The sequence below is a fragment of the Stegostoma tigrinum genome, chromosome 32 (assembly GCF_030684315.1).
Source record: "Stegostoma tigrinum isolate sSteTig4 chromosome 32, sSteTig4.hap1, whole genome shotgun sequence".
Classification (NCBI taxonomy): domain Eukaryota; kingdom Metazoa; phylum Chordata; class Chondrichthyes; order Orectolobiformes; family Stegostomatidae; genus Stegostoma; species Stegostoma tigrinum.
Genome location: NC_081385.1, coordinates 717,371 through 778,763, shown reverse-complemented (window position 1 = coordinate 778,763; position 61,393 = coordinate 717,371). Strand labels below are relative to the sequence as shown.

Genomic DNA, 61,393 nt, shown 5'->3' with positions numbered 1-61,393 from the left:
CTGAATGTAGACTGTAGTCCATTGGGGATGATTTGGTTCAGTAGGCAGGTGCTGAGGAAGGTGACGTAACTGTAGTACCTGGTTTACTTCAGGACGTGGTTGAGCAGTTTCAAGACCAAAGAGTTTATGAGAGGGTTGCAGTGGGAGAGAGATCCACTGAGGTTTTTTACGGAGGGAGGAGGGTAACTTCTTCAGGTTGACATCCTTAGAGGCTTCACAGCGGCGTTAAAATTGTTTCAAAGATAGCAGGAACTGCAGTTGCTGGAGAATCTGAGATAACATGGTGTAGAGCTGGATGAACACAGCAGGCCGAGCAGGGAGGTTGATGTTTTGGGCCTAGAACCTTCTTCAGAAAATTTTCTGAAGGGTCTAGGCCCGAAACGTCACCCTTCCTGCTCCTCTGATCCCGATTATGTTCCTGTTGCATGTGAAAGTTGCTTTATGAATATAAATTACCACCTTCATTACACACGCAGCCATATGAAAGCTGCTTAAATGCTGCTGTCAAAATGCTTGAACTTGTGACTGATTTTGCTGCTACAGGGCATGTGGGCAAATTTGTCAGGCAACCTGTAAGTTACCTGATGTGTCTTTTTCTGACATCAATACAATGTGACCTTGACAATGTATTGTAAAAGCTCGCTACTTGTGAGAACAAAAGTCAAAAGAAGACAGTTCAATGTTACTTATTCATGAAAACTAAGGTGGATCATAAGTACTGTCACTGCCCGGGACATCCATTAACAGTGATCAGTGTTTAATAGGATTGTGCTGTGTGGTGAACTTTATATTTTTTAGTTAATTAGTTAATCTGGTATTTGTTTCCACCAGGATTTGAAACTGTGATTCATGGCAACTTATAAAGCTGAGAAAAACTGGACTGATCTACAGGAAAGGTAAAGTTAAGTGCTTAAATAAAACAAAAATATGGTACTTAATAAAAACCGAAAGAACTGCAGATGCTGTAAATCTGAAACAAAAACAAAATTGCTGGAAAAGCTCAGCAGGTCTGGCTGCATCTGTGGAGAAGAATTTCAGAGTTCATGTTTCAGGTCTGGTGACCCTTCCTCAGAACTCAGAGTTCTGAGGAAGGGCCACCAGACCTGTTACATTAACTCTGATTTTACTTTTCTTCAAAGATATTACACTTGCCTGAAATACAATCAGGAAGCTGTGGAGAAACTCAGCAGGTCTGGCAGAAGCTGTGAAGAAAGCAACTGAGTTAACTTTGATCAGAGATAATGAGAACTGCAGATGCTGGAGAATCCAAGATAACAAAGTGTGGAGCTGGATGAACACAGCAGGCCAAGCAGCATCTCAGGAGCACAAAAGCTGACGTTTCGGGCCTAGACCCTTCATCAGAGAGGGGGATGGGGAGAGGGTTCGGGAATAAATAGGGAGGGGGGGAGGAGGATCAAAGATGGGATAGAGGAGAAGATAGGTGGGGAGGGGCTGATCAGTCCGTGGAGGACGGACAGGGCAAGGAGGTAGGATGAGGTTAGTAGGTGGGAAATGGAGGTGTGGCTTGAGGTGGTAGGTGGGGATAAGTGAGAGGAAGAACAGGTTAGGGAGGCGGGGACGAGCTGGGCTGGTTTTGGGATGCAGTGGGGGGAGGGGAGATTTTGAAGCTTGTGAAGTCTACATTGATACCATTGGGCTGCAGGATTCCCAAGTGCAATATGAGTTGCTGTTCCTGCAACCTTCGGGGTGGCATCATTGTGGCGCTGCAGGAGGCCCATGATGGACATGTCGTCTAAGGAATGGGAGGAAAGCCACTAAAGCCTACTAAACTCATCCCGCCACCTTGACCTGTCTGTCCTCCACGGACTGACCTATCCCCTCCCCACCTATACTCCTCTCCACCTGTTCTCCTTTCCACATATCTTCTCCTCTATCCATCTTCGGTCCACCTCCCTCTCTCTCCCTATTTATTCCAGAACCCTCTCCCCATCCCCCTCTCTGATTAAGGGTCTAGGCCTGAAACATCAGCTTTTGTGCTCCTGAGATGCTGCTTGGCCTGCTGTGTTCATCCAGCTTCACATTTTGTTATCTTGAGTTAACTTTGAGTTGAATACAATTTCCTCAGAACAAGTATTTTCTCAGTACAGCGGGACTTTGATCAGATGAGCGATGAGCCAATTAGCCAATGAGTGGCAGATGGAACTTAATTTAGCTGTGATGCATTTTGGAAAGGCAAATCACGACAAGACTCATGCACTTGATGGTAAGGTCCTGAGGAGTGTTGCCGAACCAAAAGACTTTGGGTTGTAGGTTTGTGTTTCCTTTGGAGCTGGAGTCACAGGTGGACAGTGTGGTGAAGAAGGCATTTGGTACACTTGCCTTTATTAATCAGTGCTTTGAGTATAGGGGTTGGGAGGGTCATGTTGCCGCTGTACAGGATATTGGTGAAGCCACTTCTGGAAATCTGCATTCAGTTCTCGTCTCCCTGCAATGGGAAAGATGTGTGAAACCTGAAAGGGTTCAGAAAAGATTTACAAGGATGTTAACCATAACAGCTGTGGATACTGTAAATCAGAAACAAAAAAAAACTGCTGGAAGAGCTGAGCATGTCTGGCAGCATCTGTAAAGAGAAATCAATGTTAACATTTCAGGTCCAGTGACCCTTCCTCAGAATGGTTCTGAGGAAGGGCCACCAGCCCCGAAACGTTAACTCTGACCTCTTTATAGATGCTGCCAGACCTGCTGAACTTTCCAGCAGTTCTTTGTTTTACAGGGATGTTGCTGTGATTGGAGGTTTTGAGCTACAGGGTGAGGGCTGCTTAGGCAGGGGCTATTTTCCCCTGGAGTGTCAGAAGCTGAGGGATGAGCCTGTAAGAGTTTTATAAAATCAGGAGGGGTATGGATAGGATGAATAGCCAAGGTGTTTCCTCCAGGATAGAGGAGGCTACAACTAAAGGACACAGCAGATCTGACAGCATCTGTCTAGTAAAGTTAAGTATTTCCAGCACTTTGCACTTTTTATGAAATTATAACAGTTTTTGTAGCATGGAACGTAATTTACTGCAATATCTAGGTGTTACCACAAATGGCAGTAATGGTCCATGGCACAATGCTGCTTTTGAATGTGATCAGGATGTGTCTGGAACAGTTTTGTGTTGTGAGCATTCTCATCCATGTTCTGCTTCCCCCAACTCCCATCAGGTAACAGACACAAACTCTCCCCAATCTCCCCCTGCCTCCTCCACATGCCTGTGGGCTAATTATAGCCTGTTGTGAAGCTGGAATTTTGTCCTGCATTCCAGCAACCTTGCAAATAGCCTGACTGTCTTGCACCTTGGCAGGATATGAGTAGTGCGATACTGTGTGTTCCAAAATTGAAACCCCTCATTTCTATAGAAACAATCCTTTTAAAAAAAGGACTTCTCTTGTCGAAGTAATCCCTTCACAGTATTATTTGTAAAAGTGAAATATTTGGTTAGATGCCAACATTAGTTCCAGTTCTTTTTAATGACTTGGAAGTTTAGAGACTACTTTTAGTGGCTGATTGTAGTTTTTAATCTAATGAGGCCTGTAGGACACCACCAGTTGGCTTGAACTTTAAAAAAAATAAGTCTATCACCATCCTTGGAGACAGAAACCAAATTCATGTTTTAACAAAGTGTGGAGCTGGATGAACACAGCAGGCCAAGCAGCACCTTAGGAGCACAAAAGCTGATGTTTCGGGCCTCGACCCTTCATCAGAGAGGGGGAGAGGGAACAGGGTTCTGGAATAAATAGGGAGAGAGGGGGAGGTGGATCGAAGATGGACACAGGAGAAGATAGGTGGAGAGGAGGCAGACAGGTTAAAAGGGCGGGGATAGAGCGAATATAGGTAGGGAGGGGATAGGCCAGTCCAAGGAGGATGGACAAATCAAGGTGGGGCGGTGGGGAACGATGTTAGGAGGTAGGAAATGGAGGTGCGTCTTGAGGTGGGGGGAGGAGGACATAGGTGAGAGGAAGAACAGGTTGGGGAGGTGGTGACGAGGTGGGCTGGTTTTGGCATGCATTGGGTGGGGGGATAGATTTTTGAATGCCTCCACTTCCTACCTCCTCATGTTGTCTCGCCCCTCCCCTTGATCTGTCCGTCCTCCCCAGACTGACCTATCCCCTCCCCACCTCCCCACCTACACTCACCTCTCTACAGGCTCCATTCCCACCTGTTTGACCGGTCTGTCTCCTCCTCCTCTCCACCTATCTTCTCCTCTATCCATCTTCGATCCGCCTCCCCCCCCCCCCCCCCCCCCCCCATCTCTCCCTATTTATTTCAGAACCCTCTCCCCCCCTCCCCGTCTCTGATGGGTCTAGGCCCAAAACGTCAGCTTTTGTGCCTCTAAGATGCTGCTTGGCCAGCTGCGTTCATCCAGCTCCACACTTTGTATTCTCGGATTCTCTAGCATCTGCATTTCCCATTATCTCGAATTCATGTTTTAGCCTGGTCCTGAAGAAAAGGAGTCCTACTGGACTCACTGTTATCTCTCTGTACCTCTCTCCACAGATGCTGCCAGGCTTGCTGATGTTCTCCAGCATATTTTCTTTATATTTGAGATTTCCTGCATCCTCATTATTTTGCTTTCATCTGAATTACCTTTTCATTCATCCTTTCTTTACAAAGTGCTCCCTTTTACTCCCTTGCTACCTTGGCATTTAGCTGACTGCCACGTTTAGTTTCCTGCAGAAGTTAAACTTTGCAAAATGTTGTCAGAACTGCTGTTTCTTTCTTGCAACTTAATCTAGAGCCAACACAGATCCAACAACGCTAATAGTAAGTAGAAAGAGAGTGCCTCACCATTATGAGGGGAAGGAACATAAGTGCAAACTACTCAGTAAAGCTTCTCTTCTCATCTGCTACTCCTTGCTTTAGGTCACAGGGAGGGACTACTGCAATGACCAGCCTTGAAGGCGCCTCTGATATTCGAATGCTAAGGACTTTGGACTCCTGCAGTTTGCAATATTCTGTGAAATCTCTCAGCAATGTTGAGAAGAAATATCAGATCTGGAACGTTCTCAGACCTTTTAAAATATTCAGTTCCTTTAGGTCTTCAAATTTCCTTCTCATTGCATTGTCACTCATTATTTATTGCAGCTGTTTGTGGCAAATTGTTGACTTTTTTTCAGAAAACATTTACGTTTTGGTAGCACCTGTCTCAACCTTAGGATTTCACAAATCATTTTGCAGCTGATCAAATACTTTTTGAAGAGTCTTGACTACTGTAATGTAGGAACCTTGTGTGGCAATGTCCCATTAACGTGAACTTGATAATAACCTGATAATATCTTTCTTGATATTGGTTGATGGAGAAATGTCAACTATGCCACTAGAAAGATCTCCCTTCTATTTGAGTAGCATCATGGAATGTTTTATGGCCTTTGAGAGGGCAGACAGTATCTTCATTTTACATCACATCTAATGGCGCAACACAGCATTGCTACTACACTGGGAACATTAGCCTACATTTTGTGCACAAGCTTTTAGAGGAGGACTCCAGCCTGTGACCTGACATGGTGAGTGTGCTATCACTGAGTTGAGGTTCCTCAGGCTGTTATTTCCTGGGGCAGGCTCTGAATGAATTGTCTGTTTTTCTGCAGTTTGAATCGTGTCCGACAACAGCTTGGTTTGATTCCACGGGCAGAATGGGATAACCTTGTGTCTAGTAATCCTCCGCTGCATGTCCATTTAACCAGTCAGCGTGACGGACGGAAGGTGCACTCCCCATCAAACCTGCCCAAGTAAGCTGCTTTTCAAACAATAATAGGGATTCTATGGAGAGAGAAACAGTGTAAACATTTCAAGCCCAGTGACTCTTAACTCAGCAGCTTCTATTTACCATTTCCTGTGCAATAAAGATACAGGAGCAGGCCATTCAGTCCATCAAACCACCCAGCCATTTTAGATCACTGCTACCGTGTCATTTGTCGCACTATTTCCATATTCAGTAATGTCATTAATCTCCAGAAACCAATCAGATTTGAGCTGCACAGCCCTCTAAGTAAAGAAAGCCCTCCTCGTCTCATCTTGAATGGTCCACCCCTTCATCCTGAGGTTCCGTCCCCTGGTTCTAGACACTAACCTGGGAAAGTTTCATAGAAAACATGACAGAATGTATATATTTAAGAATTTTGAAAGTTTCAATAAACTCACCTCCCATTCTTTGAAAAGTTCCAGAATCTTAAATCTCTCCTCAAGACAATCCTGCCATCCTGAAGTTTCATCTGATGAATCTCAGTTGCACAATATCCTCCCTTGTACAAGAAGACCAGAACTGTCCTTAGTGGTCCAGATGAAGTCTCTGGAAATGAAGGCCGGCGTACCGTGCACCTTACAATTTCCAATTCCAACTGAATGCTAGCTTTAAGTGGCTCATGGGTGAAGACACCCTGATGTCTCCAGAATTCCCAATGATTGCTCTTTTATAAACCCATGTTGACTCTACTCAACTGTACCATACTTTTCAGCTTTTGCTTCCTTTTATAATAGATTATAACATTTCCCAGCTTTGGGTGTCAAGCTCACAGTAATTATTTATAGTAATTTGTTAATCACTGCTCTCATGCTTCCTCCCTGTTTAAATAGTGGGATTACATTCGCTACCTTCCAGTTTGCAGGTTACAGAATCTACAGATTCATGAAACATACCCACCAATGCACACATTATCTATTAATACCTCCTTCAACACCGCTCCGTGACCTTGATCCACCTAACTTTTCAAGTACCACCTTTTTTACTTTTTGCTGTTCTTTTCCACAAGTAACTGGTTGACTGGCAGACGACAATCCTCAAAGTGGGAATAAAGGGATCTTTCTCAAGATGGCACCTGGTGCTGAGTGGAGTTCTGCAGGGGCCAGTGTTGGGTCCACACCTATTCGCGTTATCCATTATCGATCTGGTCACAGAAGCTGAGCGCATTGTTGCTAAGTTTGTAGATGACACAAAGATAAGTGGAGGCACAGGTGGAGTTGAAGAGGCACGGAGGCTGCAGAGGAACTTACATGGGCTATGAGAGTGGTCAAAGATGTGTATTCCATCTGCCAATGTAGGAAAGTGTGAGGTTATGCACTTTGATAGGAAGAATAATAGCAGAGACTATTTCCTAATTGGAGAAAGGCTTCAGAAACCCAAAGCACAATGGGCCTTTGGAGTAGTAGTTCAGGATTCTCTTAAGGTTAACATTCAGGTTCAGTTGACAGTTAGGAAGGCAATTGCAGTGTTAGCATGCACTTTAAAGAGGCTTGTAAGAGTAGGGGTGGACTGCTGAGGCTGTATCAGGCTCTGGTCAGACTGCATTAGGAATATTGTGAGCAAGTTATAGCCTGGACCTTAAGGAATGGTGTGATTAGAGTTGGAGGGATTCAGAAGAGACTTTTTAAGAATGACCCCAGAGTTGAAGGCCCTTTATTTTTGTGGGGTGTGGGTGCCCCTGGCTGGGTCAGCACTTATTGCTTATCCCTAGTCGCCCTTGAGAAGGTGGTGCTGAGTTGCCGCCTTGAACCACTACAGCCCACCTGCAGTGGGTTGATCCACAATGCCCTTCGGAAGGGAATTCCAGGATTTTGACTCAGTGACAGAGAAAGAACAGCGACTATATTTCCAAGTCAGGATGGTGAGTGGCTTGGAGGGGATCTTGAAGACGGTGGTGTTCTCATATATCTGCTGCCTTTGTCCTTCTAGATGTAAGCGGTCATGGATTTGGAAGGTGCCGTCCGAGGATATTTGGTGAATTTCCGCAGAGCATCTTGTAGATAGTACACACGGCTGCTACTGAGCGTTGGTGGTGGAGGGAGTGGGCTGCTTTGTCCTGGATAGTGTCATACTTGTTGAGTGTTGTTGGGGCTGCAGTCATCCAGGGGAGTATTCCATCACACTCCTGACTTGTGCCTTGTAGATGGTGGACAGGCTTTGAGGAGTCAGGAGATGAGGTACTCCCTTCAGTATTCCTAGCTTCTGATCTATTTTTGTAGACACTGTTTATGTGGGGAGTCCAGTTGAGTTTCCGGCCAATTGTAACCTCCAGGATATCGATTAATGCAGGGGGAGTTCAATGATGGTAACATAATTGAATGTCAGATGGTGGTGTTTAGATTGTCTGTCTCTTATTGGTGATGGTCATAGCCTGGCATTTGTGTGGCGTCAGTCACTTGCCACTTGTCAGCCCAAGCCTGGATATTGTCCAGATCTCGTTACATGTGAACATGGACTGCCTCAGTATCTGAGGAGTCATGAATGGTGCTGAACATTGTGCAATCATTGGCGAACATCCCCATTTCTGACCTTATGATGGAGGGAAGGTCATTGATGAAGCAGCTGAAGATGGTTGGGCCGAGGACACTAGCCCAAGGAACTTCTGCAGAGATGCCTTGGACTGGAGATGATTGATCACCAACAAGGATCATCTTCCTATGTGTCAGGTATGACTCCAGCCACCAAAGAGTTTTCCCCCCCCATACCCATTGATTACAGTTTTGCTCAGGGCCCTTGATGCCACACTCGGTCAAATGCAGCCTTAATGTCAAAGACTGTCACTCTCGTCTCATCTCTGGAATACAGCCCTTCTGCCCATGTTTGAACCAAGGCTGTAATGAGGTCAGGAGCTGGGTGGCCCTGGTGGAACCCAAACTGCGCATTGCTGGGCAAGTTATTGCTGAGCAGGTGCTGCTTGATAATGCTGTTACTGACACCTTCCATCACTTTACTGATGATCAAGAGGAGACTGATGAGACGGTAATTGGCCAGATTGGATTTGTCCTGCCTTTTGTGTACAGGACATACTTGGGCAATTTTCCATATTGTTGGGTAGATACCAGTGATATAACTGTACTGGAGCAGCTTGGCTAAGGGAGCAGCAAGTTCTGGAGCACAAGTCTTCTTCAATACTGTTGCTGGGATGTAGTCAGTGCCCATAGCCTTTGCAGTATCCAGTGTCTCCAAGCATTTGTTGGTATCGTGTGGAGTGAATTGAATTGGCTGAAAACTGGTATCAGTAATGCTGGGGACCACTGGGGGAGGCTGAGGTGGATCATCCACTCAGCACTTCTGGCTGAAGATTGCTGCAAAAGTTTCAGCCTTATCTTTTGCACTGATGTGCTGGGCTCTCCCATCATTGAGGATGGGGATGTTTGTGGAGCCTCCTCCTTCAGTGAGTTGTTTAATCATCCTCTACTACTCGCCACTGGATGTGGCAGGACTGCAGAGCTTGGATCTAATACATTGATTGTGGGATCACTTAGCTCTGTCTGTCACTTGCTGCTTCTGCTGTTTGTAAATGGTCCTGTTCGGTGGCTTTACCAGGTTGAAACCTCATCTTCACGTACACCTGGTGCTGCTGCTGGCACGCCCTCCTGCACTCTCCATTGAACCAGGGTTGATGGTAATGGTTGAGTAGGGAATGTGCCAGGCCATGAGGTTACAGATTGTGCTGGAGTACAGTTCAGCTGCTGTTGATGGCCCACGGCGCCTCATGGATGCCCAGTCTTGAGCTGCTACATCTGTGTGAAGTCTGCCCCATTTAGCACAGTGATAGTGCCACGCAATACGCTGGAGGTTGTTCTCCTCGTGAAGGCAGGACTTCGTCTCCACAGGGACTGTGCGATGGTCCGATACTATCATGGACAGATGCATCTGCAGCTGGCACATTGGTAAGGATGAGGTCAAGTATGTCTGTCCCTCTTGGTTCCCTCACCACCTCCCACAGACGCAATCTAACAGCTATGACCTTTAGGACCTGACCAGCTCAATCAGTAGTGCTGCTGCCGAGTTACTCCTGGTGGTGGACATTGAAATCCCCACCCAGAGTACATTTTGTGCCCTTGCCATCCTCTGTCTTTCCCCTAAGTGTTGCTCAACATTGAGGATTAATTCATCAGCTGAGGGAGGACGGTATGTGATAATCAGCAGGATTTCGTGGGTTTCGGAGTCAGTGTTGGGGGGTCCTGGAGCGACTCCCTCCCGGCTATATCCTACTGTACCACCCCCTCTACTGGGTCAGTGCTGCCGGTGGGGACAGGACATATCCAGGGATGGTGATGGTGCCTGGGACATTGTCTGTAAGGTATGGTTCTGTGAGTATGACTATGTCAGGCTGTTGCTTGACTAGTCTGTGAGACAACTCTCCCAATTTTGGCACAAACCCCCAGATGTTAGTGAGGAGGACTCAGCAGGGTCAACAGGGCTGTTTCTCTTCTCCGGTGCCTAGGTTGATGCCTGGGAATCAGTCCTGTTTCATTTCTTTGAGTCCTTGTAGTGATTGGTACAACTGGCTTGCTAGGCCATTTCAGAGGGTGCTTGAGTGTCACCCACATTGCAGTGGGTCTGGAGTCACGTGTGGGCCAGACTAGGTGAGGGTGGCAGGTTTCCTTCTTTAAAGGACCTTGTCACACGAGGAGTGGTTGAGGACTCTGAATTTATAGTTGATGGAGTTTAGTAGAACGAGGGGACATCTGATTGAAACCTTTAGAATCCTGAAAAGCCTGGATAGAGTGGACTTGAAGAATATGTTTCCACTAGTAAGAGAAACTAGGACCTGAGGGTACAGCATCAGAGTGAAGGGACAACCCTTTAGAACTGAGATGAGGAGAAATTTCTTCAGCCAGAGGGTGGTGAATCTGTGGGATTCATTACAGCAGAGGGCGGTGGAGACCAAGTCATTGAGTGTATTTAAGACAGAGATAGGTCCTTGATTAGTAATGGGATTAAAGGTTATGGGGAGAAGGCAAGAGAATGGGATTGAGAAACATATCAGCCACGATAACATGATAGAGCAGATTCTGAGCTGAATGTTCTAATTTTGCTCCTGTATCTTATATTCAAAGTTACTTAGCTGCATGTGTCACCTTGTGTTCCTTAAAGATTTTCTGTCTTCTTCTGTGACCCTCTCTTTCTGTCTTCACAGAACCTGCCAGACCTGCTCAGTTCCTGCAGCTATTTTAAGTTTTGTTTAGTTTCAGATTTCCAGAAAAGTAAGATGTTTAATTTCTCTGCCATCTGCCTGTTCTTTGCTATGAATTCTCCTATCACTTCCTGTAACATGCTCCTGTTTATCCTTGCTATCATTCCTTTCACATATTGATAGACAGTCTGCATTTATCATTCCTCTACAACTTGCATTCATATTCTGTTCCCCCTTTCAGAATCTGTTTCTCGGTGTTGACTCTGTGCTTCAGACTTACCACTGATTTCTGATAAGCCACTTCCTTTTGACCCAATGCGATCCTGAACTTCTTTTATTAACAATGGTTGATTCACCTTTCCATTTGGGCCTTTATGCTTTAAATTACTGTGTATTTGTAGTATTTCTTTAAATACCAGCTGTTGAGAAACAGACTACATTATCTGAGTTATTGAACATGTTGGGTGAATTCTCTCATCTAAAAGAGAAGTCCACCTCCTCTATCCAGTCCTTTCACTGTTTAAGACAGTGTTTCATTTTACAAAGTCAGGAGAATACACATCAAGATTCTGCAGTGTTTCATCCAGTGACAAATCAATAGGAATCTGCCTATGCAAGTGCAGCATACTGATAATCTGCCTGATATTAAAAAAAACCTGCAGAAATCTCAACATCCCCAAGAATGTGGAACTGCTCCCAGGCATCCTCATGGTACTCTGAACAGTCTGTAAATGGTGGCCTTCTGCTCAGTCCTGTCCCATTCCCTTCTGCTCCTGCCCTGTTCCTCTTCTGGCCCTTACCCACTTCCTGTACCTCCTTCTTCTGTGTTTGTAGGATATTGTATATTCTCTGTTCCTTTCCTGGAATTGGCTGGTGGATCATTCCCTCCTCTGCACTACCTTGCTAACCCAGGTTGTTGATTACAGGATCCACACCAATCTCAGACGGATTTCCCACCTAATGGTCCCTCCACTGTTCAATGGAAAGCCCAATGACAAGTAAGTGGAATGAGCACTTAGTTTAAATTATTAAGAAACTGCTATTTAAATAGTAGCTGAATATGAGAAGATTTTGCATGAAATAAGATTCACTACCTGTAGCACCTTTAAAATTTTTGGCCACAGTCACTTAGGGAAATATTTTAGTCCTGTGTCATAGCAGCTACTGCACTGTGTTTGTATCAATAAATCCCTAAATTACCCAGTGTATCTCCTAATGGATCCAAAGGTGAATGTTTATTATTGAGAGAGTTTTCTTTTAACTTTCTGAACTTTAATGGGTTTTGTCTGAAGAACCCAGAACCGTCCCTGAGTCTAATATTGACAGCAACAGCATGACTGTCTCTGTGACCTCGTGTAACGTTCAGAATGGATAAAGTAAGTGACATCACCTGAATAACCCTGAAGCATCACGGCGATTACTTTACTTTGTATGAAATGTTACAGCACTTTGCAAACCCACAAACAGCGGTGAACTAAATGATTAGTTAACCAGTTTTTTTTTTTATTGATGTTTAGCCGGAAAGGAATGTTGTAATTTTTGTCACAGTTGATATCAATGCATTATCACTGTAATGCCAGGCTGTATTATGGTAATGTACAATCTCAGTTTTGTTTACCATGGGTCCGTCCTTCAAACAGAAAAGAAACTCTGAGGAAGCAGGCACTCAGTCAACGACAACCTTCCAGTGTTCCAGATGCTGCCACAGTTCTTTCCTCTGATCTCCCATTGGAGGTATGAAACCACCAGAAGAGCGAGTTTGAGATTTATGTCTGTCTATTTTCTGAACACTTTTTGTTGCATTTTATTTTCTGAGAAAGGAGCTTCTTTGTTCCAATGTTCTCCTTTTCTTTGGTGGGCCTTTCCGCCCATTTGTGTCTATACTAGCTGAATAAACCAGCCATCTAACCCAACTTTCCAGCACCAAGTTTGTAGCTTTGCAGTTTACAGCATTTCAGATGCAGGTTCACTTTTCTGTTTTGAGTTCTCGTTCAAATGCTTAAGAATAAAAGAGAGAGCTTATATTTCTGTATGATCTGAGAATGTGGTAAAATGCTTTACTGCCAGTGAAGTCTCGAAACTGTAATCACTGTTCGCTGACCACAGCAGACTACCTGCTTCACAGATAATGGGAACTGCAGATGCTGGAGAATCCAAGATAACAAAGTGTGGAGCTGGATGAACACAGCAGGCCAAGCAGCATCTCAGGAGCACAAAAGCTGACGTTTCGGGCCTAGACCCTTCATCAGAAAAGGGGGATGGCGAGAAGGTTCTGAAATAAATAGGGAGAGAGGGGGAGGCAGACTGAAGATGGACGGAGAAGATAGGTGGAGAGGAAGTACTCTGCTTTATTGAGTTTGTTGAAGGGATATATTTTCACAACTTAGCAGAGAGAGCTCTCCAGATAACCTTCAGATATTGCAGTTTTATTATATCCTGCTGACAAGGTCTCAGTTGATATTCATATCTGAGAGCACAGTCCTTGAGTGAGACTTGACCTAGAAACCTCTGAGTGGTGAGACTGCTGCTACTGAACCACAGCTGACATCTGTTTCTGATGTTTATTCCCATTCAGAGCCAGTTATTTACCACAAAGGTTAACACCTGCATTAAAATAGTGCACAGTAAAATTTAGCAAAGATGCATTAAGTATTTATGCAAGAGCAGCACTGACTGTAATTTGCAGCCAATGAAGTTAAGGTTACTAATTATTATATATGACATTTTTACCAATTCTGCACACAGAATGCACATTGCAATCTGTGTTCTGCCTGGTCTCCACTGCAGCACAAATAGAGTTTACCTAATCTGACTGAAGTACTGAACCAGGGGAAAATGTCTCCTATGGTTTCTGGCAATCTTTCACATCTCATGCACAACTCCAAAGATTGATTTTTTTTTTTTATTTTCATAAACTGATCCTAATACCTTGTGCAAATCTTATTCCTAAACACAGCTTTTGTACAATCCCCAAACAACCCTGAATTTTACAGTAGCATAACTTGGTTAGGCCTGTTCAGGATCACATGAGAACATAAGGAGCAGTTGTAGATCTCTTGGCTCTTGTAACCTGCTCCACCACTTGATATAATCATGGCTGATCTAATTGTGGCCTCAATTCCACTTGACTCCCTGTCTCCATAATCCCAGACTCCCTAATCAGTCAAGAATTGATGAATACACTCAAGGCAGAGTTTGAACGATCCAACTCCTACTGTTCTCGGAGGAGAGTTTCACACAATAATGACTCTCCGAGAGAGGAGAGAATCCTCATCTTGGTGTTAAATAGAGACCCCTAATTTTTAAACTGTATCCCCAAATCCAGACAACACCCCACCTCAGCCCCCAAGGGAAACACCCACTCAGAATCCTTCCTGTTTAGTTTCTCAGTCTTTTGTAGGTTCTTTATAACCTATTGTCCTACTTAACTTAGTGTAATTGCAAATTTAGCTGCCATTCAGTCAGTCTGTAACAAATGTTAGTCTAACTGGCCTGTAGTTGCCTGTTTTATGTCTTGCTGCTTTTTGGGATAGAAGTGTTATATTTGAGATATTTCAATCCACTAGGACTTCTCACAAATCTAGAAATTTCAGGAGATCATAATCAATACGTTGGCTGTTTCTGCAGGCTCCGGAGTTGAATTTACATTTTGCCAATTGCCATGATAGGATTTGAACCAGGTTTCGTGCTTTCAGAGCAGTTCCCTGGGATTATTAGTCCATTAACATTACCACTTACCACAATCTCTCCACATCAACTTGTGAATTAAAATTGCAGTGAAATAGCAAGGGAATAGGATGTAAAAGATCTTATGGTATTGCCTAAAGAAGATCAGGAAACTGTCCTAGTCCCGGCCAACAGTCCTTTCTCAACAAACATAACAAAAACCAGATTCACGTGCTGCCTGTGGGATCATACAGTCCTTAATTGCCTAAATCTGGAAGTACCAGGGAAAGAAGCAAGACTGCTTGTTTGTCTGTCCAGACCAATCCCTTAATGAGACAACAAGAACATAAAGGCAATAAGAAGGGGTCAGCAGGAACTGGGGGCCATAGCTCAGGACTTCAGGTAATAGAGTAAAGGATTTCTGTTCCTGGTCAATACTAAGTTTGCTTATCTCAAGAAGAATTAACCTGCCTCTTTTATCGTGCCCCAGGAGACAGCTGTGGAGAATAACGAAGCAGACACACACAAACATACATGCGCGTGCAAAGTACAACTTAAGGAATATGTATTTTACGTCTCTTTAAACCTTTGGAGCATTCCCTTGAGCAGCAGAGAGGCATTCTACTTCAGACTTGTTACCATTATCTATGCTGACCCATTTGCTGGGGTAGAGTACCTGGGAAAGGGGTCCTTCTTCTCTCTTTGGCAATGATTGGGTTGTGGGGATCCCTCTGCCACATCACAGTCATGCAATGGCAAGATTTGTGGAGAGGAGGAGTGGTAGTGGGGAACAGGGAGAACTGCCACTTTGTATGATCCTCAGATACCACTGTGTCTTTTCAGCTGTGTGACTTTATCCCATCTGATCACCTCGTAGGAACATCCAACATCCAGTTTTGTCAGGGAAGGCCATTCGTTTGCTTGGAACTTTGTCAATTCATTCATTTTGGAGATGCTTCAAGATGAGTTGGTGCCTGATACCTTGATGGAAGTGCTGTCAGATGATGCTAATAAGGTACTGCATGCAATTGCTCTGTTCCAAAAGCTGCAGAATCCAGGTGAAAAGTACAAACACAGAATGTTGCAGTGGAGTGGCACGGTGGCACAGTGGTTACCACTGCTGCCTTGATTCCCAGCTGGATGACTGTGCAAACTCCGCACCGACTTTCTCCCTGAGTTTTCTGTGGGTGCTCTGGTTTTCCCCCCTACCTTGGTCCAAAGATGTGCAAGTTAGGTGGATTGGCCATGGGGAAATACTGGGTTACAAGGATGGAGTGTGTCTGGGTGGAATGCTCTTCGGAGGATTGGTGTAGACTCGACAGACCAGATGGCTTTCTTCCACACTGTAGGAGGTCTATGATTCTGAGGTATGGCAACATCTGTAGAGAGAGAAAAACAGTTAATATTTTGATTCCAGTATAACACTTTTTCAGAAGTGGTAAAAGGATGATCGTTGCCTTGTAATATGGACAATATTCATAGCGTTTTACACTATAGAAACCAGCCTTGCTGCTCCATGCTGATGTTCGTGCTCCACATGAGCTTTCTACCACCTTACCCTGTCCTCCTCATCCATTCTGTCTCATGTTGGCTTCCCTTTTGCTAATCACCTCAATCATTCACTGGGGTAGCAATTCCATAAGTCTGACCACTCTGGATAAAGCAATTATTCCTGATTGAATTTATTAGTGTCTTACTGATATTTATGGTCCCCTAGTTCCAGTCCCCTACAAATGGAAATCTCTTTATATCTGCCCTAGCATGCCCCTTGTAGTTTAAAGCTCCTTAAAGGTCATCCTGCAGCCTTTAATTTTCTGGAGCAAAGATTCTTGCCTATTCAGAGTTGTTATAACCTGTCAGTCTATCATATTCCTTGCAAACCTCTTTCTCACTTTACCTGGTGCCTCTGTACTCATGTGCTGTAGTTCAAGTACAGTCTAATCAAGCTGTATGGAGAACAACTATGTGTAGTGAGGTCTAACTGTTAAATTTATTCATTTGGCCATCAACAAATGGGAAGAACATAGATGATGTGTAAAAACTAAACAGTAGTTTTACAAGTAAACTTCATTGTTGTCAAAATGGGCTGGAGAGTAATAGAGTAAAAGGCAGGCAAAGGGAGGACATTCTGAAATGTGTTTCTGGCTCAAGAAGCGTGAAGGTATTTCTGGGATAATGGGAACTGCAGATGCTGGAGATTCCAAGATAATAAAATGTGAGGCTGGATGAACACAGCAGGCCAAGCAGCATCTCAGGAGCACAAAAGCTGACGTTTCGGGCCTAGACCCTTCATCAGAGAGGGGGATGGGGGGAGGGAACTGGAATAAATAGGGAGAGAGGGGGAGGCGGACCGAAGATGGAGAGTAAAGAAGATAGGTGGAGAAGGTGTGGGTGGGGAGGTAGGGAGGGGATAGGTCAGTCCAGGGAAGACGGACAGGTCAAGGAGGTGGGATGAGGTTAGTAGGTAGCTGGGGGTGCGGCTTGGGGTGGGAGGAAGGGATGGGTGAGAGGAAGAACCGGTTAGGGAGGCAGAGACAGGTTGGACTGGTTTTGGGATGCAGTGGGTGGGGGGGAAGAGCTGGGCTGGTTGTGTGGTGCAGTGGGGGGAGGGGATGAACTGGGCTGGTTTAGGGATGCAGTGGGGGAAGGGGAGATTTTGAAACTGGTGAAGTCCACATTGATACCATATGGCTGCAGGGTTCCCAGGCGGAATATGAGTTGCTCTGATGAAGGGTCTAGCCCCGAAACGTCAGCTTTTGTGCTCCTGAGATGCTGCTTGGCCTGCTGTGTTCATCCAGCCTCACATTTTATTATCAAGGTATTTCTGGGTCTGGTTTTGGGGAATGAGGTGGCTCACACCTTGAGGTGAATGTGTAATGAATGTTTAGGGAACAGTACGGTTTAGATTAAATATTGAAAAGGACAAAGAGCAAACTAAAGAAAAATAAAATTAGCAGGAAGGGCTAACTGTAGAAAGTTCAAAGGGAAAATGGAAAAAAATTAGGGACGAGAGTATGGCAGCTAACACACAAACATTTGCAGAAAGACGTGGATAATATCCAGCTTAGTAAATGACAAATATTTGGGCCACACAAGTGGCAAGCAGTGACTGTTTCTAACAAGACAGAATCTAAAGATTGACCCTTGATATTCAATGGTAATGCCATTGTTGAATCCCCCACTTTCAATCCTGGATATTACCATTGACCAGAAACTGAACTGAACTAGCCCCATAAATACTGTGGCCAAAAGAGCATATAGGATGAAGAGTGACCCTTGGAGCGAGGGACAGGAAATCTGGCAGGAGCCAGGAAGATTTGGTACTACTTAAAGGACACTGCAGTGTAATTATTTTAGAAGCTATATTGTGTAAGAAATAGATCCATCTCTTATCATTTCTGTTGACCATGATTACTTAACCAAAAGTCAAGCCTACCTGTTAGGGTATATATTATCTCTGTATCTCACTAAATGCCAGTAGTATTTGAGCAGAGTTCACAAGGGCCATGTTGCAGAAGCTTTTAATTAGGGATGAGGACATCATTTGTTAGGCCAGCATTTGTTGCCCATCCCTAAGTACCCAGAGGTCACGTCAGAGTCAACTGCATTGCTCTATGTTTGGAGTAACATGTAGGCCAGATTAATTTAAGGAATGCAGATTTCTGTCACCTAAGGGACACTAGCAAACCAGATAGGTTTTTCTGAAAGTTGGCAATGGTTTGCCATTATTAGACTCTTAATTCCAGATATTCATTGAATTAAAATTCCACAGTCTGCCCTGGTGGGATTTGAACCTGGATCCCCAGAGCATTACCTGAGTTTCTGGCTTAATAGCCCAGTGTTCATACAACTAGGTCTTAGCTCACTCTTTCTATCTTGCGCTAGCTTTTGTTCTGTCTTGGTCCCCCAACTGATGCGCTCCCCACACAGTGGCTTTGGAAGCACTGTAAAGCTTGCTGCTTATAAAGAATTATTCTTCTTTCAGTGTGCTCCTGCATATTCACCGACTGGGAAGAATTTCGACATCAAGGGTAAACTACCGTAAGTATAATAGAAGATAGCAAGACTTCCACAAATAAAACAATTTAGTTTTAATAAAGGAAACAACAGACAATTTGAACATAGCAAGTTTCCACAAACAGAATAAAAATGAGATTAACAACTAGATGTCCTGCTGTGGTGTTATCAGTTTATGGTTTAAAAATTGATTAGGATACCATGAACCTTTTATCACCACCTGAGATACTTTACGTTCATGGTTTTGCCATTTTATCTGAATGTCGGTACGTCCAAGAGCCAGCAGTATCAAACTGCAAATTGTTCCACCAGTCGCTTCAGTCGCCAAGACTCTAAAGCCTGGATTCCCATCCCTAAACCTCTAACGTTCAACCTCCCACATCTTCTCTAAAGTGGCTCTTAAAGTTTACTTTTTTGACCGAGCTTTTGTCACCTGCTTAAGTATCTCACTTGTAGTTCAATATTGCACTTTATTTGGGGTAACATTCCTATGGAGTGCCTTGGTGTATGGTTGGTATTTAAATGCGGTGATAGTTTCACAGTGTATTATTCCATTTGCAGTAAACGCCTATTTTCATGAGGTACCCTATACTGACACAGCTGTTTATAATTGATAACTGACTGTTCTCCTCACATTCCAACTGATGTAGAGTCTTGTAAATTGTTCAAAGGAAAGCTACTGGATTGAAATAAAGCCAGATTATGCGGTTTAAGTTTAATGTGGAAAAGTGTGAGGTGATTCTCTTTGGAAGGAGTAACAGGAGTACAGAGTACTGGGCTAATGGTAAGATTCTTGGAGGTGTGGACGAGCAGAGGGATCTCGGTGTCCATGTACATAGATCCCTGAAAGTTGCCACACAGGTTGATAGGGTTGTTAAGAAGGCGTACGGTGTGTTAGGTTTTATTGGTAGAGGGATTGAGTTTCGATGCCACGAGGCCCTGTTGCAGCTGTACAAAACTCTGGGTCGGCCGCACTTGGAGTGTTGTGTACGGTTCTGGTCCCTGCATTTATAGGAAGGATGTGGAAGCATTGGAAAGGGTGCAGAGGAGATTTACCAGGATGTTGCCTGGTACAGAGGGAAGGTCTTATGACGAAAGGCTGAGGGACTTGAGGCTGTTTTTGTTAGAGAGAAGGTTAAGAGGTGACTTAATAGAGACATACAAGATGATCAGAGGATTAGATAGGGTGGACAGTGAGAGCCTTTTTCCGAGGATGGTGACGGCGAGCACGAGGGGACATAGGTTTAAATTGAGGGGTGATAGAGATAGGACAGATGTCAGAGGTAGGTTCTTTACTCAGAGTAGTAAGGGAATGGAATGCCCTGCCTGTAACAGTAGTAGACTCACCAACTTCAAGGGCATTTAAATGGCCATTGGATAAACATATGGATGATAATGGAATAGTGTAGGTTAGATGGGTTTCAGATTGGTTTCACTGGTTGGCGCAACATCGAGGGCCTGTACTGTGCTGTAATGTTCTATGTTTTAAAAAGTGTTGGAGAAACTCACAAAGTTTGACAGCAGTCATGGAGAATGTGACCTTCTGGGGCTAAAATGATTCTTCTTCAGGACTGATTGGACTAATATTTAGTTTGAGAGCTCTCCTGTTACTGGAATCGGCTTTTACCCGAGGAAAAACATGGACGTTGAATGAGTTTGATTTAACACTTCCTAAAGTATACTCATCAGTGAAGTGATGGAAGGTGTCAGTAACAGAGCTATCGAGCAGCACCTGCTCAGTGATGCCCAGTTTGGGTTCTGCCAGGGCCACTCAGCTCCTGATCTCATTACAGCCTTGGTTCAAACATGGACAAAGAGCTGAATTCCAGAGTGAGGTGAGACTGACAGCCCTTAAAATCAAGGCTGCATTCGACCGAGTGTGGCATCAAGCACCCTGAGCAAAACTGGAATCAGTGGGTGTTAGGGGGGCAAACTATCTGGTCATTGGAGTCCTATCTGATACATAGGAAGATGGGTGTGGTTGTGGGAGGTCAATCATCTCAGCTCCAGGACGTCTCTGCAGGAGTTCTTCAGGGTACTGTCCTCGAACCAACTATCTTCAGTTGCTTCATCAATGACCTTCCGTCCGTCATAAGGTCGGAAGTGAGAATGTTCGCCAATGTTTAGCACCATGCACGACTCCTCACACTGAAGCAGTCAATGTTCACATGCAACAAAGTACGGATAATAATCCATGTCCAAATGCAACAAGATCTAGACAATGTCCAGGCTTGGGTTGACAAGTGGCAAGTGACATTGACACCACACAAATGCCAGGCTATGACCATCACCAATAAGAGACAATCTAACCTCCACCATTTGACATTCAATGATGTTACCATCATTCACTTCCCCACTATCAACATCCTGGGATTACCATTTAACCAGAAACTCCACTGGACTCGCCACATAAACACAGTGGCGACAAGAGCAGATCAGAGTCTAGGAATATAGTGGCAAGTAACTCACCAGACTCCTGGAAGCCTGTCTACCATCTGCAAGGCACAAGCCAGGAGTGTGATGGAATGCTCCCTATATGCCGAGATGAATGTGTCCCCAACAAACTTGACACCATCCAGGACAAAGCAACCCTCACATGATTGGTACCACATCTACAACCACCCATCACCAATGCTCAGTTGCAGCAGTGTGTACTATCTACAAAATGCACTGCAGAAATTCACCAAATATCCTCAGACAGCACCTTCCAAATCCATGACCACTTCCATCTGGAAGGACAAGGGCATCAGGTACATGGGAACACCACCACTTCCAAATTCCCACTCACCATCCTGAATTGGAAATATATCACCATTCCTTCACTGTCACTGGGCCAAAATCCTGGAATCCCCTCCCTAATGTCATTGTGGATCAATCTTCAGTAGGTGGACTGCAACGCTTGAAGGAGGCAGCTCACCACCACCTTCTCAAGGACAACTAGGGATAGGTAATAAATGCTGGCCCCCAGCCAGTGACACCCACATCCCACAAATGAATAGGGGGGAAAAAAATGGAAAATGTTAATCCAAATGAAAGGCAGTGAGCAGAAAGATTAGCAAGGAATAGCACACATGCAGAATGTAGTTGTAGGGGCCAGGTTAGATATTGTGGGTCTCTTTTTTGCAGAGAAGCATCAGCCTTTGGAATGATGTGGCAGCAAACATCTGTAAATAAATATTTGTGATTGTTGACCAGTTACTGTAATGAGCAGAAGTTTGCCCAATGACCCTGGGAGAAGTTGGAGGGGGGGGCGGTTAAATTGTGGAAATAGGATAAAGCAACACAGGTATAAACAGTTGGTTGAATTCCTTCATCCTGATATGGAACAAAGAACAAAGAAAATTACAGCACAGGAACAGCCCCGTCGGCCCTCCAAGCCTGCGCCGATCAAGATCCTCTGTCTAACCTGTCATCTATTTTCTAAGGGTCTGTGTCCCGTTGCTCCCCGCCCATCCATGTACCTGTCCAGATACATCTTAGAAGACGCTAACATGTCTGCGTCTACCACCTCTGCTAGCAATACGTTCCAGGCACCCACCACCCTCTGCATAAAGAACTTTACACTTTCCATCTCCCTTAAACTTTCCTCCTCTCACTTTGAACTCATGACCCCTTGTAATTGAGTCCCCCACTCTGGGGAAAAAGCTTTTTGCTATCCACCTTGTCTATACCCCTCATGATTTTGTAGTCCTCAATCAGGTTCCCCCCTCAATCTCCGTCTTTCTAATGAAAATAATCCTAATCTACTCCACCTCTCTTCACAGCTAGCGCCCTCCATACCAGGCAACATCCTGGTGAACCTCGTCTGCACCCTCTCCAATCCTTTTGGTAATGTGGCGACCAGAACTGTACGCAATATTCCAAATGTGGTCAAACCAAAGCCTTATACAACTGTAACATGACCTCCTAAATCTTGTACTCAATACCCTGTCCGATGAAGGAAAGCACACCTTGACCACCCTATTGACCCGTGTTGGCCACCTTCAGGGGGCCTCAATAGGACTCAAACCAGGAATGTTCCAGTACCCCACAAAGAGACAGCCATAACTGGGGCCCATGCGGGTACCCATGGTCACCCCCTCTGACCTGAAGAAAATGAGGAGTTAAAAAAGTAGCTGTTGAGGGTGAGGACAAGCTCGGCCAAACAGAGGAGGGTGGTGGTGAGTGAGGTGGTTCAGGCCTTTGCTCCAGGAAGAAGCGGAGAGCCCTTAGACCCTCCTGGTGGGGGTGGTGTAAAGGGATTGCACAGTCTATGGTAAAGTGGAGACACTGGAACCTGTGAACTGGAAATTCTGAAATCGGTGTAAAACATCAGAGGAATCACAGATGTACATGGGCAGGGAATGGACTGGGGAGAGAAGACTGAGCCTGAGTTAGGAAGAAATAAGTTCTGTGGGCCAGGAGCAGGCTGGAACAATAGGTCTGCCAGGGCAGTCCTGTTTGTGGATTTTTGGAAGGAGATAGAAGTAAGCTGTCCGGGGCTGGGGGACTATCAGCTTGGGGACAGTGGGATCACCAGCTAAATTGAGGTCAGTTACCGTAGTTAGTACAATGGCCTGATGTGCCATCGTGGGATCATGGTCCAGGGGCAGGTAGGAGGAGGCGACTGAGAGTTGGTGCTCAGCCACTGCAAGGTAGAGGTCAGTGCGCCAGACTATAACAGCACCACCTTGATCGGCAGGCTTAGTTACAAAGCCAGGGTTAGATCTAAGTGCACAGAGTTAAGAGGGAGATTGGTTGGATTTGGTGAGGGAGAGGGGGCGCAGAGAAATTGAAGCAACCAATATCCTGTTAACAGTTCTCAGTGAACAGATCAAGTGCAGGAGCAGAGGCCAGAGGGAGGAGTCCATGTGGAGAGAGAGTGTTGGAACTGGGCGAAGGGGTCTGTGGGATGGGGAGAGGACTGTTGCCCAAAGAAATGGGCACGGGGGCGAAGACAGCGGGAGGAAGAGTTCAATGTCATGTTGTGCGTGAAATTTGTTAAAGTGGGGCAGAGGAATAAAGCTGAGGCCTTTGCTGAGTACAGAACGTTCAGCAACGGAGAGTGGAAAGTTAGGAGGGATGGTGAGTACCCGACAGGAGGCGCGGTTGGGAGAGAGAACAGAATCAGAGGGAATAGGAGGAGAGGAAGGTTCCAGAGGTCCGTGTGTATCTCTGATTTGTTGCTCTTGTGGGCTGATGCCTGAAAAGAAAAGGAAAAGTTTTGTGTTAGCACAGCAAATGAACTAGAGAATGAAGTGGAACTGTGGAATGGTGTGATGTGATGCTGTTGGAGAGAAAGGTTCAGAGTATCAATGTAGTGCCACATGGCACTGAGTGTGGATCTCAGGATGCGGTGAGAGCAGCTGTCCGTGGAACAACAGAGATACCTATGATCCTAGGAGAATTCAAAGCATTCCCTTCTTCGGCATCTCTGTTCTCATTCTTGGGGATGGACTAGTCACTAAAATCCACCATAAATCCATGAACTCCCACAGCTACCTGGACCATACATCCTCATATCCTGCTTCCTTAAAGACTCTATCCCATTCTCTCACTTCCTCCACCTCTGTTGCATATGCTCAGATGAGGCCACCTTCAACAAGGGAGCTACTGATATGTCCATCTTCTTCCTCAACCAAGGACTCCCCAGCATGGTTGTCAACAGGGTCCGACCCATCTTCCACACTTCAGTCCTCACCCCTTCTCTTCCCTCCTGCAACAGCAATAGGGTTCCCCTTGTCCTTGCCCACCATCCCACCAGCATCCATATCCAGATGCCATTTCTGCCATTTCTAGCAAGATGCCCCTCCGGGGCACCTTGGTCCATACTTCCTTCACCACCAACACCTCCCCACAGCCCTATGGCACCTTCCCCTGTAACTGGTGAAGGTGCAACACCTGCCCATTTACCTCCTCCCTCGCCAGTATCCAAGGGCCCAAACATACCGTCCAGGTGAAGCAGCACTTTACCTGTGTTTCCCATAATCTAGTCTACTGCATTCGCGGCTCATAATGTCACCTCCTGTACACTGAGAAAATAAAGTGTAGACAGGGTGACCTTTTACAGAACATCTGTGTTCTCGCAAAAACATCCTGATCGACCTGTTGTATCAGAGATAATGGGAACTGCAGATGCTGGAGAATCCAAGATAACAAAGTGTGAAGCTGGATGAACACAGCAGGCCAAGCAGCATCTCAGGAGCACAAAAGCTGACGTTTCGGGCCTAGACCCTTCAGACCATCTCTGATGAAGGGTCTAGGTCCGAAACGTCAGCTTTTGTGCTCCTGAGATGCTGCTTGGCCTGCTGTGTTCATCCAGCTTCACACTTTGTTACCGTGATCTACCTGTTGCCTGCTTTAAAACCCCACCCTGTCCTCTGACAACATCTCTGTTTCGGGTTTTGATCAGTGTTCCAGCAAAGCTCAGTGCAAACTGGAAGAACAGCAGCTCATTTACTGCCTGGGGACCCTGCAGTCCTCTGGACTTCATATTGAGCTCAATAATTTTAGAGCCTAAACTCTCCCATGTCTAAGCCTTCTACCCTACACACCAGGCCTTGTTATCACAAACAAAAACAAAGTTGCTGGAAAAGCTCAGCAGGTCTGGCAGTATCTGTGGGGGAGAAAAAAAGAGTTAACATTTCGGGTCCAGTGCTGCTTCCTCAGTTCTTTTGGTTCTTGTTATCACATAGCCTGCCATTACACACTACCTATTGTTAGTCACTAACAGCCCCTATTAACAACTATTCAATCTCCCAGCCTGATCGTTAGCAACTCCTTTGTCTGTCATCAGACGGGGTATTGAGTACAAGAGTTGGCAGGTCATGTTACAGTTGCATAGGACTTTGGTTCAACCACGTTTGGAATGCTGCGTACGGTTCTGGTCTCCATATTACCAAAGGGATGTGGATGCTTTGGAGATGGTGCAGAGGAGGTTCACCCAGGATGTTGCCTGGTATGGAGGGCGCTAGCTATGAAGAGAGGTTGAGAAGATTAGGATTATTTTCATTCGAAAAATGGAGATTGAGGAGGGGGGATCCTGATTAAGGTCTACAAAATCATGAGGGGTATAGACAGGGTGGATAGCAAGAAGCTTTTTCCCAGAGTTGGCGACTCAATTACTAGGGGTCTTGATTTTGAGGTGAGAGGGAAAAAGTTTAAGGGAGATATGCGTAGAAAGTTCTTTACACAGAGAGTGGTGGGTGCCTGGAATGCATTGCCAGTGGACGTGGTAGAGGCAGGCACGAGAGCGTCATTTAAGATGTATCTAGATGGATACATGAATAGGCAGGGAGCAGAGGGAAAATAGGTGACGTGTTTAGATCGAGGATCTGGATTGGCGCAGGCTTGGAGAGCCAAAGGGCCTGTCCTGTGCTGTAATTTTCTTTGTTCTTTGTATCCAACTCCTCTTCTCTTTCTTTAGGCTCTATCCCCACCTATTGTTTACTCCTTACCCCCTCTACCCCACCCTATCTACTGCCTATAAACCGACATTTTTCCAGCCGCCATCAACTCTGATGAAGAGTCACCAGACCCGAAATGTTAACTCTGGTTTTTCTTCACAGAAGTTGTCAGACCTGCTCAGCTTTTCCAGCAACTTCTGTTTTTGGTTCCTGATTTATGGCATCCACAGTACATTTGTTTTTTTTTTAAAATGAGGTGAAGTGGTTCATCAAGAATAGGATACCTGTGAAATCGGCAGTCAAATAATGTAACATAATGATTTCTGAAACATGTAGATACTGCACTGAGAGGCCTTGTGATCTCTGGATTGATGAAATCCTCACTTGGCCATTCACCTTTCACTATTTTGTGGTATTAAAGTGTTCTGGTATTATTCACTAGCTGCCGTTTGTATTTTTCAGGCAGACATTGAAACCGGCTATATTGAAGCAGCTGCCAGCTGTATCAATATTAGACACGCTCCTGGAGGAAGCAGTCGGTGAGATGACTGTGGGATTGATCCGAAGAGTTATTGAAAAATTTGTCAAAAACTGCCTGAGCAACACCGCCATTGATGAATCTGTGACAGAGCTAATAGCGGAGACGATTGAGCCAATGGTGCCATGGCTTGTGGGTTTCTCTAAGTAATCTTTCGGAGAGTTTTGTTTCCTTTTTAAAGTGGTTTATCTCATAGTGAAACAGTGAGTTGTTGAATTGGCTTTGTTTTTATTGTTTCATGGAAAGTCTGTGTCACTGGCAACATCTGCATTTGTTGTCTGAACCTATTTGCCCTTTAGCTGAAGCCAGTTGAAAGTCAGTCTCCTTATTGTGGGTCTGGAGTCAAATGCAGACCAGACAAAGATGTCTGATTTCCACCCTGAAAGAATACTAGTGACCCTGGATGGCCTTTTAATCAATCAGTTGCCACTGTTACTGAATAAATTTCAGTTCCAGATTTTTAATTAATTCAAATTCCACTAGCTGCTGTGATGAGAATTGAACTCTCACACCCAGTAAAGAGGAACCTGGGCTTCTGTATTACCATTCCAGTGACATTATTACTGTGCTGCAGTTGGCCTCCTGTCCCCATGGCCCCACACTCGTACGATACTAACACAATAAAATGTGGGCTGTGTGACATGTACTTTCTATGGATATAAAGAGCCTTTGGCTTTATTCCACAGTCAGCATTATCAAGATATCAATCCATTGTTCATGGTCCTGTTTTCAGAAAAAAACTTTCATTTAGATAGCTCTATAACTATATCCCAAAATATTTTACAGCCAATCAAGTATGTTTTGAATTAGTCTCTGTTCCCCTACAGGGAAGTGCAGCAGTCAATATGTACATGATGAAACTGTGTTACTGGTCAGACCTCCCTGTTGTTTTTCGAATAATGCAATGAGAGTACTTCTATTTTCTATCTTATCTAAAGGATGGTCTCACTGGCAATGCAACACCCTCTCAAGTTTGCACCCTTATGTTATATGCTCGTGATTCCACGCTGAAGCTGAAACTCTGAGTCAAGCAGAGTTAACATTTGGATCAAGTGATCCTTCTTCAGAACTGGACCATCTCTCCACAGGTGCTGCCAGACATGCTGAGTTTTCTCAGCAAATTTTTATTTTTGTTTTTCATTTCCAGTATCAGCAGTTATTTGTTTTTTTTTTAAACTCTGCATCTTCAGCATTGAATCAACCCAGGTTGACACTTAAAATTTTAATGACACTGTTTGAAGCTTCATTCCTCTTGGTTTGTTATTCTTCCTCTAAACAGCTCTATCAGAAACAGTCTGTTTGGCCAGCCTGTGGATGTCAATGTGACACAATGTCTGCTGAATTTTCCTGAACCTCAGTCACTGTATTTACAGTATATTGTTATATTTAATTACAGCCTGTGGATGTCAATGTGACACAATGTCTGCTGAATTTTCCTGAACCTCAGTCACTGTATTCACAGTATATTGTTATATTTAAAGTTCTTTGAGATGTAACTTGATAAATAGAAGACTTACTTTCCCCTGTTTCTGTGCATCGCCGTGTACACTATTGCCGTTTTGGAGAACTCCCAAGAATTAGTAATAACTTGTGTTTTGAATACCGCAGGTGAAAGAAGCTGTAAGTGAAACATTGGAGGGAATCCTGCAGGAAAATATCCTTTCGGAGGTACTGGATGAGGAAATGAGGAACATCGCAGTGTTACTGCTGAGTGAATATGACACTGAAACATGTGAAGAGCAGCAGCAGGCTGTGAGTGAAAGAGCAGGGAGTTGTCATTTTGATGACCATGATTATGGTTTTTCATATTATATTGAAATTATGACTGTCAAGGTATTTATTTGTTCAGGAAGTTATCCAATATGCTGGTGCTTGATTTCTGGAAAGGAGGTCAACTTGCTTTAACAACAATAAACCAGTTATGCCAAGCAGTCCAGTTTGTACCGTACAATTTGCCTTCATGGTAGTATCCATTGATCCTTTATTGGCGAAGGTCCACCTGTCTGGTCAATAGGACAGATTTGGATCTTATTGTGCTCAGATAATTCATTGGTAATTCTTTCCAAAACTTATTTTTAAGGAGTAGCCATTTCAGCAAGATACCGTGCAGGTCCGCCAGTATTTGTGGAGAAATTAACTGCTTAGATCTGCAACGTTTTGGGCTGAACGGGAAGATGTTTTAGAGATAATGGGAACTGCAGATGCTGGAGAATTCCAAGATAATAAAATGTGAGGCTGGATGAACACAGCAGGCCAAGCAGCATCTCAGGAGCACAAAAGCTGACGTTTCGGGCCTAGACCCTTCATCAGAGAGGGGGGTGGGGAGAGGGAGCTGGAATAAATAGGGAGAGAGGGGGAGGCGGACCGAAGAAGGAGAGTAAAGAAGATAGGTGGAGAGAGTATAGGTGGGGAGGTAGGGAGGGGATAGGTCAGTCCAGGGAAGACGGACAGGTCAAGGAGGTGGGATGAGGTTAGTAGGTAGCTGGGGGTGCGGCTTGGTGTGGGAGGAAGGGATGGGTGAGAGGAAGAACCGGTTAGGGAGGCAGAGACAGGTTGGACTGGTTTTGGGATGCTGTGGGTTGGGGGGAAGAGCTGGGCTGGTTGTGTGGTGCAGTGGGGGGAGGGGACGAACTGGGCTGGTTTAGGGATGCAGTAGGGGAAGGGGAGATTTTGAAACTGGTGAAGTTCACATTGATATCATATGGCTGCAGGGTTCCCAGGCGGAATATGAGTTGCTTTTCCTGCAACCTTTGGGTGGCATCATTGTGGCAGTGCAGGAGGCCCATGATGGACATGTCATCTAGAGAATGGGAGGGGGAGTGGAAATGGTTTGCGACTGGGAGGTGCAGTTGTTTATTGCGAACTGAGCGGAGGTGTTCTGCAAAGCGGTCTCCAAGCCTCCGCTTGGTTTCCCCAATGTAGAGGAAGCCGCACCGGGTACAGTGGATGCAGTATACCACATTGGCAGATGTGCAGGTGAACCTCTGCTTAATGTGGAATGTCATCTTGGGGCCTGCGATAGGGGTGAGGGAGGAGGTGTGGGGACAAGTGTAGCATTTCCTGCGGTTGCAGGGGAAGGTGCCGGGTGTGGTGGGGTTGGAGGGCAGTGTGGAGCGAACAACGGAGTCACGGAGAGAGTGGCCTCTCCGGAAAGCAGACACCCCCTTAGTCTGTAGGAAGTGGGAGGAGTCAAAAGAGAAGTTGTTGAGTGTGAGGACGAGTTCAGCTAGGCGGATGAGAGTGTCGGTGGAGGGGGACTGGTCGGGCCTGCGGGACAGAAAGAAGCTTCCTACAGACTAAGGGGGTGGCCATGGGCACCCGCATGGGCCCCAGCTATGCCTGCCTCTTTGTAGGTTACGTGGAACAGTCCCTCTTCCGCACCTACACAGGCCCCAAACTCCACCTCTTCCTCCGGTACATTGATGACTGTATCGGCGCCGCCTCTTGCTCCCCAGAGGAGCTCGAACAGTTCATCCACTTCACCAACACCTTCCACCCCAACCTTCAGTTCACCTGGGCCATCTCCAGCACATCCCTCACCTTCCTGGACCTCTCAGTCTCCATCTCAGGCAACCAGCTTGTAACTGATGTCCATTTCAAGCCCACCGACTCCCACAGCTACCTAGAATACACCTCCTCCCACCCACCCTCCTGCAAAAATTCCATCCCCTATTCCCAATTCCTCCGCCTCCGCCGCATCTGCTCCCACGATAAGACATTCCACTCCCGCACATCCCAGATGTCCAAGTTCTTTAAGGACCGCAACTTTCCCCCCACAGTGATCGAGAACGCCCTTGACCGCGTCTCCCGTATTTCCCGCAACACATCCCTCACACCCCGCCCCCGCCACAACCGCCCTAAGAGGATTCCCCTCGTTCTCACACACCACCCTACCAACCTCCGGATACAACGCGTCATCCTCCGACACTTCCACCATTTACAATCCGACCCCACCACCCAAGACATTTTTCCATCCCCTCCCCTGTCTGCTTTCCGGAGAGACCACTCTCTCCGTGACTCCCTTGTTCGCTCCACACTGCCCTCCAACCCCACCACACCCGGCACCTTCCCCTGCAACCGCAGGAAATGCTACACTTGTCCCCACACCTCCTCCCTCACCCCTATCGCAGGCCCCAAGATGACATTCCACATTAAGCAGAGGTTCACCTGCACATCTGCCAATGTGGTTTACTGCATCCACTGTACCCGGTGCGGCTTCCTCTACATTGGGGAAACCAAGCGGAGGCTTGGAGACCACTTTGCAGAACACCTCCGCTCAGTTCGCAATAAACAACTGCACCTCCCAGTCGCAAACCATTACCACTCCCCCTCCCATTCTCTAGATGACATGTCCATCATGGGCCTCCTGCACTGCCACAATGATGCCACCCGAAGGTTGCAGGAACAGCAACTCATATTCCGCCTGGGAACCCTGCAGCCATATGGTATCAATGTGGACTTCACCAGTTTCAAAATCTCCCCTTCCCCTACTGCATCCCTAAACCAGCCCAGTTCGTCCCCTCCCCCCACTGCACCACACAGCCAGCCCAGCTCTTCCCCCCCACCCACTGCATCCCAAAACCAGTCCAACCTGTCTCTGCCTCCCTAACCGGTTCTTCCTCTCACCCATCCCTTCCTCCCACCCCAAGCCGCACCCCCATCTACCTACTAACCTCATCCCACCTCCTTGACCTGTCCATCTTCCCTGGACTGACCTATCCCCTCCCTACCTCCCCACCTATACTCTCTCCACCTATCTTCTTTGCTCTCCATCTTCGGTCCGCCTCCCCCTCTCTCCCTATTTATTCCAGAACCCTCTCCTCATCCCCCTCTCTGATGAAGGGTCTAGGCCCGAAACATCAGCTTTTGTGCTCCTGGGAAGAAGTTTTAAACAGTTTTAGGGAAGTCCAGAGACAAGGGATGAAGAGGTGGAGGAAGGAATGAAGTAAAAGGTTGGTGATAAAATGGAGGGCGGGAGAGATTAAATGACTCAGAGAATGGGAAAAGTAAAGAAAGATGTATGAAGATGAGATGTAAATGATGCTCTCCGGAAAAGTGCAATGTGCTTATGACCTGGAATTTGCTGAACTTTGTGTTAAGTCCAAAGGATATGAAATTCCTAATTGAAAATGCGATGCTCTTCCTCAGGCGCTGGTGCCTGTGCTTCGTTGTCAGCACATCAAAGAGTGTGCCTTCAGAAGATAGCTGGGCCAATTTGAAGGACAAAATGAGATGAGGAATTATGATTTAAATGGATGGACCAAGAACTAATTAATCAGTGGGGAACAGAACAGGAACGATAGCACAGAAAGCATCATAGACTGCAAGAAGTCAGAGAAACAACAGAGAGTTAGAGATGAACTGGATCTAAAATTCTGTGGGTTTTTAATTGCAATGCAAAGACATCATCCACTCAAGTTTTGAATTCAGCAATGTTTGTAGAGTCAGGGAAGCTGTTTTTAAATAAACTAGAAGAGTTTGCCACAAGGGGTCTTTGTCAGAACCTTCCCAAATAGCAGTCAGTGTTGCATGCTGAGTCACTGAAGGGACTGGGGGTGAACTGTTCGAAATGTTTAGCTCTTTTTCACAAAACCTTACTCGAAATGGGGTTGACCCACCATGATCTAATCTGAATCATACAGTCTGCAGGAGTCATTCAGGCCATAATGCCTATGCTGCCTCTGTGATAGGCCTAACCCATTAATGCCAGTGCTGTCTTCCTTCCCTATACTCCTGTAATATCTTTATCTCCCATTATTTATCAAAATGTCATTTGGAAGTTAGTATTGAATCAGTTTTTGCCACCCTTCTGGGCAGCTGTTGCAGATAATTGCCGTGTAAATTAAAATATTCCTTGGTGTCTGTTGCCTTTTGGTTCTCTTTCCAACCATTTTAAATTTGTCTCCTCTCATCACTGGCTTTTTCATCCCTCAAAGAAGTTTTCCTTATTTACTTGACTACAGGAACAGTGCCAGATGACTGGAGGATAGCAAATGTGGTTCCCCTGTTCAAGAAGGGGAGTAGAGACAACCCTGGTAATTATAGACCAGTGAGCCTTACCTCAGTTGTTGTAAAGTGTTGGAAAAGGTTATAAGGGATAGGATTTATAATCATCCGGAAAAGAATAAATTGATTAGGGATAGTCAGCACGGTTTTGTGAAGGGTAGGTCGTGCCTCACAAACCTTATTGAGTTCTTTTGAGAAGGTGACCAAACAGGTCGATGAGAGTAAACCAGTTGATGTGGTGTATATGGATTTCAGCAAGGCGTTCGATAAGGTTCCCCACAGTAGGCTATTGTACAAAATGTGACGGAATGGAATTGTGGGAGATATAGCAGTTTGGATCGGAAATTGGCTTGCTGAAAGAAGACAGAGGCTGGTAGTTGATGGGAAATGTTCATCCTGGAGACCAGTTACTAGTGGTGTACCGCAAGGGTCGGTGTTGGGTCCACTGCTGTTTGTCATTTTTATAAATGACCAGGATGAGGGCGTAGAAGGATGGGTTAGTAAATTTGCAGACGACACTAAAGTCGGTGGAGTTGTGGATAGTGACGAAGGTTGCTGTAGGTTGCAGAGAGACATAGATAAGCTGCAGAGCTGGGCTGAGAGGTGGCAAATGGAGTTTAATGCAGACAAGTGTGAGGTGATGCACTTTGGTAGGTGTAACCGGAAGGCAAAGTACAGGGCTAATGGTAAGATTCTTAGTAGTGTAGATGAGCAGAGAGATCTCTGTCCATGTACACAGATCCTTGAAAGTTGCCACCCAGGTTGACAGGGCTGTTAAGAAGGCATAGTGTTTTAGGTTTTATTATTAGAGGGATCGAGTTCCGGAACCTAGAGGTTATGGTGAAGCTGTACAAAACTCTGGTGCGGCCGCACTTGGAATATTGTGTACAGTTCTGGTCACCGCATTATAAGATGGATGTGGAAGCTTTGGAAAGGGTGCAGAGGAGATTTACTAGGATGTTGCCTGGTATGGAGGGAAGGTCATATGAGGAAAGGCTGAGGAACTTGAGGCTGAGTTTCATTAGAGAGAAGGTGGTTGAGAGGTGACTTAATTGAAACATATAAAATAATCAGAGGGTTAGATAGGGTGGATAGGGAGAGCCTTTTTCCTAGGATGGTGACGGCGAGCATGAGGGGGCATAGCTTTAAGTTGAGGGGTGAAAGATATAGGACAGATGTCAGAGGTAGTTTCTTTACTCAGAGAGTAGTAAGGGAATGGAACGCTTTGCCTGCAACGGTATAGATTCGCCAACTTTAAGTACATTTAAGTCGTCATTGGACGAGCATATGGACGTACATGGAATAGTGTAGGTTAGATGAGCTTGAGATCGGTATGACAGGTTGGCACAACATCGAGGGCCGAAGGGCCTGTACTGTGCTGTAATGTTCTATGTTCTATGTTCAAAACATTTTACAAGTTGGGTGCTTTTATCAAACCGCCTCTTTATCTTTTCCACCCTAAGGTACACAGTCCTGACTTCTGCCAGCCCTCATGTTACTGAACAAAAACAGAAGTTGCTGGAAAAGCTCAGCAGGTCTGGCAGCATCTGTGAAGGAAAAAACAGGTTAAAGTTTCAAGTCCAGTGACCCTGTCTGAGTTCTGAGGAAGGGTCACCGGACCGGAAATGTTTACTCTGTTTTTTCCTTCTCAGATGCAGCCAGACCTGCTGTGCTTTTCCAGCAACTTCTGTTTTTGTTCCTGATATACAGCATCCGTAGTTCTTTTATTTTTCATTTCTCATGTTACTGAAATTGCTTCTTCAGAGAATAATCTAGAGAACCTCCTCTGCAGCCTGTCCGAACAGTTAATATCTTCCTGAAGTGGATATGCAAACAGGCTAAAGGGACTTGCTGACCACCTCATGTTCTCATATTCCTTTCCACAGACTGTTGGAAGGGGATGAAAAGATACAGAAATTTCTTCAGAACCAACGCCAAGATCCAATTTTGGCCCCACCTCCTTTGGCAGTTTCGGGTGACATGATGGGTACAGTCTGAAGAAGCCAAAGGTTTTGAGTTGGAATTACCTTTGGCTGGGGAAAGGTGCAATCCATGCGATTGTGAAATGAGTGATGGAAATGAGATGAAGGTGCATCAGCAGTTTACAGTCATGTAATAGTAAGCACTTTCATAGCCTGGTAATTAACATATACTTTCTTGCAGATGAGGACAAATGCTGACATGAGACTCCTTGCTGTACTCCTCCAGGAGAATCTGTTGAAGATTCTTGGGAACCAGGGGAGAAGATTGCCTGAAAAGATTGAGCTGGACAGGCTATTAGACAGTAAGTTGTTCTACTCTCCACATACCCACACGCTATCACCCTGAGGGAAACTGAGCACAGTGTGGCAGAATTTGGAAAAATATATGGAAGGCGTTCCTAATCCAACACAAGCACACCCTTGCATTTACCTATATCCTAGTGAAAGCATCCTCAGAGGTTAAAGGCTTCTCAAAAAAAAAGGAAAATTCAAGGGGTTAAGAAATCACCAGCAGCGTGCCCTCTAGTAACCAATTGTTGAAGAATTATTGCAAAATACCATGAATTGTGAAACTTAAACCTCTCGATTGTGGGAAAAGGAAAAGAGAACCTGAAAGAAATGGGGACATTTTTATTTAAACCAATGCAGATAAGGAACTGTGTTCCATGTATATTTGTACAAGTTTCTGTTAACTACCCAATTGTTGTAAGCCTCAATCTAATCTTTTTATAGGGAAGGAAATTTTATCTTGACGTTAGTTAAGGAGATATTACTAGACGTGACTCCAGACCTATAGGCAATTAGTTGATGCTTAACTGCCTGCTGAAATGTCCTAACAAGCCACTCAGTTAGATTGAAAAGGGAAGCCCACATCCATTTTCTCAAGTGCACTTTAGTCTTGGGAATGAAATGCTGGCCTTGTCAGTCACACTCTCATCCCAAGAGTGAATATATAAAACGTGAGGCCAGGCCCTTAAATTGAGACTGCCTGGTAGGACAATGACAGAACGGTGACATGTTTGCACAGCACGTTCCCATTACAAATGTAGACCTAGAGGAGATAGGTCTAAAAGAGATAGAAAAAGCACACAAGCTGCCATGAGGCCAAATGATCTAGTCTGCTGATGCTTGGAGGCTGGATACGTGCCTGAGGATGTGCTTTAGAACCCTGTGGGGAAGCCCTGATGCATGGACTTGCATTGGGACTGTCTGAAATATTTCAACTTCCACTGGGCAATTCCCCTGCTTCCCAGGGCTGCCTGTGAATGTATCTGCCCATGAATATAGTTGGAGATTTCAGACATTTCCACAGTCGTTACCTGGATATTTACCCAAGAAATCTCCTCCAGTCTAATGCCATGTTTTCCTATGTGCTCAGGCCTATGCAAAAAAAAAAAGTAGCAAAAAAGAGGCTGAGATGACAAGGTGCAGAGCTGGAGAAACACAGCAGGCCAAGCAGCATCAGAGGAGCAGGAAGGCTGACGTTTCAGGTCTTGACCCTTCAGAAATTTCTGCCCAGGCCCAAGACGTCAGCTTTCCTGCCCCTCTGATGCTGCTTCCCCTGCTGTGTTCATCCAGCTGTCCACCTTGTTATCTCAGATTCTCCAGCATCTGCAGTTTCTACTGTCTCTTCAGCAATTCAGCCTGTCGATTGTGCTGTCCCGTTTAGTCCGATCACGGCAATGTGACTGCTGTTGCACCTGTTGAGTACACTGTCATGCAGCTTGGACTGAAATGGAGAGCAGCTATCACCAGCCTGATTCTCAACTTCATTCTGAACGTTACCTTCGTTTCATCATCAGTTTGCAGATCTGTAACTCGGAACACACTGTGCCCTCCTTTTTACAGGTTGGAAGCTCAACGTCCTTTTCAGGCAATATTTGTATATTACCCAACACGATTGTCTATTTACTAAGAATGTGGCACTGAAGGATTACCACAGAAAGGCATTTACTGATGTGGTGAGTGCAGGTGTCTTGCATTTAATTCTGAATATTTCCCTCCTTGAAAGTTGCTGATATTTTTTTCTTTCTTAGGAATTTTTGTTAAACTGCAACTGGTGGCTAAGAGGATTTAAGGCTGTAGGAATGAATCATTTCCATTTCACAAGCCACCATCAGTGACAACCTGCAGTGTTTCCTATAGGCTATCTCTATCAAGCAATCCCAGCATGGGGTTTGATACAGAGCAAAGCTTCCTCTACACTGTCGTTCAATTTAGTCTGGTTCACCACCATCTCTGAAGAACACCTTTTTCTGCTTAAACTCCATTTCCACCTTGCTTCCAATGCTCCAGCACTGTACTTTGGGGGAGAGAGCCAAATTGGGAAGTTCTGTTTTCCACATCCAATGCAATACAGTGTTAATTGACATGAACATTTTACACAGGCTTCTTAAAACCTGCAGATAGAAATCTTTATTGTATTGAGGCATTGCTTGGTGGTAGTGACTGGTTTCTCTCTCATAGGGTGGCGCTGGCAGCCATTCACAGTCCCCTCCCATCTGATTCTTTGATTTATTTTCTCAGAATTGTTCAGAATTCCCAGGGATAAGAACACAGGAAGAGACACACATGGTAAAATGCAGGTGACTGTCAGGCATTGAACCATCAGTAAAGCTCTCTGTCTTGTGCAGGTGCTGGATGTGATTTTGACAGAGCTAAGTGAACACATGGACAAAGACTTGGCTGATCTCTTCTGGTACGAACGGCAAATGGAGGAGACAGACTTAATCTCAGACAGTGGTTATCATGGAGTCTGAGACGGGGCGAGCTATCCAAGTGTGTAGGTCTACAGCTGTAAACCATTACATTTTTGCAATTTATCTTTTGAACTTTCAGTAAACCAGAACTGAAGTCTTATTTTGTAAATGTTGATTTTAATCCAAAAGTGGTTGTGTTTTAAAGTTAAACTGGTCAATTATAGATGTATTTTCTAGCCATAGATTTTGTTTTACCCTGTATCCGAGGATTTCAGACGTAGCTGTGGTTTTGACTGGATATTCTTCCCCTCTGTTCCTGATGTTTACATCAGGATTCTTTTGGCATTGTTTAAAAGGAGGAATTGACTGTATTGAACCTGATGACCCTTATCCTGCATGGTGGAGAATAACTAGCCTTGCATGGGGTGGTCAGTGAACTAATGTTTGATTTTGATAAGCAGAGTACATGTGAGAGACATTATCATGGATTGGTCAACAACTTGGTACAAGTTTTGATAACTCTGCAAGAGGGAACACTCACATTTTGATCAGACCTTCTGTTTTGACAAATTCAAATGGAAGTCTTGAACAATTTGGATGAAGCCACAAATTTGGCACACTATTTCATTGCTACAGCCAAGTTGAGGGGGGTGGGGGTGTTGACTGCCCAGAGTACCCAGCCGCATGTGCTGCTTTGTGGAGACTTGATTGTACGTGCCAACTCCATGTCTTATCGTTTTAGAGATTTGACTTGGACATATTAACTTATAGTTCTTTTTACCGTTTTGGATCCTGTTTGGACCAGGTTGGGGTTCATAGATTCATACAGTGCAAACAAGACCGTTCAATCCACCGAGTCTACACTGACATAATGACCACTAAAAGTGCGCAAATCCCAATTTCCTGCATTTGTCCCATACCCTTGAATGATATGATATTTCAAGAACTAAGCGAAATATTTTTCAGAAGGTTAGAGGGAATCCAGCCTCTTCTACCTTCCCAGGCAGTGCATTCCAAATTCCCACAACCTGCTGAGTGAAAAAGTTGTTGTTTTCTCCTAACACCCTCTGAATCTCCTGTTCCTTACCCCAGAACTATGCCCTCTCGTGATTGACCCCTCAACCAAGGGGAACAGCTGCTCTCTATTCACCCTGCTCATACTGCTAATAATCTTATATCAGTCATGTCCCCCTCAGTCTTCTCTACTCTAAAGAAAACTATCCAAGCCTGTCTAGCCTCTCCTTTATAGCTGAATTTCTCCATCACAGGCAACATCCTGATGAACCACCTCCGTACCCTCTCCAGTGCCAGCACATCCTTCCTGTAATGGGGTTTCCTTGTAATATTTGTGCTATGAAGAAAGTTGCATTTCTTCCTTTATAAAAAGTGTTCTGCTTCCTTTAAATTTTCTTCCTTTTGTAAATTAGCGTTTATTATTTTGTTCTTGTTATAACATAATATCCAATAAAATGGTTGTCTTAACACATTTGTGGGAATTGTCACTCATTCCTGTTACATTCAGAGTGCAATTCTTAATCTGAGGAAGAATCTGCAACAACTCTGTCCTCGCTGTACGTGGAATGTTGGGGTGACTCGGCCTGTTTATCTTGGTCCATTACGTCTGGCCTGTGAATATTGGTCAAAGGGCAGTATTTACCTTTTAGAGTCAATAATGTTACCTCCAGTGAGATGAATTAACTGTTCAGATCTACTCAAACTTAGGGCTCAGCTCCTTCACTGTTGGCGTTTGGTGCACAAATTTGGGAAAAGTTCAGAAATGATAAGAGCCCACTTGACCATCCGGACTTAAACTGCATTTACTAGTTTACCAATTATTAGTCACATCCACAATGTAGGTAGCCTAAAGTTATCACCGGTGTGTCCAGTCATGTTATTGTGGCTAATCTTTACAGAGAGAATCGCTAGCCTCAAAATAGGAGCAGAAACAACTATTCCTGAGATAGCTTATCTCCAGCGTCAATGAAATGACACTCACTTGAACTCCCAGGATTCTAGGGAAATGTCAGATATTTGATTTTCTTTGGCATCACACAATTGCCATGGAGAACATAAGTTATGAAATCCAGTTCTTTATTGTTCACCTGTGCCTTGAAGGGCATCAGAGATTTGTTGGCCAATGTTCCTGAAGAACTCGGGCACTTGTTGCCAGGTCCTAGAAATATAATCCCTAAAAGAAAAAGAGAGAATAAATCAGTGACAAAGTGCAGAGGGTATTTTACTCCGTGTCTCACCTCTTGACATCCCCAAAGCCTGTCCACCGCCTACAAGGCATAAGTTAGGAGTGTGATGGAATACTCCCCGCTTACCTGGATGGGCGCAGCTCCAACAACACTTAGGAAGCTTGACACCATCCAGGACAAAGCAGCCTGTTTGATTTGCACCGCATCCACAAACATCACTGATGCTCAATAGCAGCAGTGTATTCTACATGCACAATGCACTGCAGAAATTTACCAAAGAACCCCCCAGTCCAAAGATATGCAGGCTGGGTGGATTGGCCATGCTAAATTTTCCATAGCGTTCAGGGATGTGTGGATTAGGTGGGTTATAGGGGGATGGGCCTGCGTGAGCTGCTCTGAGAGTTGGTGTGGACTTGTTGGGCCAATGGGCCCTCTTCCCCCCCCCCGCCCCTCTCCCTCTCCCCCTCCCCCTCCCCCTCCCCCCCCCCTCTCTCTCTCTCTCTCTCTCTCTCTCTCTCTCTCTCTCTCTCTCTCTCGCGCCCCCCCCCCCCCCCCCCCCCAATAGGGATTCTATGATCGTTAGCACCAGCACGTGGACTGCAGCGGTTCAAGAAGGCAGTGTACCACCACCTTTGCAAGGGCAACTAGGGACAGACAGTAGAAGCTGGGCCAGCCAGCGATGCCTGGATTCTGCAAATAAATTTTTAAAACTCATTATGCATATAGAAGCATATAAAGAAGCTTCTGGAGGTGGCCATTTAGACCCTCAATCCTGCACCATCATTCAATAAGATCAGCCTGATCAGATAATTCCACATTCTACCCACTGCCCAATAACCTTTCATCCCTTACTTATGAAGAACCTAAGCACCGCAATATTAGTCAAATATTACAATATTTTCACTGCATTTTGAGAAAGAGAGAGTTCCAAAGACACTCAGCCCTGTGGTGAGAAAACAATTTTCCTGAACCCTTTCTTAAATGGGTAGCTGTTTTACTTTTAAACTGATTCAAGTTCTATATTCTCCCAAAAGAGGGCACTTCCTCCCCACATTCATCTTCACGAGACCCCGCAGTATTGTGTATGTTTGAATCAAGTTGCCCATTACTCTTCTAAATTGTAGTGGATACAAGTCCACCCGTCCAACCTTTCCTCATTAGACAATCCCCTTCTCCCCACCACACCCCTCCTATCCCCACCATTCCCTGACCCCCCCATTTCCCTCACTCCATTCCAGGGAATAGCCTGATATACCTTCCCTGAGCTGCATCCAACCCATGTACATTTTCGTTTAAATAAGATGGCTGATGCTGGACACAGTACTATAGATGTAGCCTCACCAGTGCCTGTGTAACTGAAGCAGCATCCCCCAATTTTTTACATCCAATGGCACTTTAAAATATGCCATTCAATTAGCTTTCCTCTTGCAATTCATGCACAAGCCCACATCTCAGAGCTCTGCAATCTCTCAGGAATCAAATAGTCAGCTTTATTTTTATTCTTCTTGCCAAAATCGCCAATTTTACAATCAGTGTGAATCTGCAGCCACCTCTCTGCCTTCACTGTCAGATCATGGTTATTTCTATTGGTGCTGATAGTTCATTTGCTTTTTAATGCTCAGAGCATTCAGATACAAACCCTTCAGTTCAGTTTTGTCTTTTGTTTTAGTCTCTAGCTTTACCTATTGAATCATCCTCAGATTATCTCTCATTATCTCTTCCTGTCACAGTATGTATATAATTTTCCATATTAATACTTTGCTGTCTTCTTTTGCCTCTATTCTTTGATTTACTACATCTTCTAACACTTGATTCTTTAACTTAGTGTTTAATTTACAATCTTCCTGACTTGCATACTTACATGTTTCGCCAGAATGCTGGCCTAAGCTCATTTCAGGTGTAGACCAAACCAATGATACACCTCCCACTTGCCCCAGGAATGGCACCAGTGCCAATGAACTAAAACCCATTTCTACACAACACTCTTGAACATTCACTTCTCTAATCTTATTTTTTTTCTATGCCTGCTCGCACGTGGCTCAGATAAAGATCCAGAGATAACTACCTTTTGAGGTCCTGCATGTTAATTTGGTGCCTACTTTCCCATACTGACCCTGAACAGCCTCTTCCCTTGTATCTATGGCAATGATAGTTATATGGACCACAACAATTGAATCTTTGTTACTCTGATATCTTTTGGGATCCATGTGTAGCATCAACAGCCAACGCCAGAAGTCAATGCATTGTTGTGCTGGTCCACATGCACAGGACCTCTGAGGAACCTTGGAGTGACTGTGTAGTTGTACAGCTTAGAAAGAACATTGCTTTGCTGCCTTCCACTATAGATTCCGTCCTGCCCTGAGCAGATGTCTCGATCCCTCACTCCAGACAAGCAACATATTTTTCTGGATTCTCCCTCTTTGCTACGGAAAACAGTGATAAACTCCCTCAATATATTGTACCATTTCATGCTGCTGTCGTCTTTGCTCCCCCCACTTGAATGGCTACAGTTACCAATGTGCCATTGGCAACTAGCTCATTTGCCCTGAGGCCCTAACTCTCATCAGGAAAGGCTGAAAAAATCTCAAACCCGTGGGAAGTTGCAAAGACTGAGACTCCTGCACCCTATGCCATCTGGGTCCCCTCACCTATTGTTGGGTCAGCATGAATTAAGATTAATGTACTTGCATACAATTTAAGATTTCCATCCCTAACTGCCTCTGTAAGCAGTTTTTACCCAGTATTAATGAAAAGTAAACCAAACTGAGTGAAATCAATTTTGTGGCTGCTTACTGGCTGTGTTGAACCACAGAAGATTCCCTTAAGCCGCTGAGCAATCGGCTTGCTTGATCTTTCATTCCTAAAATGTGATCTGTTAGAGATCTTAAAGGCTGAGCTGTAGAACTGGCTTCTTCCAGTGGAATAGCATCACAGGCTAGAAAATAGAGAAGAGAGAAAAAGATTGGAACAGATTGTTCAATAAAGGTTTGGGACAGAGTATCTAGCAAATGACTTGACAACAAATTGAAGAATTAAAAAACACAAGAGTCTAGTTTTAATTTACTGGATAATTTGTGAACCAGTTATTTATAAGAAAAAACAAATAAAACAATATTTGTACTATGTGAGAGGAGAATACTAATTTGTTGGCTAGTGGACAGTGATTGATCGAGGTATTGTTCTGTAGTATGCACTAGTTAATGATGACTGACATATAACTGCCAAGTTTTGTTTAAATTTTAAGCCAGCAAGGTTGATTCTGATTTGTCATGACATTACCATGAGAAGTGAACCAGACAATGGCTGTTACTTCATTGATTTGAAACAGACACTGTGAATGTACCTGTTCTTTTTTCTCTGCAAAGAACTGGGACCTATATTTTACTGTATGTCACTTCCTGTACACACAGTTGTACGACAATGTGAGCCTAACTGAAGGTATTAAATTGGTTGTCAGTGTAATTCTTCACCCATTCAGGAGTATCCAGCAAATGCTGTTCAATTGCAGAGTCACATCTAAGATTAGAAACTGTTGTGAGTTTTGTAAGTGCAGCCTGGCGAGGTACAGTTTGTTGTGAACATGTTGTTTAACCTTTACTTTGTTTTTTTTTCATGAATTGAGTACAAGGTTTGAAAAAATGTGTCATTTTTCTGCAATAGGCGACTTTAACCTGAGGCAGGAACCTCGCTCAATTACTAATAATTGAAAATGAAATATCAGCCCCTGGGCCACAAGGAGTCTTCTCTTTTGATGGAGTTTGGGGAACTAACTCCTGCCAGACCCTTATTCCACTGGATTAACCAACAGGGTTTATAAGAACACAGGGTGGATGAAAAGAAGGTCTGTGCAACTTTAAATGACCCTGCCCTCGGAGTGTTTGATGGAGACAGTGTGGAGGGAGCTTTTGCTCATAGTGACCGGGGAGGTGCTAGTTAGATTGATTAACCATGGGAAATGCAGGGTTACAGGGATAGGGTAAGGCGGTGAGTTTGGATGGGATGCTCTTTTGGAGGGTCAGTTGGGACTGCTTGGGCCAAATGGCCTGCTTCCATACTGTAGGGATTCTATAGATTCTTTACTCTGTGTCTAATCTCATGCTATCACTGTCCATGGAGTGTCTGATAGGGACATTGTTGAGAGACAGTTACTTTTAGTTTCAAAGAGTAGTGGAAGCTTTGCTCCGTATATAACCCCTCGCTATTTCTGCCCTTTATTTTATGGGCATAGTGTTGAGGGTCCTTAGTTTTCAGTTTAAAACAGTAGAGAGAGCTTTACTGTGTATTTAACGCCGTGCTGTCCTAACTGTTGCTTGGAACAAAGCAATCTCAAGAGAAAACAGAATGTATTTAAATGTAAATATTGGGGAGACGCTCACTTACCAATCAGGACTGCACTGAAGATGACTACAGCAGCCAATATGACCACTTGAATCTTCATTTTAGCTTGTATTTTCTGTCTTTTCTGTCTTAAAATGAGAAAATTGATGATTGGTTAAGAGGAGTGACGTTAAGTTACTGTGCAGTTTTCAGAATGCTCAAAATATGCTCAGAGCATCTGGAAAATATCAAAGATTATCTCCTGTAATCTCCCTACCACCAGCACAAAGCAGCTTTCCCTCCTGCTGTGCCTATCACTTATGATTGCAGGAGCTGTTTCTAAAGTGGGTAGCTCCTTTATGATGCTTTTAATCCCAAATTTCTCCTCCATAATGCACTCTCTCTCTCACACTCTCTCTCAACCTTCTTTCCCTTCCCCACTCTGTCTCATCTATCTCTTTATTCCATACCTCATTCTCACCCCCTTACTCTACCCCCCTCTCCACCTCACATTCCCCCCCACCCAATGTCTCATAGAAACATAGAAGATAGGAGCAGGAAGAGGCCATTTGGCCTTTTGAGCCTGCTCTGCCATTCATTACAGTCACGGCTGATCATCCAACTCAATAGCCTAATCCTGCTTTCTCCCCATAACCTTTGATCCTATTTGCCCCAAGTGCCATATCTAGTCGCCTGTTGAATACATTCAATGTCTTGGCATCACCCACTCCCTGTGGTAATGAATTCCACAGGCTCACCACTCTTTCTGTGAAGAAATGTCTCCTCATCTCTGTCCTAAATGGACTACTCCAAATCCTCAGACGGGACACACCTGCCATGATGAAGAATTCATTTTGGGGTGAGTTGGTGAAAGGCAAATTAGGTGGTGCTTGAGGAAAGTGAATTAAATGGGGGCAGAGCAGGAGATTGGGACAGATACAGCTAGCCTATGCAAGGCAGGCACATGATATGTGTAGTCTGCTTCTGTAACTATAACTCTCTCCCCTTTCCCTTCCCTGTTTGCTGCATCCCTCTTATTCCCACCAACCTCTCTTACCCCCTCCGCACTCTGTACAACTCTCCCAAATCTCCACTTCAATCCTCTCCTGTCCCCCCTTACTCTCTCCTGCATACCAGGGATAGCAAGGTAGAGAGCTGGTGAGCAAAGCAGGCCAAGCAGCATCGGAGGAGCAGGAAAGCTGACGTTTCGGGTCTGGACTCTTCTCCTGAAGAAGGACCCATTTCTGAAGAAGGCTCCAGACCCGAAACATCAGCTTTCCTGCTCCTCTGATGCTGCTTGGCCTGCTGTGTTCATCCAGCTGTATACCTTGTTATCTCAGATTCTCCAGCATCGGCAGTTCCTACTATCTCCCTCCTGCATACCCTTCCTTTATAATTACTATGATCAGTCATGGGAGGTGGATTCCAAAATCCAAACCAGAACAAAGCTACATACCTTCAATTCTGTCTCTTCCTTAATTCCGCCACTTTTTAATTTGTTTTTAAAAGCTGCTCGCAAACCAGAATGAGGAAATCACTTTTTTTTTCTCTTTTCTCGCCTCTCTCTCTCTCTCTCTCTCTCTCTCTTTCTCTCACAACACACCATTCTTTATTCACATTTTCCAAATGTATTTGAATCCCCAGTTAGTAATTACCATGCTGAACAATTTTGGTGCTTATCTCCTGTGTTATTAATTAAAATCTTTGAGGAATCGCCCAGTCACAGGTTCCTCTCCCTCCTCTGAAGAAATTAGACTCATTCTCCATTAACTCTTCAAGCGCAAAGGATATTGTCAACGTTTGCAGTAACACAGCTCTTACCTGGAAATGTGTGAGTTTCCCTGATACATTGTAAAGTGAGTTGGTCTTATATAGTGCCTGATAAGACCACTCGGGTTAAGATAATCAATTTCTGTTGACTAATAGTTAGGGAGGTGGTTGTGTCAAAGGTTATCAACAGCAGAAATTGATGGCCAAGGAATTTCAAAGTTTGCTGTCTTTTCTGCTGACATGCACAGGTTGTAATGCCTTAACTCCATGTGAAAACGTGACCCAAATTTCCAGGTGATAGATCACGCGTTGCAGTCAATATTTTATGCCGTGTTAGGTCACCCTCCAGTGTAATCTTGATGAACGCATTTATCCTTTGAAACAAATAACCTCAAGATTGGGAGGCTATTTCCTGTAATGAGGAGTCCAGGATTAAAATAAGAGCAAGGTTGTTCAGGAGTGTTATCAGGATTTGTAGAAACCTGGAACTCCCCTGAAAAAGTGACACATATTGGGAATCCTGTTGGAATTTTGAAAACACAGATATGATTTTTGTTGTGTTCTGGTTGTGGAGCAAAGGCAGAAAAATGGAATTTCGTTGTAGATTAGCAGAACAGGCTGGAAGAGCTCACCTGTTAATGAAGGCAGAATCAGGCAGAGTATCAGTTTAATAACTGGGCATGGTTTGGGATTACAAACTATTTTCTGATTGGCTTTGTCGAGTGATTAGCAGAGTGGAGGAGAAATTAGCAAACAAGGATTTAGTGATTCATAGAGTTGTGTTAGAGGCCTGTTCTTATGATACAGTGCCGATATTTTTCAGGCCTATCAAGCAGCTTACCACCCAGGGCGTCCCAGTAGGAGTATGCTGCATACAGGGTCAGCCATGGGCAGAGGGAGGGTGCAGTGCTGAGTTGGAGTGGTTACATTAGGGAGATGTTCGGGATGTGTTGCCCCTTACATCGTCCTGGGGGGGCTCCCATAGAACATAGAACATTGCAGCACAGTACAGGCCCTTCGGCCCTCGATGTTGTGCCAACCTGTTGTACCGATCTCAAGCCCATCTAACCTACACTATTCCATGTAGGTCCATATGCTTATCCAATGACGCCTTGTAGAAAATGCGGAGGAATGGAATTGTGGGAGATATAGCAGTTTGGATCGGAAATTGGCTTGCTGAAAGAAGACAGAGGGTGGTAGTTGATGGGAAATGTTCATCCTGGAGACCAGTTACTAGTGGTGTACCGCAAGGGTCGGTGTTGGGTCCACTGCTGTTTGTCATTTTTATAAATGACCAGGATGAGGGCGTAGAAGGGCCTGCTGTGTTCATCCAGCCTCACATTTTATTATCTTGGAATCTCCAGCATCTGCAGTTCCCATTATCTCTGAGGGCGTAGAAGGATGGGTTAGTAAATTTGCAGACGACACTAAGGCCGGTGGAGTTGTGGGTAGTGACGAAGGATGCTGTAGGTTGCAGAGAGACATAGATAAGCTGCAGAGCTGGGCTGAGAGGTGGCAAATGGAGTTTAATGCAGACAAATGTGAGGTGATGCACTTTGGTAGGAGTAACCGGAAGGCAAAGTACAGGGCTAATGGTAAGATTCTTAGTAGTGTAGATGAGCAGAGAGATCTCGGTGTCCATGTACACAGATCCTTGAAAGTTGCCACCCAGGTTGACAGGCCTGTTAAGAAGGCATACAGTGTTTTAGGTTTTATTAATAGAGGGATTGAGTTCCGGAACCAAGAGGTTATGGTGAAGCTGTACAAAACTCAGGTGCGGCCGCACTTGGAGTATTGTGTACAGTTCTGGTCACCGCATTATAAGAAGGATGTGGAAGCTTTGGAAAGGGTGCAGAGGAGATTTACTAGGATGTTGCCTGGTATGGAGGGAAGGTCTTACAAGGAAAGGCTGAGGGACTTGAGGCTGTTTTCGTTGGAGAGAAGAAGGTTGAGAGGTGACTTAATTGAAACATATAAAATAATCAGAGAGTTAGATAGGGTGGATAGGGAGAGCCTTTTTCCTAGGATGGTGACGGCGAGCACGAGGGGGCATAGCTTTAAATTGAGGGGTGAAAGATATCGGACAGATGTCAGAGCTAGTTTCTTTACTCAGAGTAGTAAGGGAATGAAACGCTTTGCCTGCAACGGTAGTAGATTCGCCAACTTTAGGTACATTTAAGTCATCATTGGATAAGCATATGGACGTACATGGAATTGCGCAGGTTAGATGGGCTTGACATTGGTATGACAGGTCGGCACAACATCAAGGGCCGAAGGGCCTGTACTGTGCTGTAATGTTCTATTTTCTATGTTCTATGTTCTAAATGTACCTAAAGTTGGCGAATCTACTACCGTTGCAGGCAAAGCGTTCCATTCCCTTACTTTTCTCTGAGTAACTCATTGAACACGCATCACCAGAGAACCTTGTAAATCACATGACACCATCAAGATAAAGTTGATCAGCTCAGGGTAACCAGGGGAGAACGTGGTGAGGGGAGACTGCTAGGTTTCTAGACTGATTCCAGAATTGAGAGGGTTGCCTTATGAGGAGAGGTTGAATAGACTGGGAATTTAGAAGAATGAGGGGAGATCTTACAGAAACATATAAAATTATGAAGTGAATAGATAAGATAGAAGCAGGAAGCTGTTTCCACTGGTGGGTGAAACTATAACAAGATGGGACAGCCTCAAAATAAGGGGAAGCAGATTTAGGACTGAACTGGGGAGGAACTTCTACACCCAAAGGGTTGTGAATCTGTGGAATTCCCTGCCCAGTGATCTCGTTCAGGCTTCCTCATTGAATATTTTTAAAGCTAAGATGGGTAATTTTTGAACAGAAAAGTAATTAATGGTTATACTGTGAGGGTGGGTATGTGGAGCTACGGCCATGAAATGATCTGCCATGATCTTATTGAATGGCGGAGCAGGCTCATGCAGCTAAGTGGCCTACCCTTGTTCCTGGTTCTTATGTTCTTTCTCCTGCCCCCTACTTGAGACTAACGCCCCAAGTGATCAAACCCTTGTACCCTCATTGCTGCTCATGCTCAAAGCCCTCAGCCATGTCTCTGCATTCTTCAGTCATGGAGTGGATGCGTTAGGGGATAGCGAAATGTCACGTTATTTCCATTTTTTATTGAGGAGCAATGAAAGTCAAGGAGGCAAGTTCAGACAGAGTGTTCCTAAGGACAGTGGTGATGTCAGCTAGGGGGAGGCAACAGAGGCAGGCAGAGAGAGACAGTCAGACGGAGAGAGAGAGGGAGACAGAGAGAGGGAGAGGGAGAAGCAGACAAAGAGACACAGGCAGACAGAGAGAGAGGGACACACACACAGGCAACGAGACACACAAATAGAGAGTCAGACAGAGAAACAGAGGGGGGGGGAGAGAGAGAGAGAGAGAAAGAGGCAGCAGATGGACAGACAGACACAGAGACACAGTCACATACAGAGAGTGAGAGAGACATAGAGAGAGACAGACAGATGCACAGAGAGAAACAGAGAGAGAGACAGACAGACAGAAAGAGAGACAGAGAAACAGACAGACAGACAGACAGAGACACAGAGAGAGAGACAGAGAGACAAACAGAGACACAGAGAGAGACAGTCAGACAGAAAGAGAGAGAGAGAGAGACAAACAGAGACACGCAGAGAGAGACAGACAGAAAGAGAGAGAGAGAGGCAGACAGACAGATAAAGAGAGAGACAGACAGAAAGAAAGAGCAAAAACGCTGCCTCTAAAGGCCTGGTTGAAACAAGGGTAGTGTGTGCGAGGGCCTGCCTCATACCAGGTCCTGTGCGCCTTTGCTAACCATGGAAATGGCCGAGAATATTTGTCAGTTTCACTTCTGCATGGCACGAGAAACTATTGTCCCACACATGTCTGGCATTTTTCCTGAATCTTGTAATCGAGGATCGATCTTTGGATCATTCGGGAGGCAGAGGGGGTTACTTCGGATCATTCGGGAGGCAGAGGGGGTTATTGAGAGGAGTTACAGGGAGGTAGTCACTCCTCAGGGACAAGAAAAAGGCAGATGGGTTATGGTCAGGGGACGGAAAGGGAACCGGCAGGCAGTGCAGGAATCCCCTGTGGCCATTCCCCTCAACAATAAGTATACCGTTTTGGATACTATTGGTGGGGGAGACTTACCAGGGGAAAGCAGTGGGGCACAGGTCTCTGGCACAGAGTCTGTCCCTGCTGCTCAGAAGGGAAGGGGGAAGAGGAGCAGAGCAGTAGTCATTGGGGACTCCATAGTTAGGGGGACAGATAGGAGGTTCTGTGGGGATGAGAGAGACTCACGGTTGGTGTGTTGCCTCCCAGGTGCCAGGGTGCGTGATGTCTCTGATCGTATTTTTGGGATTCTTAAGGGGGAGGGGGAGCAGCCCCAAGTCGTGGTCCACATTGGCACCAATGACATAGGTAGGAAGAGAGATGGGGATTTAAGGCAGAAATTCAGGGAGCTAGGATGGAAGCTGAGAGCTAGGACGAACAGAGTTGTTGTCTCTGGTTTGTTGCCCGTGCCATGTGCTAGTGAGACGAGGAATAGGGAGAGAGGGGAGTTGAACACATGGCTACAGGGATGGTGCAGGAGGGAGGGTTTTGGATTCTTGGATAATTGGGGCTCTTTCTGGGGTAGGTGGGACCTCCATAAGCAAGATGGTCTTCACCTGAACCAGAGGGGTACCGATATCCTGGGGGGGAAATTTGCTAAGGCTATTTGGGTGGGTTTAAACTAATTCAGCAGGGGGATGGGAACCAAAATTGTAGTTCGAGTATAGAAAAGGTTGAGAGTAGGGAGGTCCGAAATAAAGTTTCAGGGACGCAAGATGGCACCGGCAGGCAAGAAGTTGGTTTGAAGTGTGTCTACTTCAACGCCAGGAGCGTCCGGAATAAGGTGGGTGAACATGCAGCATGGGTTAGTACCTGGGACTTCGATGTTGTGGCCATTTCAGAGACATGGATAGAGCTGTGACAGGAATGGTTGTTGCAGGTTCCGGGGTTTAGATGTTTCAGTAAAAACAGAGAAGATGGTAAAAGAGGGGGAGGTGTGGCATTGTTGGTCAAGGACAGTATTACAGTTGCAGAAAGGACGTTTGGGGACTCGTCAACTGAGGTAGTTATGGGCTGAGGTTAGAAACAGGAAAGGACAGGTCATCCTGTTGGGAGTTTTCTACAGGCCTCCAAATAGTTCCAGAGATGTAGAGGAAAGGATAGCAAAGATGATTCTCGATAGGAGTGAGAGAGACAGGGTAGTTGTCTTGGGGGACTTCAACTTTCCAGATATTGACTGGGAACACTATAGTTCGAGTACTATAGATGGGTCAGTTTTTGTCCAGTGTGTGCAGAGGGCTTCCTGACACAGTATGTAGACAGGCCAACAAGGGGCGAAGCCACATTAGATTTGGTACTGGGTAATGAGCCTGGACAGGTGTTAGATTTGGAAGTAAGTGAGCACTTTGGTGATAGCCATCACAATTCTGTTATGTTTACTTTAGTGATGGAAAGGGATAGGTGTATACCACTGGGCAAGAGTTCTCGCTGGGAGAAAGGCAATTACGATGAGATTAGGCAAGATTTAGGGAGCATAGGATGGGGAAGGAGACTGCAGGGGATGGGCGCATTAGAAATATGGAGCTTATTCAAGGAAAAGCTCCTGTGTGTCCTCGATAGGTATGTACCTGTCAGGCAGAGAGGAAGCTGCAGAGCGCGGGAGCTGTGGTTTACGAAGGAGGTGGAATCTCTGGTCAAGAGGAAGAGAAGGCTTATGTTAGGATGAGATGTGAAGGCTCAGTTAGGGCGCTTGAGGGCTATGAGGTAGCCAGGAAAGACCTAAAGAGAGAGCTCAGAAGAGCCAGGACGAGACATGAGAAGTTGTTGGCGGATAGGATCACGGTAAACCCTAAGGCTTTCTGTAGGTATATAAGGAATAAAAGAATGACGAAAGTAAGATTAGAGCCAATCAAGGATAGTAGTGGTAAGTTGTGTGTGGAGTCAGAGGAGATAGGGGAAGCACTAAATGAATATTTTTCAACAGTATTCACTCTAGAAAATGACAATGTTGCCGAAGAGAGTACTGAGATACAGGCTACTCGACAAGGTGGGATTGAGGTTCACAAGGAAGAGGTATTAGAAATCCTACAGAGGGTGAAGATAGATAAGTCCCCTGGGCCGGATGGGATTTATCCACGGATCCTCTGGGTAGCCAGGGAGGAGATTGCCGAGCCTCTGGCATTGATCTTTAACTCGTCATTGTCTACAGGAATCGTGCCAGACGACTGGAGGATAGAAAATGTGGTTCCCCTGTTTAAGAAGGGGAGTAGAGACAACCCTGGTAATTATAGACCAGTGACCCTTACCTCAGTTAGAACATAGAACATAGAACAGTACAGCACAGAACAGGCCCTTCAGCCCACAATGTTGTGCCGACTATTGATCCTCATGTATGCACCCTCAAATTTCTGTGACCATATGCATGTCCAGCAGTCTCTTAAATGACCCCAATGACCTTGCTTCCACAACTGCTGCTGGCAACGCATTCCATGCTCTCACAACTCTCTGTGTAAAGAACCCCCCTCTGACATCCCCTCTATACTTTCCTCCAACCAGCTTAAAATTATGACCCCTCGTGCTAGCCATTTCTGCCCTGGGAAATAGTCTCTGGCTATCGACTCTATCTATGCCTCTCATTATCTTGTATACCTCAATTAGGTCCCCTCTCCTCCTCCTTTTCTCCAATGAAAAGAGACCGAGCTCAGTCAACCTCTCTTCATAAGATAAGCCCTCCAGTCCAGGCAGCATCCTGCTAAACCACCTCTGAACCCTCTCCAAAGCATCCACATCTTTCCTATAATAGGGCGCCCAGAACTGGACGCAGTATTCCAAGTGTGGTCTAACCAAAGTTTTATAGAGCTGCAACAAGATCTCACGACTCTTAAACTCAATCCCCCTGTTAATGAAAGCCAAAACTCCATATGCTTTCTTAACAACCCTGTCCATTTGGGTGGCCATTTTAAGGGATCTATGTATCTGCACACCAAGATCCCTCTGTTCCTCCACACTGCCAAGAATCCTATCCTTAATCCTGTACTCAGCTTTCAAATACAACCTTCCAAAATGCATCACCTCGCATTTATCCAGGTTGAACTCCATCTGCCACCTCTCAGCCCATCTCTGCATCCTGTCATTGTCCCGCTGCAGCCTACAACAGCCCTCTATACTGTCAACGACACCTCCGACCTTTGTGTCATCTGCAAACTTGCTGACCCATCCTTCAATCCCCTCATCCAAGTCATTAATAAAAATTACAAACAGTAGAGGCCCAAGGACAGAGCCCTGTGGAATCCCACTCACCACTGACTTCCAGGCAGAATATTTTCCTTCTACTACCACTCGCTGTCTTCTGTTGGCCAGCCAATTCTGTATCCAGACAGCTAAGTTCCTCTGTATCCCATTCCTCCTGACCTTCTGAATGAGCCTACCATGGGGAACCTTATCAAATGCCTTACTGAAGTCCATATACACCACATCCACAGCTCGACCCTCATCAACCTTTCTAGTCACATCCTCAAAAAACTCTAAAAAGTTTGTGAGGCATGACCTACCCCTCACAAAGCCATGTTGACTGTATTTGATCAAGCCATGCTCTTCCAGATGGTCATAAATCCTATCCCTCAGAATCCTTTCTAATACCTTGCAGACGACAGACGTGAGACTTACTGGTCTGTAATTGCCGTGGATTTCCCTATTTCCTTTCTTGAAGAGAGGAATTACATTTGCCTCTCTCCAGTCCTCAGGTACGACTCCAGTGGAGAGCGAGGATGCAAAGATCTTCGCAAGTGGCGAAGCAATTGCATTTCTCGCTTCCCAAAGCAGCCGAGGACAAATCTGGTCCAGGCCTGGCGACTTGTCAATCTTAATGTTTGATAAAATTTTCAGCACATCAGCTTCCTCTATCTCTATCCATTCCAGCATGCACACCTGCTCTTCAAAGGTTTCATTCACTACAAAGTTCATTTCTTTCGTAAAGACAGAAGCAAAAAACTCATTTAATTGTTGGTAAAGTGTTGGCAAGGGTTATAAGGAATAGGATTTATAATCATGTAGAAAAGAATAAATCGATTAGGGATAGTCAGCACGGTTTTGTGAAGGCAAGGTCTTGCCTCACGAACGTTCTTGAGTTCTTTGAGAAGGTGACCAAACAGGTAGATGAGAGTAAACCAGTTGATGTGGTGTATATGGATTTCAGCAAGGCGTTCGATAAAGTTCCCCACAGTAGGCTATTGTACAAAATGCGGAGGAATGGAATTGTGGGAGATATAGCAGTTTGGATCGGAAATTGGCTTGCTGAAAGAAGACAGAGGTTGGTAGTTGATGGGAAATTTTCATCCTGGAGACCATTTACTAGTGGTGTACCGCAAGGGTCGGTGTTGGGTCCACTGCTGTTTGTCATTTTTATAAATGACCTTGACGAGAGCGTAGAAGGATGGGTTAGTAAATTTGCAGACGACCCTAAGGTCGGTGGAGTTGTGGATAGTGACGAAGGATGCTGTAGGTTGCAGAGAGACATAGATAAGCTGCAGAGCTGGGCTGAGAGGTGGCAAATGGAGTTTAATGCAGACAAATGTGAGGTGATGCACTTTGGTAGGTGTAACCGGAAGGCAAAGTACAGGGCTAATGGTAAGATTCTTGGTAATGTAGATGAGCAGAGAGATCTCAGTGTCCATGTACACAGATCCTTGAAAGTTGCCACCCAGGTTGACAGGGCTGTTAAGAAGGTATACAGTGTTTTAGCTTTTATTAATAGAGGGATTGAGTTCCGGAACCAAGAGATTATGCTGCAGCTGTACAAAACTCTGGTGCGGCCGCACTTGGAGTATTGTGTACAGTTCTGGTCAGCGCATTATAAGAAGGATGTGGAAGCTTTGGAAAGGGTGCAGAGGAGATTTACTGGGATGTTGCCAGTTATGTAGGGAAGGTCTTACAAGGAAAGGCTGAGGGACTTGAAGCTGTTTTCATTAGAGAGAAGAAGGTTGAGAGGTGACTTAATTGAAACATATAAAATAATCAGAGGGTTAGATAGGGTGGATAGGGAGATCCTTTTTCCTAGGATGGTGACAGCGAGCACGAGGGGGCATAGCTTTAAATTGAGGGGTGAAAGATATCGGACAGATGTTAGAGGTGGTTTCTTTACTCAGAGAGTAGTAAGGGAATGGAATGCTTTGCCTGCAACGGTAGTAGATTCGCCAACTTTAGGTCCATTTTAGTCGTCATTGGACAAGCATATGGACGTACTTGGAATAGTGTAGGTTAGATGGGCTTCAGATTGGTATGAAAGGTCGGCACAACATCAAGGGCCGAAGGGCCTGTACTGTGCTGTAATGTTCTATGTTCTAAATCGGACTCGATCCCCAAAAGCCCCCACATCCCCAATCTCAAGCCCAACCCTCCAAAAAGGCCACTGTCGAGCTGATTGAAATCTTCCTCCAGCTCCTTTCACAGCAAGAAGCCCTTTCCAGACAGTGAAATGTACACAGAAGGATACACACTGGGATAGAGAGCCAGCAGCCAGGTGCATCCAGCAAATTCCCACTAACAATCTTGTGACAGTCAACAAATTGCCTGATTTTGGGAAGAACAAGTATTGAGCAGGACACTGGGGAGAACTCCCCTGGCCTCATTTAATGTGTTGGCCATGGAATCATTTATTTTGAGGTGACACAGTAGACGGGACCTTGGTTTAACATCTCATTGAACAATCCCTAACTGATCCCTACACGACTGTGCTCTAAGACATTTGACTATTTGTAGCTCTTCGTGCTCCCAGCATTTAATCCTGGTCTTCTAATAAATTGACATTAACCTTCTGAAGTGCAGGCAGGAGTAGATAAAGTAGAAACACCAATGAATTGTTTCACTATGTTGTGTTTAAAGTAACTGACCCATTGCCAGAAGCCAAGTTCCTGAGTTCCTTTCTGGCTCACAGTGTGTTATCTGCACTTCACCTCATTCCAAAAATACCTGGGTCAAATCTTGAGTTGCTGCTAGGAACAGTTCTGGAGGAAAATATGGGATCCTTGACTGTAGAGGCCAAGGAGACAAACAGGGTACCTCACCTGGAGCAATGCTTCTGAGTTCTGGTCAGGGCACACACTTCATGTGACAGCATTGCAAGACTCTTCAGAGGATGAAGAGAAATTTATCAGAATAGGACCAGGGATGAGGAACTTCAGTCAATGTGGAGAAACTGCAGGGAGTCTCTTTAGAGCAGAGAAGACAACCTTTTTATTCTTTCTCACACAGGTGTTACTGGCTGGGCGAGCATTCATTGTTCGTTCCTAACTGTTCTGGAAAAGGTGGTGGAGAACTTCTTTTTTGAATCATTGCATGTGGAGACATTCTCAGTGTAGTTAAGGAGGCAATTCCAGGATTTCGTCCCAGTGACAATGAAGGAACGGCAATATATTTCCCTTTCAAGGTGATGAATGGCTTGGAGGGGAATTTGGAGGTGGTTGTGTTCCCATATATCTGCTGCCCTTGTCTCTCAGGTGGTAGAGATCAATTATTTAGAAGCTGCCTCAGTCAAATGCAATCTTGATGTTAACAGCTGTCACTCTTACCTCACCTCTGGAATGCAGCCCTTCTGTCCATGTTTGACCCAAGGCTGTAATGAGGTCAGGAGCTGAGTGGCCCTGGCGGAACCCAAACTGGGCATCACTGAGCAGGTTATTGCTGAGCAGGTGCTGCTTGATAGCTCTGTTACTGACACCTTCCATCATTTTACTGATGGTCGAGAAGAGACTGATGGGGCGATAATTGGCCGGGTTGGATTTGTCCTGTTTTTTGTGTACGGGACATACTGGGGCAATTTTCCACATTGTCGGGTAGATCCCAGTGTTGTAACTATACTGGAACAGCTTGGCTAGGGGAGTGGCAAGGTCTGGAGCACAAGTCTTCAGGACTATTGCTGAGATGTTGTCAGGGCCCATAGCCTTTGCAGTATCCAGTGTCTCCAACAGTTTGTTGATATCATGTGGAGTGAATGGAATTGGCTGAAGACTGGTATCTGTGGTGCTGGGGACCACTGGAGGAGGCTGAGATGGATCATCCAATCGGCACTTCTGGCTGAAGATTGCTGTGAAAGCTTCAGCCTTATCTCTTTGCTCTGATGTGCTGGGCTCTCCCATCATTGAGGATGGGGATGTTTGTGGAGCCTCCTCCTCCAGTGAGTTGTTTAATTGTCCACCACCTTTCACAACTGGATGTGGCAAAGCTTAGATCTGATCCATTGGTTGTAGGATCACTTAGTTCTGTCTGTCACTTGCTTCTCATGCTGGTTGGTGTGCAAGTAGTCCTGTTTGGTGGCTTCACCAGATTAACACAGCTGTCTCAATGAAGCATCTGCACAGAGTCATTATAGAACAACACTAACATTGTGACAAAAATTACATCAGGAGTCATTAAGACAGACATCTAACAGCTCGAGCAAGGAGGAGCATTTTCAGCATTGTTTTTAAGGAGTAAATAAGGTCATGTGGCACAGAGGCTTACAAAGGAAATGCCAGAGTGCTGGAAACCGGCCATCAATATTAGAGCAGTTAAAACTGGGCCTGCTTAAGAGGTTAGAAATAGAGCACACACAGATTGCAAGGGGTTGTGCAGCTGACTAAGATTATAGCGACAGCGAGGGGTGAGGCCAGGGTGGGATTTAAATACACAGATGTGAATTTTTAAATTCTAAATGTTGCTTCATTGAGCTTGAGCGCTAATGAGCAACTGCAGGTCCAATTTGGTGAACAAAGAGTTTATGCCAGCAGGGAGACGGCAGCAAGGATTGGATGGAACTCAAGTTATTTGAGGGGGACACAGGAGCAGAATGAGAACGGCCAAGGCTGGGACTAACATAACATAGGTGAGGGCTTCAATAGCTGATCAGCTGAGATGGGGCAGATTGTGTGATATCAAAGGGGATGAACATAGGCATCTTAGTGATCGAGGGGATCTGCATTCAGAACCTGGTCTCAGGGTCAAGGATTTCACTGGGTTTAATAACAAATAGATTTAGTCTTTGAATATCAGAATGAGGGGGTTGGGCAGAGTATATCAGGAGAAGCTGTTCCTGCTTATAAAAGGAACAAAACCAAGGGGGGCATAGATTTAAAGTGATTTGCAGAAGAAACAAAGGTGAAGTGAGGAAAAAGCATTTTTTAATTCAGCGTGTAGTTCGGGTCTGGAATGCAGTGCCTAGAAATGTGGTGGAGGCAGGTTCCAGTGAGGCATTCAGGAGGGAAGTGGATGCTTATTTGGATAGAAATGGAGTGCAGGGAATGGGGAAAAGACCGGAGATTGGTATGAGGTAATGATGCTAGTTTGAAGACAGAGTGCAAGCACGATGGACCGCATGCTACTCTGTCACCATTCTGTGATTCTGGAGTAAGTAACAAAGCAACACAGGCTGAGATAGACCAAAGATAATCATTTCATCTTTGTAATATTTAACAGAAAACATTCCTACTCATCCACTAATAGATATCCAGAAAACAATGTGCAGTAATACAGAGGGAGGGACTCCACACAGTCCATTAGGTTCACACAGTCTATCAGCTGGAATGGTCAGTTCTGGTCTAGAATGATAACAAATGCAGTGAGTTTTGAGCCCGTAGACCCTCCTGAAACAACAGTGTTTCTGGGTCCATAGATCATAATTTATTGTGAGACCCTCTTGTGTGAGAGGCGTGCTGAGGCAGAAACAGTTAATCCCTTCAGAAGTTGGGGGGTGGAGATTGTGGCTTCAATGATGCATTTTGGTGATTGGTCCAGATACTAGACATATTTTACCTTTAAATCAATCACTCAATCAGGTGAGTGTATCCTTGGACATTAAACTGATGATAAACAGACACCAGCATTATCAGTTTCAGGACAAGTTGTTGCAGGGTTCACAGAGATTTGTGTTTGCGGTGGTTCAGTATTTACTCTGGGTTATATTTTTACTGAAACTTGGGATAAACTGGGAGTTCAGGGACAGATCAGTTTGTTTTTTTTAATGGACAATCTCTAGATCACATGCCCCAAGGGGAGCGCAGATATCAAACTGGACAGTAGATTTTCAGCAGCCTGCCTGAGCAACAAGCCCAGTGAGTTGGTGTTGTTTGAGCCAATAGCGAGCACACTGCTGTAGCTGGGTAAGATCCCAGGAAATCCAGCTTTTCTGCCGTTATTCAGACTGGGTGGAATCCTCACTGTTACCATTTGCCTCATTACATAATCACAACAACATGAAAAAAAGCCCAAGGGTCACTTTGAATTTGGGGCGTCCTATCGTCACTCTGTAATTGGCTGAAAAAATCAGAGAATGAAACCCCACATTGATCCACACACCTTGCTCACTCCAAGAGTCACTATTCAACAGCACTGTACCACATCCCGACACACACACACACACACACACACACACACACACACACACACACACACACAATCCTCAGAGACACCATCACCATCCTTCTCCCCCCGCACACACACACCACTCTGCTCCCCCCCAACTCACACACCACCCTTCTCCCCCCGCACACACACACCACCCTGCTCTCCCCCCGCACACAAACACCACCCTTCTCCCCCCGCACACAAACACCACCCTGCTCTCCCCACACACACCACCCTTCTCCCCCCGCACACAAACACCACCCTGCTCTCCCCCCGCACACAAACACCACTCTGCTCCCCCCCAACTCACACACCACCCTTCTCCCCCCGCACACAAACACCACCCTTCTCCCCCCGCACACAAACACCACCCTGCTCTCCCCACACACACCACCCTTCTCCCCCCGCACACAAACACCACCCTGCTCTCCCCCCGCACACAAACACCACTCTGCTCCCCCCCAACTCACACACCACCCTTCTCCCCCCGCACACAAACACCACCCTTCTCCCCCCGCACACACACACCACCCTGCTCTCCCCCCGCACACACACACCACTCTGCTCCCCCCCAACTCACACACCACCCTTCTCCCCCCGCACACAAACACCACCCTGCTCTCCCCCCGCACACACACACCACTCTGCTCCCCCCCAACTCACACACCACCCTTCTCCCCCCGCACACAAACACCACCCTTCTCCCCCCGCACACACACACCACTCTGCTCCCCCCCAACTCACACACCACCCTTCTCCCCCCGCACACAAACACCACCCTTCTCCCCCCGCACACACACACCACCCTGCTCCCCCCCCCAACTCACACACCAACCTGCTCTCCCCCCACACTCACACACCACCCTGCTCCCCCCCAACTCACACACCACCCTGCTCCCCCCCCCAACTCACACACCACCCTGCTCCCCCCCCCAACTCACACACCACCCTGCTCTCCCCCCCAACTCACACACCACTCTGCTCTCCCCCTACACACACCACCCCGCTGCACCCCCCAACACACACCACCCTGCTCCCCCTACACACACCACCCCGCTGCACCCCCCAACACACACCACCCTGCTCCCCCTACACACACCACCCCACTGCACCCCCCAACACACACCACCCTGCTCCCCCTACACACACCACCCCGCTGCACCCCCCAACACACACCACCGTGCTCCCCCTACACACACCACCCTGCTCTCCCCCCACACACACACACACACCACCCTGCTCTCCCCCCACACACACACACCACCCCGCTCCCCCTACACACACCACCCTGCTCTCCCCCCACACACACACACCACCCTGCTCTCCCCCCACACACACACACCACCCCGCTCCCCCTACACACACCACCCTGCTCTCCCCACACACACACACCACCCTGCTCTCCCCCCACACACACACACACACCACCCCGCTCCCCCCACACACACCACCCTGCTCTCCCCCCACACACACACACACCACCCTGCTCTCCCCCCACACACACACACCACCCCGCTCCCCCTACACACACCACCCTGCTCTCCCCCCACACACACACCACCCTGCTCTCCCCCCACACACACACACACACCACCCTGCTCTCCCCCCACACACACACACCACCCCGCTCCCCCTACACACACCACCCTGCTCTCCCCCCACACACACACCACCCTGCTCTCCCCCCACACACACACACACACCACCCTGCTCTCCCCCCACACACACACACCACCCTGCTCTCCCCCCACACACACACACACACACCACCCTGCTCTCCCCCCACACACACACACACACCACCCTGCTCTCCCCCCACACACACACACCACCCCGCTCCCCCTACACACACCACCCTGCTCTCCCCCCACACACACGACCCTGCTCTCCCCCCACACACACACGCCACCCTGCTCTCCCCCCACACACACACGCCACCCTGCTCTCCCCCCACACACACACACCACCCTGCTTCCCTTCCCACTCACACATACCACCCCACTCCCCCCACCACACACACATACACACACACACACACACACACACACACACACACCACCCTGCTCTCCCCCCACACACACACACACCACCCTGCTCTCCCCCCACACACACACACACCACCCCGCTCCCCCTACACACACCACCCTGCTCTCCCCCCACACACACGACCCTGCTCTCCCCCCACACACACACGCCACGCTGCTCTCCCCCCACACACACGACCCTGCTCTCCCCCCACACACACACACCACCCTGCTCCCCACCCACACACACAACACCACCCCACTCCAACCCTGACACACACACACACACACACACCCCACCCTGCTCCCCCCCCCACACACACACAACACCACCCCACTCCAACCCTGACAAACACGCACACACACACACACCACCCAGCTCCCCACCCCACTCCAACCCTGACACACACACACACACACACACACACACACACACACACACCACCCTGCTCCCCACCCCACTCCAACCCTGACACACACACACACA

General features: G+C 45.8%; 1 protein-coding gene across 7 annotated transcripts; it reads left to right on the top strand.

The window, feature by feature from the left end:
- The first annotated feature begins 821 nt into the window (after nucleotides 1–821).
- Nucleotides 822–39,348, top strand: LOC125467025 (uncharacterized). 7 transcript variants are annotated; one of them, XM_059639082.1, is made up of 11 exons: nucleotides 822–896; nucleotides 5,587–5,727; nucleotides 11,808–11,879; nucleotides 12,522–12,615; nucleotides 15,425–15,562; nucleotides 18,533–18,588; nucleotides 26,412–26,619; nucleotides 28,096–28,239; nucleotides 34,657–34,777; nucleotides 36,324–36,436; nucleotides 37,109–38,758. In XM_059639082.1, the coding sequence occupies exons 1-11, from the start codon at nucleotides 850–852 to the stop codon at nucleotides 37,232–37,234; spliced, it is 1,260 nt and encodes a 419-aa protein (XP_059495065.1). In that variant the 5' UTR covers nucleotides 822–849; the 3' UTR covers nucleotides 37,235–38,758. The 7 variants fall into 7 exon arrangements, with proteins under 7 accessions (XP_059495065.1, XP_059495067.1, XP_059495066.1 ...); XM_059639084.1 differs by having other exon boundaries at nucleotides 37,002–37,115; XM_059639083.1 differs by lacking the exon at nucleotides 37,109–38,758 and adding an exon at nucleotides 36,512–36,990.
- The last annotated feature ends 22,045 nt before the right edge of the window (nucleotides 39,349–61,393 follow it).

Excerpts from the sequence above, each read along its gene's own strand:
- LOC125467025 (XM_059639082.1), top strand. The coding sequence starts at position 850 with ATGGCAACTTATAAAGCTGAGAAAAACTGGACTGATCTACAGGAAAG. Across the intron at positions 897-5,586 it reads TGGACTGATCTACAGGAAAG|TTTGAATCGTGTCCGACAAC; the intron begins GTAAAGTTAAGT and ends GTTTTTCTGCAG. Across the intron at positions 18,589-26,411 it reads GACATCAAGGGTAAACTACC|GCAGACATTGAAACCGGCTA; the intron begins GTAAGTATAATA and ends TGTATTTTTCAG.